The sequence below is a fragment of the Eufriesea mexicana genome, unplaced genomic scaffold (genome assembly GCF_001483705.2).
Source record: "Eufriesea mexicana isolate 0111107269 unplaced genomic scaffold, ASM148370v2 scaffold100, whole genome shotgun sequence".
Taxonomy (NCBI): Eukaryota; Metazoa; Arthropoda; class Insecta; order Hymenoptera; family Apidae; genus Eufriesea; species Eufriesea mexicana.
In genome coordinates this window covers 1,203,566-1,272,106 of record NW_016908280.1, presented here as the reverse complement: position 1 = coordinate 1,272,106, position 68,541 = coordinate 1,203,566, and the positions used below count along the sequence as shown (strand labels likewise).

At 32.4% G+C, this 68,541-nt stretch overlaps 12 protein-coding genes across 15 annotated transcripts; 7 read left to right on the top strand and 5 right to left on the bottom strand.

Moving 5' to 3' along the window:
* The first annotated feature begins 8,553 nt into the window (after positions 1-8,553).
* LOC108554923 (mitochondrial pyruvate carrier 1-like) lies at positions 8,554-9,770 on the top strand. Its single transcript, XM_017910341.1, has 3 exons — positions 8,554-8,612; positions 9,053-9,153; positions 9,574-9,770. The coding sequence occupies exons 1-3, from the start codon at positions 8,554-8,556 to the stop codon at positions 9,768-9,770; spliced, it is 357 nt and encodes a 118-aa protein (XP_017765830.1).
* A 13,701-nt stretch (positions 9,771-23,471) lies between these two features.
* On the top strand, positions 23,472-24,518 carry LOC108554967 (transmembrane protein 147). Its single transcript, XM_017910392.1, has 4 exons — positions 23,472-23,561; positions 23,740-23,878; positions 23,966-24,187; positions 24,267-24,518. Exons 1-4 carry the CDS (start codon positions 23,485-23,487, stop codon positions 24,516-24,518), a joined length of 690 nt encoding a protein of 229 aa, XP_017765881.1. The 5' UTR covers positions 23,472-23,484.
* Positions 24,519-26,407: 1,889 nt separating this feature from the next.
* Positions 26,408-28,449, top strand: Mulk (acylglycerol kinase-like protein Mulk). The gene is made up of 8 exons (XM_017910359.1): positions 26,408-26,612; positions 26,803-26,922; positions 27,000-27,390; positions 27,469-27,584; positions 27,663-27,874; positions 27,940-28,083; positions 28,160-28,278; positions 28,348-28,449. Exons 1-8 carry the CDS (start codon positions 26,503-26,505, stop codon positions 28,447-28,449), a joined length of 1,314 nt encoding a protein of 437 aa, XP_017765848.1. The 5' UTR covers positions 26,408-26,502.
* A 483-nt stretch (positions 28,450-28,932) lies between these two features.
* On the bottom strand, positions 28,933-31,711 carry l(2)dtl (WD40 domain-containing protein denticleless). The gene is made up of 8 exons (XM_017910358.1): positions 31,597-31,711; positions 31,159-31,403; positions 30,834-31,014; positions 30,535-30,763; positions 30,252-30,457; positions 29,973-30,175; positions 29,683-29,893; positions 28,933-29,611 (listed from the first exon to the last, which is right to left on the bottom strand). The coding sequence occupies exons 1-8, from the start codon at positions 31,637-31,639 to the stop codon at positions 28,935-28,937; spliced, it is 1,995 nt and encodes a 664-aa protein (XP_017765847.1). The 5' UTR covers positions 31,640-31,711; the 3' UTR covers positions 28,933-28,934.
* Positions 31,712-31,947: 236 nt separating this feature from the next.
* Positions 31,948-34,127, top strand: Mtpbeta (mitochondrial trifunctional protein beta subunit). Its single transcript, XM_017910339.1, has 7 exons — positions 31,948-32,002; positions 32,342-32,504; positions 32,602-32,977; positions 33,066-33,240; positions 33,301-33,581; positions 33,651-33,956; positions 34,041-34,127. Exons 1-7 carry the CDS (start codon positions 31,948-31,950, stop codon positions 34,083-34,085), a joined length of 1,401 nt encoding a protein of 466 aa, XP_017765828.1. The 3' UTR covers positions 34,086-34,127.
* A 178-nt stretch (positions 34,128-34,305) lies between these two features.
* Ski6 (exosome complex component Ski6) lies at positions 34,306-35,351 on the bottom strand. The gene is made up of 3 exons (XM_017910387.1): positions 35,112-35,351; positions 34,739-35,041; positions 34,306-34,650 (listed from the first exon to the last, which is right to left on the bottom strand). Exons 1-3 carry the CDS (start codon positions 35,283-35,285, stop codon positions 34,306-34,308), a joined length of 822 nt encoding a protein of 273 aa, XP_017765876.1. The 5' UTR covers positions 35,286-35,351.
* Positions 35,352-35,667: 316 nt separating this feature from the next.
* mRpS31 (mitochondrial ribosomal protein S31) lies at positions 35,668-37,250 on the bottom strand. Its single transcript, XM_017910338.1, has 6 exons — positions 37,191-37,250; positions 36,962-37,103; positions 36,812-36,884; positions 36,252-36,753; positions 35,973-36,181; positions 35,668-35,900 (listed from the first exon to the last, which is right to left on the bottom strand). Exons 1-6 carry the CDS (start codon positions 37,214-37,216, stop codon positions 35,668-35,670), a joined length of 1,185 nt encoding a protein of 394 aa, XP_017765827.1. The 5' UTR covers positions 37,217-37,250.
* Positions 37,251-38,266: 1,016 nt separating this feature from the next.
* On the bottom strand, positions 38,267-43,589 carry wapl (cohesin release factor wings apart-like). 2 transcript variants are annotated; one of them, XM_017910446.1, is made up of 12 exons: positions 43,207-43,589; positions 42,813-42,886; positions 41,067-42,716; positions 40,734-40,982; positions 40,382-40,630; positions 40,079-40,303; positions 39,706-39,928; positions 39,369-39,584; positions 39,120-39,299; positions 38,962-39,050; positions 38,793-38,894; positions 38,267-38,702 (listed from the first exon to the last, which is right to left on the bottom strand). In XM_017910446.1, the coding sequence occupies exons 1-12, from the start codon at positions 43,388-43,390 to the stop codon at positions 38,553-38,555; spliced, it is 3,591 nt and encodes a 1,196-aa protein (XP_017765935.1). In that variant the 5' UTR covers positions 43,391-43,589; the 3' UTR covers positions 38,267-38,552. The 2 variants fall into 2 exon arrangements, with proteins under 2 accessions (XP_017765935.1, XP_017765934.1); XM_017910445.1 differs by having other exon boundaries at positions 41,067-42,886.
* Positions 43,590-44,678: 1,089 nt separating this feature from the next.
* Positions 44,679-45,222, top strand: LOC108554920 (ral GTPase-activating protein subunit beta-like). Its single transcript, XM_017910337.1, has 3 exons — positions 44,679-44,734; positions 44,793-45,158; positions 45,208-45,222. Exons 1-3 carry the CDS (start codon positions 44,699-44,701, stop codon positions 45,220-45,222), a joined length of 417 nt encoding a protein of 138 aa, XP_017765826.1. The 5' UTR covers positions 44,679-44,698.
* Position 45,223: 1 nt separating this feature from the next.
* LOC108554918 (uncharacterized) lies at positions 45,224-46,393 on the bottom strand. Its single transcript, XM_017910336.1, has 3 exons — positions 46,011-46,393; positions 45,268-45,690; positions 45,224-45,234 (listed from the first exon to the last, which is right to left on the bottom strand). Exons 1-3 carry the CDS (start codon positions 46,192-46,194, stop codon positions 45,224-45,226), a joined length of 618 nt encoding a protein of 205 aa, XP_017765825.1. The 5' UTR covers positions 46,195-46,393.
* A 1,089-nt stretch (positions 46,394-47,482) lies between these two features.
* Positions 47,483-54,893, top strand: LOC108554984 (ral GTPase-activating protein subunit beta). 2 transcript variants are annotated; one of them, XM_017910444.1, is made up of 24 exons: positions 47,483-47,538; positions 47,597-48,017; positions 48,198-48,224; positions 48,330-48,544; positions 48,615-48,798; positions 48,887-49,147; positions 49,383-49,574; positions 49,755-49,859; positions 49,934-50,074; positions 50,153-50,391; positions 50,472-50,702; positions 50,802-50,955; positions 51,029-51,136; positions 51,511-51,612; positions 51,847-51,987; positions 52,058-52,072; positions 52,149-52,309; positions 52,386-52,559; positions 52,634-53,043; positions 53,132-53,543; positions 53,619-53,931; positions 54,022-54,276; positions 54,357-54,606; positions 54,671-54,893. In XM_017910444.1, the coding sequence occupies exons 1-24, from the start codon at positions 47,503-47,505 to the stop codon at positions 54,795-54,797; spliced, it is 4,674 nt and encodes a 1,557-aa protein (XP_017765933.1). In that variant the 5' UTR covers positions 47,483-47,502; the 3' UTR covers positions 54,798-54,893. The 2 variants fall into 2 exon arrangements, with proteins under 2 accessions (XP_017765933.1, XP_017765932.1); XM_017910443.1 differs by lacking the exons at positions 47,483-47,538; positions 47,597-48,017; positions 48,198-48,224; positions 48,330-48,544; positions 51,511-51,612 and having other exon boundaries at positions 48,690-48,798.
* Positions 54,894-56,838: 1,945 nt separating this feature from the next.
* Positions 56,839-67,799, top strand: MRP (Multidrug-Resistance like Protein 1). Of its 2 annotated transcripts, XM_017910448.1 has the most exons (22): positions 56,839-56,934; positions 57,195-57,494; positions 57,631-57,768; positions 57,939-58,052; positions 58,140-58,339; positions 58,554-58,739; positions 58,815-59,448; positions 59,560-59,706; positions 59,786-59,870; positions 59,945-60,144; positions 60,228-60,729; positions 60,814-60,822; positions 61,316-61,493; positions 61,569-61,695; positions 61,773-61,992; positions 64,771-64,991; positions 65,684-65,864; positions 65,973-66,081; positions 66,169-66,295; positions 66,411-66,933; positions 67,010-67,256; positions 67,326-67,799. In XM_017910448.1, exons 1-22 carry the CDS (start codon positions 56,890-56,892, stop codon positions 67,438-67,440), a joined length of 4,608 nt encoding a protein of 1,535 aa, XP_017765937.1. In that variant the 5' UTR covers positions 56,839-56,889; the 3' UTR covers positions 67,441-67,799. The 2 variants fall into 2 exon arrangements, with proteins under 2 accessions (XP_017765937.1, XP_017765936.1); XM_017910447.1 differs by lacking the exons at positions 56,839-56,934; positions 57,195-57,494; positions 60,814-60,822 and having other exon boundaries at positions 57,711-57,768.
* Positions 67,800-68,541: the final 742 nt, after the last annotated feature.

Below are 68,541 nucleotides of genomic sequence, written 5' to 3'. Positions count from 1 at the left end.
GCTAAAGCAAAAATGAACCAGAATCCCTATTTTCATTTGAAGGAATTTTATTCTATACTGTTCTTTTTATTTTTGAAATTATTATCGAAACCCCAGTTTTGATTCCTTCTGCTATTTTATTATATTGAAATCCTATTTCGGTCCCTTGGAATATTCTTCCCAGGCAGACGATTTTCACGACTAATTGAAGTAGTTGGAACCACAACTGTAGTTGAAGATTCATACAGTAGCCAAATAAGGCTCAAGAATGATTCTGAACAAACTAACCACTAACAAGGATAGTGCAAGTTCTTCGTGTCATAGATTTAGTTGAAACTTTCTAAATTTGTAAATTTAGTCATCCAGTTGAAGAAAATGTATCATTGTAAGGGCAACTACTCCATAGTTCTTGAGATATCTATGATTAGAATTTTATTATTGCCTTAATTACAGATTTATTTCGAATATTTGTCAATTGCTCTTGTGGCCTAATGGCGATATCCAAAAATTACCATACTGGTGGCAATTCTCAGAAGTTGCCTTTAGACCACAATGCCACTTGCTAACTATCGATAACTATTTAGAAGAAATCTGTAGTTAAAAATATTAAAGTTTTAATCATAAATATCTGAAAGACTATGGAGTAGTTGCCCTTATAATGGTGCATTTTCTTGAACTGAATGACTAAATCTACAAATCTGCAAAGTTTCAACTAAATCAATGACGCGAAGGACTTGCACTCTCCTTGTAAGTGAGATCACTAAATTAATCACCACGTAGACACCATTTGTACAGCTAGTTAACAGGCACGAATTCGAGTAAGTAATCACCGGTGCCCATTACTGGCCAGTAGAATCAACACTAACGAATTCCATTGCTCGATACGATTTCCATTAACGTTCCACGCAAGAGAGTGCAATTACTTGTGAATTCTAAGAAAATGGTAACACAAATACCCCCATCCTGAGGATCAGCAACGTCGACGAAACCATAGATCCTGCGCAGCAAGAACAACCTGTATCCCGGCTACGAATTTTCGCCTTAAACGTCCAACGGCAATCGGGACGGTGAATCCAGGTTTAATTAAAAAAATGCCGAAACATCGAGGAATTCGATGGGAGAGATCCAGAGCGAATGCTCGCGTCTACTCGCGGAACCTGGATTAAAGTCGATTGTCAAAAGTGATCGGTGATCGATCGATGACGGTAACGAATGGTCCCGCGCGAACCTAAGATCTTATCGGCGTTTCCATTTCCGTTTCGCTCCCGATTGCCTGCACGATCCTCGCGTGCCATTCCTCGGCGTCCCACCGCGCGAATTGAACCGGGCACCCTCGCCGCGGCGACGTCTGGCCGATGCTAAATAGCAGAAACATAATTTCGTGAGTGCAAGGGGAATTGCTTTATCGCGTGGAATAATGGCCCCGTATTCACGGCCGGCCCTCTCATAATTCTCCTCCTTTCCATTGCACTTTTCGCAGATTACACGTGGCGTCGATTCGCCGAGAATCGAATTGAGCCCATGCATCCTTGAATATTCCTTTTCCGCGCAGAAATTCTGCTTACAGGCAAGAGTCGAATGGGGAGAGCCTGACGAAACAGGTGAAACACAACGAGTGATATTATAACGAATGATACTATAATCGAAGAAGATGAAGATCGAAGAGACACTGGAAGAATGTCCTGAAAGCAACGAATGGAATAAATATTCGAGAAGATGTACGTATTTCCAAAAATTTCACTGTTCATTGCCTATTTGACATAGTCGAGTCCTTATATGTATACGTCTTTGTGTTACAGATTAACTACGATCATGCAACGATGATCACAGGCCAATACTGATCTATGGACTTCAAAATCCTTCGATTCCATGCAGGCATCAAGGCGTCCGTTTTTGGGTTTAAAAGGACCTGCTGTCAGTCTCAAATCCGGAACAGCGTAGAATGCCTTTAAAGTATCGTAACTCATAAGGACGTGTTTAAACCTCTTATATTTTATATTCGCATAAGTGTATATATTTCACCTACGTTAAACTTCATATATCTATTATTGTACAACTGAATACTTCCCTGCACGCTGAACGCTTTGATTTCATCCTAGAAACTCCGGCACTTTGCGCAAACTGTGATTTAATTGGAGCAGAAAATCTTTCCAACGTTCGCGTGCAATATTTACCTAGAGCAACATCCGACTACTACAAAGTATCGCGCGTAAAGCGATCTTCGAGCGAGGTATAACAGACAGTCTGCACGCGGAGAAAAATTGTAAAAGGAAATTTTCCTGACTGTAAGCGATATCGACGTATCGAAGCAGAACCTGTAAACTCTCGCAAGGACGTCAAGTCGCTTTACACCCGGCGAGAGGTATCGGGATGAACGTCTCCCTGTCCCACCCCCATTGTAATTTTCTCCCTGCGAAAACACCCGTGTTCGTGGAAACACGGTGGATTAATCGGGACGAAACATCGGAGGTCCGATCGATCGGTGATTCATTAATTAACGTGCCACGACTAATCATCGTGGGTCGGGCCAATTAGGAACAATTACGTACCGCGCAACGGGGAATATTTTATCAGGGTAATTACGTTTCGTAATAAAGTCTCATCGACCGGACACCAATCAGCGAAACGATCTGGACCACGGCTGGATCGGCTTGGTCGGACTGCAGAACGGGTAATTAAAAGCATTGTCAGAGTACAAAGGCAGGGGAAAGGGGAGAGGGTTACAATCGGCAGCGCGAGCAGACGAAAAAGACAAGAAGCGGCGTGCACCCGCGCGCAAGAGGAGACGCGATGGACGCCCCGGTTTCCGTGCCGACCAGGCCGATTCGTAATTACAAAGTGCGATCTAAATCAATCTTGATTACACACGGGAAACGCTGCGTCGCCAATTTACGTAATACAAAAAGGCCGCAGATTGCATGTTATTTAGGGACGATTAAATATAATCGTTCAATAATTATAAACGGGGCAAAAGCGCACGAATTAATGGTATTCCGCTTGTGAGAATCGCGTCCCGTGCCTGGTTCCTTGGTAACCTGCGTCGGAAGAGAACGGTTTGTTAACCGATCATCGTCCTGTCGTTACATTTCGATATTATCGGAGCACAGCGCGGATTTTTCGTTTCATTTCGATGAAAGAAAATAGTACGATTATTTCCATAACGTTGACTCGTCTTTATTCCAAGTTGCAACGAAGAACATACATCTATGTCTGTTCTCAAGCGTGTGTACCAAACGCGCTTTCTTTCCCGAAGGTACCGCAACGAAAGGCTGAAACCTCGTCAGACCAAGTACTTCAATCCCTCTTCCGAAAGTAGACCAGCAATAATTTCCAAAATATAAATATCGAGCAATCGAAAAGCAATCTAAAACAACCACAAATCAAAGGTAAGAGTCGAAATAAAGGATCGAAAGCCACCCTTCCATCTGCGAGATGCCTCTACGTAAACCTCGACGTATCCATATATCGATTACACGCTCGATTATCTCCGTCGATTAAAGCAGCGAAAAAAGAAAGCTGCGCGAGTCGTCATATCGTAGCAATTACGCAAGCACGTTCCCCTCTCGAATTCCATGGTCGCGATTGATGCCGCCCGCGAGGGTTAGCGTCGATTCAATCCGACCGAAACGGGCAATTAAAACCGCGCCGGTGGAATCCGCTCTGGATTCCGTGCGGGAAACGGCAGAGAGAGGCCGCGAAGTTGACGGGAGCCGAAACGAAGAGGAAGAAGGAGAGACCAGCGAGCTTCCGCGGTTGACACGCGCGGATCCGTGGCCTCAGCGCGGAGACCTGTTCCCGTCCGGCGGCGCATCAAGGCGAGACTATCGTCTCCGAGGGAAACAATTACTCCGAGAGCGAGTGCATAAATAAGGAGGAAGAGAAACCGGCCTGACCACGCTGGCGGTCACAATGCACCTCCGGGTGCTGACTGATTTGCATCGACTGCACGATGAGGTGCTCAGGATGGCGGTCACTGGTCTTTTGCGGAGGGAGCGATCTGGCCGGAAACTATGCACCGACATCCACACGATTTTTATCAAAAAACATCAAAATTTCACGGTGTCTCTTCTACTTCGACTATGGGTACTCTTGGAGACTTGGGATACTCTTGGATGATTGTTTGCAGTATCTCCATTTAGGCATTGTGCCAGTCAGTCGGTTTATGAAGACTGCGGATTACGGATGTCACTGACAATGAGTTTCAGAAGACTTCCTTTCTACGATGTTAACTCTTTGCACTCGAGAGGTGACCTTCAGTCACCGTTTCATAAAATTTGAAAGATCGTTATTAATTAACATATCAAATTTAATGCAATGTAACAGTGTGCAAGGTATCGAAATCAAATAATTCTACAATTCTATTATTATACAATTCTTTATTTACTGCTCTCAAAAAAGTGTCGTCAGTTTTTAATAGAGAATCTTTGATTTTCTACTCTTCTCTAGCCAAAAAATTGTCGAGTGCAAAGGGTTAAATATAAGAGTGACCTAAGACGTACATATTTCAATGCGAAATATTAAAAGTTTAGAACTACAAATTACTACTATACATTGAAAAATTAATTAGGTAAAAGTACGAATCCGATCTAACGATCCAACTTCCCGCTAATTTACCAAGAATGGTTTTATACTACTGTGATACGAATAAATACAGTACAAAGTAAGCGATAAAATGGTGAATTTATTATTAAGATCCTATTTGTATTACTTTCGCTTTATTTATCATTCTCATGCCTATTGTACCGAATACACGAGGTGCTAATACTACAGGTACTAATACCTGATGTAATTTAGATAATGAACTATGACTTAAATCGATTTCCAGATTTACTAGTAGCGAAAGTGGACTAGAAAGTGATACAACGAACAAAGAGTTTAATGGAGGACCATTTTTAAAATTATAATTCCAAAATTGATTCGCGATGGCGTATTTGACCGGTGCCTGAGAAAGCAAAAGGAAAAGTCGGAAGCCACGATGCGGATGGAATTTAGAAGATGCTCTGTACCGAGGTAAATATTATATCGAATTTATTCTTTTATATTCCTTCGGTTACAATAAGCATTGTCGTAGGGATTGCTGGAGTTTATTCGAAGTCGCACACCGCGACTTTTTACCCGCGGTAGGGAGAGGAAACGTGTGTCAAGGGGTGACTGTGGCTGTCGGCGGGTATTCTGAAGAAAGGAGGACCGGGGGTCGGCAAATACGTAGGACGCATTCAGATCAGTCTCCGGAGGAGGACGAGGGGTGGTATAGAAAAGCTTTTCGGGACGCGTCAGCAAGAAACATCAAAGTCCGTGCCATTTCCTCCGGCCGAATACAAATGAAATACTGTACGTACCGGCGATTGTATCGTTTTCTCGTCGATACGTAGCAATTTGCGCGAAATACGTCCGTCTAATAAAAAGGGAAAGAAACAGAAGAAACTACTACCCTCCTCGACAGACTCAAGGATGAAGTACAACGAATTATATAACCCAACAGTTATAACGATCAAGAAACAGAGCAACAAGATAGCCTCGATAAGATACAAAATGGGGTATCTTCCTTATCTCGACTTATCCTCGCAATATATTAATCCCGAATTTCCCTACGTGTAAGATACGCATGAGACCACGAATAGCGAGGAAATTTGCGAATGTTCGATTGAAATCGAACGATCGATCGAGACACGGAACGGCTGATAAAACGAATCTCGTGGATTCGCGAGAAGGGAGAGACGCATGTAAACGACGCGACCGTGGCATCGCGAAATACACCAGCCATAACACGCGAGACGGAAAATAGCGGCAATACTCTTGAGTGGCTGGAATGGTGGCCTGGGGGACCTTACTTCCTTTCTACGATGTTAACTCTTTGCACTCGAGAGGTGACCTTCAGTCACCGTTTCATAAAATTTGAAAGATCGTTATTAATTAACATATCAAATTTAATGCAATGTAACAGTGTGCAAGGTATCGAAATCAAATAATTCTACAATTCTATTATTATACAATTCTTTATTTACTGCTCTCAAAAAAGTGTCGTCAGTTTTTAATAGAGAATCTTTGATTTTCTACTCTTCTCTAGCCAAAAAATTGTCGAGTGCAAAGGGTTAAATATAAGAGTGACCTAAGACGTACATATTTCAATGCGAAATATTAAAAGTTTAGAACTACAAATTACTACTATACATTGAAAAATTAATTAGGTAAAAGTACGAATCCGATCTAACGATCCAACTTCCCGCTAATTTACCAAGAATGGTTTTATACTACTGTGATACGAATAAATACAGTACAAAGTAAGCGATAAAATGGTGAATTTATTATTAAGATCCTATTTGTATTACTTTCGCTTTATTTATCATTCTCATGCCTATTGTACCGAATACACGAGGTGCTAATACTACAGGTACTAATACCTGATGTAATTTAGATAATGAACTATGACTTAAATCGATTTCCAGATTTACTAGTAGCGAAAGTGGACTAGAAAGTGATACAACGAACAAAGAGTTTAATGGAGGACCATTTTTAAAATTATAATTCCAAAATTGATTCGCGATGGCGTATTTGACCGGTGCCTGAGAAAGCAAAAGGAAAAGTCGGAAGCCACGATGCGGATGGAATTTAGAAGATGCTCTGTACCGAGGTAAATATTATATCGAATTTATTCTTTTATATTCCTTCGGTTACAATAAGCATTGTCGTAGGGATTGCTGGAGTTTATTCGAAGTCGCACACCGCGACTTTTTACCCGCGGTAGGGAGAGGAAACGTGTGTCAAGGGGTGACTGTGGCTGTCGGCGGGTATTCTGAAGAAAGGAGGACCGGGGGTCGGCAAATACGTAGGACGCATTCAGATCAGTCTCCGGAGGAGGACGAGGGGTGGTATAGAAAAGCTTTTCGGGACGCGTCAGCAAGAAACATCAAAGTCCGTGCCATTTCCTCCGGCCGAATACAAATGAAATACTGTACGTACCGGCGATTGTATCGTTTTCTCGTCGATACGTAGCAATTTGCGCGAAATACGTCCGTCTAATAAAAAGGGAAAGAAACAGAAGAAACTACTACCCTCCTCGACAGACTCAAGGATGAAGTACAACGAATTATATAACCCAACAGTTATAACGATCAAGAAACAGAGCAACAAGATAGCCTCGATAAGATACAAAATGGGGTATCTTCCTTATCTCGACTTATCCTCGCAATATATTAATCCCGAATTTCCCTACGTGTAAGATACGCATGAGACCACGAATAGCGAGGAAATTTGCGAATGTTCGATTGAAATCGAACGATCGATCGAGACACGGAACGGCTGATAAAACGAATCTCGTGGATTCGCGAGAAGGGAGAGACGCATGTAAACGACGCGACCGTGGCATCGCGAAATACACCAGCCATAACACGCGAGACGGAAAATAGCGGCAATACTCTTGAGTGGCTGGAATGGTGGCCTGGGGGACCTACGGGGATAAGGATTTGCTCCAAGGGGAAATACTCGTGCGAGTGGCACATGCGGGAATGCATATGCAGGGAACAGCGAAGCCAGGTGCGTCGATTTCTGGCGCTAACGGGCTCCTTCCTTAAAAATCTCAAGCTTCTATCATCCTTACGAAACCCTCGTGCAGTTTAAAACGACTCTTTATCCTCTCCAAACTTCCCCCCCAAATATATCACCGAAGCTATGAATTTCAGTCCAGGCTGAATCCCTGATGAACAATCGGAGGACGGAGCAGAGTATAAACGATCTGAAAATTGTGCCCTTAAGTTAAACAATTGAATCGTGACGAACTAAAAATTTTTAGTCGTTTTTAAATTTTGTATATTCGTGACGTTTCGCATGCAGATTCGCGCAGATTCTTTTTCCCTCGGACGTTTCCCTTGGACGAGGGTACCAGAATGGCTGCGACACGCCACTGGAACTCGAGGACCGTATAGTCCGCCCCCTTCCCAGATCAATAATACCATTCCCGTCCTCGGCGCATGTGCGACGGAATATCCCCCCATAAGCGAACTGGTTTCCACCCCCAGATGAACTACGCTCCGAACGCCTTGCACCCCTCCATGCAACATTCATAGCGCCATCAATATTATACGCGCGAAATAATAACCTGTGCATTTATTATGAGGGGGGTGGCTACCGTGGCTCGAGAGATTCGTAAAAAAGACGCAGGAGAGAGAGAGGGACGAAGAATGGCCGACGAGGGACGATAAATTATGCGTGTAAACTGTTATGCAAATCAATTGGTCGAGGGCGAGAGATCGGCCAGAGTGATGGATCGCTTTTCAACGAGGATCTCGCACGGAAAAGCGACATCGACGCGGAATTAATCGGTCGATGGCTACCGTCCAGCGATACTACGGTTCGATCGATTCGATTTCTTCGTTTCGCCGCGGTTTATGCACCGCGAAGTTTGCGTCGCGAATTTCGAGCGAGACGCGAAATCGTTCGGATGAGATGACAACGATCGATTGCATTCGGAATAAAGCGTCAAGATCGTAGGTTACATAGGTGTAGCATTTAACGGATCTGCCAGTGCTCGAGATATCTACCGGAAGTGGTACCGATACAGGAGGACACGTCGCGAGAATGGGAAATCGATCGAGGAGAAGTCTGTGCGGCCAGAAGGCCAGGAATTATTTCATGAGGTAATCGTCGCGATCGAGCCTTCGACGATCGAGGAGGAGCTTAATCCCGCGATATCGTCGTCCGAATACGATGTTTGCATTGGCCGCGAAGGAGATAACGGAGGAGACAAAAATGTGGAACAAAGAGGACGATGGAGGGACTAGTTGCGTCGTAAAATCTTTATTACCGTCGGGCATCTCCGGAAAAAAGCCTTCCTGTCGCGCTTATGTAATCTCGGATACTCGAATTTCCTCGTATATATCCCATTTTCTCCTTCTTCCTTCTTTTTATTCATTCTTTTTCTTACGATCAGCGAGGAAAAGAAACGAGCGTACATCGTTCTCACCATTCTTGCAATACGATCGTGCACGCACACCTCCTCTTGGCCGTTCCTATCACGGAATGGAATAATTTATGGAAAACGAACTACTTGCTGTTTTGTTTTCCTCTTTTTTTCAAGCACGCACTTCTGGGGACCGGTGTTCAACTGGATGATACCCATAGCGGCCATATACGACACGCAAAAGCATCCGAGAATCATTAGCGGCAAAATGACTTTGGGTGAGTTCGCCGCGGCCGCGCTTCGTCGTTGGACCTTTCGGGGAATTCGAGTTCCGCCGCTCATAATAATCACGTATCGCGACGACCACGACCATGGATGGCGGACAGGGAACGGGGACAAAGCGGGGGCGAGGGGCGGGCGAGGGCCAGAGAAACGGGCCCATAAAATAATTGCCGCTCGAACGCAGCGAATCAGCGTTTATTTCTTAATGAGCCACCATGGAACACGTGGTCCAACGGAGACCTGTCATTCCGGATGGACTATCGTGCTAGAAAACGTGAAAATTTTCTCGCTTTCACACTGTGATGGTTTCAAACTTCCACGACACGCTCTCCTTCGTCACCGCGTTTTTCCTTTCTCCCTTTTAGCCTCTCGCTCGCGCTTCTGACCTTTGCAAATTTCTCTGATCGATTTTTCAGCACTGACTATCTACTCTATGGCGTTCATGAGGTTCGCCATGAAAGTACAGCCGCGGAATTTAATGCTGTTCGCGTGCCACTTTGTCAATACCTGCGCACAGCTTGTACAGGGTTACAGGTACATCGAATACCATTATATCTCGCAACAAGAGCCCACTGCCCAACAGGCACCTGCCTCTACGGATAAGACGGAGTGACTTTGTATATCCTGATCAATCAGCGATAATCATCTTGAGAATTTTTAATAAACCTTGATAGACACCTGATACTCTCGAAATCGTGTTTCGTCATCGAAATATTTAAATAATCGCACGTTACATGAGCAATATTTAACACCTTGCGCTGTAATGGCGATCGCTCTCTCAATCCTGACATCTTTCGCAATTTTATCTCGAACTACATAATAAAATGCGGAATATAGAGGTTAATTAAAATCAAATTCTTCTTCGATCCACGCGATCTGTCGTAATTAAATCTGAGTGCGAATAATCGTGGAAAGTACATGAATCGAAGTTTCGTGAGGATTTTCCGCGAAATCGGCAAGTATTCGAGATTTTCTTCGATACATCCTTATGTTTTCCTCTTTTTCCTTTCTCTGTTCCCCATATCGAGTCGAGAAGGTACTAGTTTATTCGCAGTAGCCCCAATTCGATGGACGAATGTATAAGGAGAGCAATAATTTCCTAGGGGTCGGCTGTCTTTCTCGTTTCTTTTCCCGCGCCTCGAACAAGGCCATTCGATCGAGCTTGGGGTCATTTTATGGGATCTGGCACGGATCAGAGGCACGAATCTATTCCGGTTTTTCCGAATGCTAAGCCACGCTGCGCCTCCGTTCCGTTTCTGCTCTTTGCATTCGTTTGGTCTGGACGAAGGGACACGAGATCCGCCCTCGCGTCCCTGAATAAATATATATGGGCTGATTAGCCCTGCTTGGCTTCGATCATGCGTTCCTTCCCTTTATTCGCTTCCTTTGCATTCACCAGAGAACGGTGACGTCACCGATTCTTCCTACTTCAATTACCATTTCGCGTACCGTCCTCGGGTCTCTCGAGAGGTTCTAAAAAATCCCACGAGTAAGTACAAGTATTCGTGGATACTATCGAATTCTACTTTGAGCGATAATTAACATTTCGATAGCCCAATCTCCAATAATTTCCTCCCACTATTCCACAAGTGCAATGATTGAGACTACTAATAGGAAAATTTGCTTCTATTTGTAATACACTTAAAAAGCATGCTACTATCAACTATCGCATTCATTATCCTGTTAAATATCAGATACTCGAATGAAGACTTTGAAACGACATTTTTACACGCGTGATCCTTTATCGTCAAACGCCTCAGTTGCACCCCACGAAACCCCCCTAGCTCTCGAATCCTACGCCAACGCAGCGTTTCCACTTTTCGCGAAGGATTTCGTCTATCTTCGGGAACCGTTGATGGCCCAGCGAAACAGGGAGGAAGAAGATCGCAGAGGCGAGACAAGGTCCACGGGATGAGTCCTTCGGGACTGATTTCACAAACAAATGCCGACGATTGAATGCTGGCATGTCGCAAGATGGATCGCTCTCTTTGAATCACAGATTACCCGCCGCCTTCCACCTCGTCCTGCGGTCCTCCTTCCTCCGTGGCCGCCGTTTCCAACTGCCCTCTTCCTCCGGCCGGCTCGTCCTTCCTTTTCTTGCTCCTCCTCTCCTTCCAGGCGCCTCTCCACCTCCGCGGCTGGACGGCAGAAAGGAAGAGAGAAAGAGAAAGGCCCATTCGAACTGGCAGCACCGGCAATTTGCCACATGCCTACGTAGCTGCCTCTCCTTTCTCCTCGGCAGAGGAGTCTGCGTCAACGACAGCCGAATCCGCCGCGAAACCCACCGACCTATCGCCGATCAGACGCGATCTCGATGACCGGTGACGGTCAGGCATTAATCAGGCTACCGATTCTTACTCTCCACTACCGCGAGCTGCGATCACTGTCCGCGCGAGAAACGAATTTTGCCCGATTCCTAAAGTTTACAGAGCAATTCCGACAACCCTTAACACGAAGAGTACGAATTCTTTGCTATTTATCTAACTCTAAGGTAAGTATAGTATATAAGGTGACTCTAGTCTCGGAGTAGCTAGTTCTATATACGATAGTTCAATCGCTTGAGAGTTACACAGGGGTAAAATATGAAATTAAACGAGGAGAACTATGTAATAGTATACTCTAACAAAATTAATTATCTAACGAAAATTCTGAAGATTTACTCACCGCTTGCCTTACCGTTTAAGTTCCGGTACCACGTGCTGTAATTAACACAGTCGGTCACACGTTGAACCACTTCTTTCGAACACTGCAAAGAATAATACGTAACTGGTGGTTGAGACTCGTAAGACAGGAAAACATCGACGAAAATTAACCATGAACCTTAAATGTAACGTTCGACTTCCTTATCGTGAATCGACCTAACGAGGTATGGAATAGTTGGACGAAACAGTTCCGGTTTTGTGCGTTGATTCGTAAGGAAATTCTTTCTATATTGGTATCAAAGGTATCCACTTGTCACACGTATCCATCGAACGTCCAGAAAATTTAAATTCCTTGAACTAACGACCAAATGGAAGATCGTGAGATACGCGCGATCCCGATAGGGGAACCGAGGTGAACAATAAAAATTAAAGAAGTCTGCCGAGGAGACGAGGAGGAAACTGGGGTGGAAAAACGGGCTGGCCAGCGGCAGGAAGAGTGAAATGAACTGTAAAGCGGAATGCACAGACTGTAAAGCTCGTCGCCGCGGAAATCCATGAGGTCGTGTGGAAAGAGGGAAAGAAAGCTAAGAGAACGAAAGGAAGACGGGGGTAGGAGCGCACCCTCCGTGATCCCGGCGACTTTTCGTCGGTCGATGATCTTTAAATTAAGTGCACCGGCTTATGACGCCCGTGTAAAGTCTTTCGGGGTGGATTTTCGCGAGCGGCCTATGGGTGGGGCGGAAAAAGGCTCTTGAAACGCGTGGCGAATGCGGCCTGACGAGCAACCCCCTCGGCGAAATGAATCAAACGCACCCTCGCGATGCAGGACATACATTAGGCTGACACGCTTGGCACGGGCCATTCGGAATGCTGACTATTCCCGGAGAAAGAGAAAAATAAGGATACTTTTCGTGGAAGAGAAGAAAAAAAAAAGCAGGAAAAGAGGAATCGAAAGGAACGCCTCGTGGTGGTTAGAAACGAGATGAGCTACGATCCCTTGAGATCGCATATTGCGCGAGTTTGCAATATTATGGGTAAGAAGAAACAAAGGATGTTCTTTCTTTCTTGTCTTATTTGCCTTCTTTCCTTGGTTTCTTTTTACAATGAATCGCCTCGTTTGCAATCTTAGATCGCGAAAAAAGATACTGGAACGGAGTACCACTGTCCGAGAAGTAACGCTCGGGTGATGGCCACGCAGGGGGAGAGGAATATTCCTGGTGGATTCATAAAAAAGGGAAAAGTGCTCGAGTCACCCCTGAAAAATAACAGGAAACCGGGGCGCAAGCTCGCACCATACGGCCGTGAAAGCGTTTGGCGTTAAAAAATCATGAGGGTGTCGTTTTCCTCGTCGTGGTTTTCCCCGGCTTTGAGTCATCTCGGATACGACGTGTTTTCGAGTTCCTCATCGCGGACGTGTCTCGTGGAAGTTGGGTCTAAAAATTCCGTCTAGGTATCGCGAAACTAAATTATCCGTTACGACGACCACGGCCAACTTTAAGTTTCGAGATATTCGTTGACCAGAAGGGGGGGAAAAGGGGGAAATAAAAAGAAAAGAAAATAGAACGAGGAGGTCCACCAGCGACGAGCATGAAAGTGCAAAAGGTTAAGGGATTCGAGCTGGTGGAGGAAGTTCGTCGCGATGTTTTCGTACAGGGGGTGCGCCATCGTAGATGGCAACATAATCCTCGATAGAGGACCGTGACACATGGAAACATGGGGGACATCTTATCTTCATATTACACACGCGTGATGGTTCTCAACTTGGAGTACCCTCGTGTATCGAACGTTCATCCATACGAATCTTCGTATAAAAATCACGCGGTCGGATGCTGGAATTATTAAGAATTTCCTCGAGGATGGAAGTAAGGGAATAAATCGGGGTCTCGAAGAGAGAGATCCGAAAGTGCAAGACCTCGTTTTCATCTCGAGACGAAACCACTTCCAGGTTTCGCGATGAATCGAAGAAATCTTCCGCGGACTCGGTCATCCCCGATCGCGAAATCGAGATTCTATTACTCTAAGAGCGCACGCTGGTCGGTAAACAAGCTAGACGAAAGGGGTGGATCCGCGTGGTAAATCGCGCGGATCACGCGTGCACGACCGAAAGACGCGGCGAACACGCGCACTTACACGCAGACACGGGACGCTCACGTTCGAGATGATTTCAGTGACCGGAGGATGGTTTATGAGCCGTAACCTTCCTGTCCGAACGCCCACCGCCTTCCTCTCCCTCTTAGCTGAAGAAACACCCTTGCAGGGAGTAACGTGACTCCAATCCTCCTGTAAATTCGATCCAATATATTAGGGTTAGCTTTCGCGGGAAGAAGCTATCGACGCCTGTATCCTGCAGTTCTAGTCTTCCACCAACTTCCGAATTTCGCTCTCGCCGATCACGCCATGAAGATAACTCTAATCTGAGTTTAACGATTCCGCGATAACCCGAGATTCTGGGACTCTCCTAGGTGTTTCGTAACTTGTGCCTTTAACCCATTGTTCTACGATTTAAGTTCCTGTGGTACGTACCATAATCAACAGCAGAGTTGGTCACACGTCGAACCATTTGGTCCGAACACAGCGAAGAATAACACGTAACGTGTTGTTCACGTTGAGTCCTTTCTACGTACAAATCACGTCTCTCGCCCGTGATACTCATGTTCGACCCGAATCCTTTAGCACGTCTCTCGCCCGTGATACTCATGTTCGACTCGAATCCTTTAGCACGTCTCTCGCCCGTGATACTCATGTTCGACCCGAATCCCGTAACACGTGTCTCGCACGATATTATAGGTGAAAGCGTTAACGCTGAAGATATAACATTATCTTGCTATCTATCTGTGTCTTTTATTTTTGGATTTGGACGTAAATCGAAGAAAATGTCGCGGAACAACGAGAAGAGATTTCTACGCGAAATTACGTGAAATTTGACGATGAAACGACACGTAGTACAGAAATTAGGATACCAGGAGAAGACGATAACGCGATAAGGGTTCCTTTTCTCTTCTTCGCTTCTTTCCTTTGACTCCCAGCATCCCTGGTATTCGGGGCTTCGCGTATTCCAGTCCAAGGGGTTTCTGCACGTCTGTCCAGACGCTGGGGTTGGCAACTTTGAAGGATATTTTTTATTCATGTGACGTGTTTGAGGGTGCGGAAAAAACACATTCTCCCGATCCGAGGCCGAAGATGGAGTCGGGGAATGGTACGTATGTCCTTCCATCCTGCGAGAACTTCAATTTTAAAATCCCCTCCGGTTCAGCCTATATATCCGGTCCGCCTTTCCATCTCGATTCCTCGATCTCCGTTGAGAATTTTGATGAATTAATAATCGAGTTCGCTTGTGCAAGCAAGAAGTTTGAACTTTGCGACGATCTGTCTTCTTCCTCTTCTTCTGTAGTCAAAAGATCGATTTAAGCTCGTGATACCGAGAAATAGTTCTATTTCCAAAATGAGCATCGTCGGAAGCTCGTTGGACCGTCCAGATTCGCAAGGATGAGAAATAGCGATTCTTATTTACAAGGAAATGGGATGGCATCGATTCGAAAAAGGGCTCTTCTGCTAATTGGTCGGCTCAAAATCGAAGGGAAAGAAAGTCTGGGAAAGTTGCGAGACGCGGCGGTATTCCCGCGGGATATCAACGAAATTCTACGGATCAGGCTTCTTTCAAATATTTAGCAGCAATATCCAATTTCGCCGTGCACACCCCCGCGCTCTCTACAGGGCCAATTCGTCGAGCCCGTTGTTGGACTGAACGCTGCTCGTTCGCCAGGTAATTACGGGTTCACCGAAAATACACAATTTTCCTAATCGTGAGACATAGAAGAAATCTTAAAGAGTGATCGTGTTAAAACAACGAAGAGTTTCTACAATTTTTCGTTGCCGAATAAGAACTTCAAAGACACAAAGAGAATATTAAAATATCAATTAACACTAGATTTACGGAACCCAATTTCGTCAATTTGACGAAAGGGTTGCTCCAATTATACGATGGTAACAGATTTAGTTAACTTATGTTAAGACTGTTAATATAATATATAATTGTTTTTAAATTAAACTAATCTTTAAAAAAAATAGAGGCACGTGGTTTCCTTTGCCTGTCAATTTGACAGGTGTCCTTAGAAATAGGTATTCAGATAGTGTCCATAAACCTAGTGTTAACTAGTTGGACTTTTTATTTTATTGGTAAATTATTATGCTTCGTCGCGACACCTTCAAATTTTCACGACTGATTTAATCGAAACTCGAAGCTTCCCAACTTGCTCGCTCCACGACATTATCTCTCCTCTCTGCTATAGTTAGATTGATGTAAGTTCACGAAAAGGCAAGGATATCAATGACGAGACGTATTATGGCTCGTCAGTTTACGAGTGACAAGCCTACCGGCGCGTCCAGAGCTGGAACAAGCCAAATGGAACTTCTAAATGGATAAGATGTAAGAGTTAACACAGCAGCGAAAGGAAGAATTAGGTGTCTGATGTATGAGACGCCGTCATCCGGTCTGGTTCTTCCGGCGAGCCATGGCCGTCCGTAAATGAAAGAGACATTTTCCTCGCGGAAAATCGGTTTCGAAAACACGATTAATCTTGCCACAGCCAGCCAGTAGGTAAAGCTGAATTTTTCCGTAATTACCGCACCGGTCAGTTGGAAATTCTCCGTTTCTTTCGCCGACTTCTGCTCCATCGGAACGGCAATCTAATTCCTCGCGAAGGAAACGTTCCGGAAACAAGGGTAGATAAAACCGAGGGACAAGAGATTAAGTTCCCGATCATAAATTCCTTCAACTTAAATCGGCGAAATTTTAACCCGACATACATACGTGCATTCGTTAACCCCTAGAATTACGTTTATTATCATCAACGATCTCCTTTCCTCGCTTAATACTACAATTGCGAACTCGTAATGTGTACCCAAATTTATCTAATAATTACGCCTTCATCCTATTAGTATCAATTTGATGAAAAGTGGCTTCCAATACGTTTACAATAAATATACAACCAGAAATTCGAATCGAACATTTTGATTAGCCCGATAGTAATTTGAAGGATTATTTTAACTAATTCTAGCGCTGATATGCGATATCAGTTTACAATTCTACCACGAATCTTAGCTCGACACAAATTTCCAAACGCCTTTCCATTCATCCCTTCAGACATTCCCCCATTATCCTTCGTCTCAAAGAGCCGTCATATCTCTTTTTCAGCCGCGCTAACTTTGCAGATTCGATCTCGCGATGCCGACGAGCAAACGTGCCAGGGCGACGAGGTGAAGGGGGTAGGATGGCAGGGTGATGCATGTCCCGTGTACCAGGGGTGGCGGACGGAGGCTGCGGGGCCGAGAACGTGATCCCGTGACTGATCCGTGAAAGCGTGAAAGGGTTTCCACTCCTTTTCCCACCCCTTTATCCACTCTGCGAGAACACGGGGTTGTCGCGAGGCAACGATCAATCACTCCGTACCACCGCTCGCCGATGCACCCCTTTCCTAACGCCGACTAACGTTGCTTCCCCCTTGCCCCTCCGCCGCCCCTCGCCGTACTGCTATTCACATAAAGGGTTCCCGGACGATATGGCCAAACGAACATCCCACCTCGTGCACAAATACACCCCATCCCCCGCTCTCCGGCATCCTGATCTGTCCACATCATTGGAGGTGGTTGTTTAACGCTGCCTCGATGAGCTTTCGCGTTCTTTTTGTTCCTCCAACATCGAATCGTCCATCGCAATACGCTGCATTTCACCGGATGATCGATCGCCGAGAAAGCTTCCGTTTTGTTTCTCCACGCGTTCCAACGTGCACCAACGGGAACGGGAATAAACGCGCGTGATAAATGCAACGGCGAACGGAAACGGAAGTGATACGGGGTTAATCGTTAATCTGTTCCCGATCCTCGGGTTAAAACGAGGCGATCTAGAGCGGAGATTTCGGGGTTGGAGCAGGAAGACAAGAGGAAAGGGTTGCGTTAGGATGGAAATACGCATGGGGGGTAATGACGTTTCTAGAAATTGTACGTAAGAAGAATGGAAGAAGATTTCAACCGACGCGGATCATTCGGCGTGACGAACGATCCTGCGGGTGAACGTCACGCACGTTCATCCGTGTTTCACAAGGAAGACACCCAGTGGCTCGCGTTTCCATCGAGGTGGTGCTAATGGCCAAGACGGTGAAAGAGGAAGAGGAGTCGGTACAAGGGGAGAAAAAGGGGAAAGAAAGGCGAACGATTAAGGATCGTAAGCAAGCGGGCACGCACTGGAAATCGGCGTTGGGTCAAGATACATCCAATGCCGGTTTTACGGTCCGTGTCCGTGTCGGGGGATACTAAAACTAATGTATTCATGAGATAATTATTTCTTGCATTCATTACGGGGCTGTAAAGTTTTTATTGGCCCGGGGCTGGCCTCGCGAAGCACGAGGCACCCTTACAAAGTAGAAGTAGCACGGTCCGAGCGGACCACCGCCTCTCTTTCACTCGTTCTTCCTCGCTCGATTCGCCTTTTCTTTCTTCCTTTCTTTCTTTCTTCGTTTACGACACACATTTAAGGACAGTCCTTAGAACGCGGATCACACGGTCGTATCGATAACCGAAACTCCTACCGGCGAACGCGATATCTCCGCTGCTAAAAGCATTCTTTAATAATATTTAACGACGGACCATGGAAATTTAATGCTCGACCCCGGTACAGCTCGAACGGAGCAGAGAAGAGAAAACAGGCCTGTTATGTCCGAATTTATTCCCGATCCTCTGAATTTTTATACTTTTTCTCTCGTCGATATCATTACAAAGATCGATTTCCACGATCGGCCTGACGAAACATCGAACCGGACCGAGTTTCCCGATTAATTTCCACGAATTAGCTAAATCGCGCGTAATCGGGCGTCGTCGTTGTTTGTTTCTTCGAACTCTGGTTCCCTAAATGATTCGAAGTTCGTCACGTAGGATTTTCTAGTATATAAAGCGAACGATTCGTGACGTGCTTAAAGTATTCGCGAATCAGTATCTCCTCGCACCTTTCGCCGACGTATGTAACGCTACGGGGAGGGCAGAAAGAAAAGCGGGAGAAAAGGGGGTGGCTAGGGTGTCCCAGAAGAACTGAGGCGCCGGCGGAATATCAACGAGAACACCATCGTACATGACAAAGAGCGTTATTCCTTCCGGTACTACCGCTCCCGGAAAGGGGAAGATACATCAACTCCTGTGTCATATAAAAATGTGTTTATGCGCCGCGCACTGGGAATAAAAAGACGGTGGATGATGGCTAAAAGTATTCCGGATAACGATAAAGTTTGGTTCCGCAAATTTCTGGAAATAACGGGTCAACCGAGATATTCCAGAATAATGAATAAAAATTCAAGAGACGGAGGACGAACGATGCGAGAAAATAGGAGATTTGGATATTTGACGATTTTGGGTTCCGAAATGAGACGCAAATGGGAATCTAGGAAGCAGAGGAGTGGGAAAAGGGTGCACGATGGCGCGTGGAAAAATGGAGTTTGCGAGACGAAAATCGCCAAGACTGGACGCGGAAATGATCCTCATCTTCGTACATCGTCGAGGCGAAATTCCCAAAAATACGAATTTTCCCCGAAAGTTCGTGATCGTTCGTAGAGGAACAAGAAAATACGAAACGAAACACGAGCACGACGATTAAAAACATAAATTTGTGCCTCCGTTATGAATAATAAACAGTTCCATCAGACACGATGGAATATCTACGAATCAGCTACTAAGGATGAAGTTATTCGTAGGATCGGCGTAAAGGGTAAGAAGAGCCTTTTTATCGTGGATGAATGACGAAATCGATGACGAGAGAAGGGAAAGAAGAAGAAAGAGAAGAAGATGACTACGGAAGGGAAGGAGAAGAACGATCGATGCAAAGGACAGAGACGTCAGGATTTGGGATTTTCGCACGTGTTTTCAGCCTCGTCCGTGCGATTCCCATAATCCCAGGTGGCCGTTCTCCCCCTCGAGGAGAGCCGCACTCGAGATTTCTTTTTCCGTGTAAAAGGAAACGGAATTGAAATCGGCTTTTCGAAATTGCGCGCCACCCTCGTGGCTCAGCTTCTTCTCCCCGGAGAGAGAAATGCAAACACGACTTTGCTGATGGCGCAGCTCGATCGAGAAACGGGGGAAAAACGAAGACGATCGCGTGGATTTACAAGGATACACGAGAAGGGATGAATGTGTCAGCCTTGGTATGGTTCCCCGACCCTCGGATCTCGAACCGAAAACGCAAACTGTCTAGCTTTTCCCCTTTGAATTTCGACGATCTTTCTAATAATCGACGATCCGTTAAGAACGCCAAGGGCGTAAGGGGTAATTTAAACCGTCAATTTTGAGAGAAAAATATATGAACCCTTTGCACTACGATGACGAGTGTCGTAAAAAGTTCATGTGAAATATCACAATTTGTCATGCACTACATTTGTCATGCGAGCAAAATCATATTTACCGTATTTCAACGCGTTTAATCCTTTAATATTTGAAGAAATTCTGAAATTTTTGTACAATTTTATCGTGAATGAGATAAAGGTATAGTGATTAATTAAAATTAAATTCTTCTTCCATACGCAATATTTCGTAATTAAATCATAGCGCGAGGGGCTAATGGATATAATCGCCTTGTGTAGTTTGTGTTAATTAAAAGACGAGGAGCGAATCATTTAAACGTTCGACTATCTTACGCTTTAATTAATAGCTCAAAATTCTTGCTAATAATAAACAAATATAATTGGAGAAATGAAGAATAAATAAAAATTCTTGATTTTATAAATTGCGGTCGAGACATTACCGATAATAATTGATCCTGAATCAACTACGGGTAAAAATTTCCACTCCAATGTTTTCTATTACGTTAGTAATAAATATACGTAATAAGTGTTTCGATAAAAGTATCGAAGATAGTAGATATATACACACATGCATCTAATAAATAGTTACTGAACGATAATATATGCTTAGGGTAAATTTAATCAAATTCATTAACAACTATATTATACATGACCATAGATAAGCAAAAATAAAAGTTTACGATGATATTTCTTAATAAATTGGATACTTAATAAACTTGGTACTTTTATACTTCTAATTTTACACTAACCATAATTTTCATATATATTTATCATAATTACTCTTAATCAACAGCCATTGGCCAAACTACTATTTGGCTTTTATGTATTCATTCGTACCCTAAAAATATTTTTATATACTTTGCAGGTAAAAAGCTAATATCGTAATAGTATTAATGTTACTTTCATTTGCAAAAAGTGTAAGAATGATTACATTTCTTATAATTATTGTAATACTTTCTTTTTATTTATCCTTGAATTTTAAATGTCATATCACAAATAATTATATACGCATGCATTTTTGTTTCTTTCTTCTTATATCATCTATTGAAAATTTTTATTTTTGCTATTGATGTCCAAAGATGCAAATTAACATTTAAAAAAAGAAAAATATATAATGGACTGATGGTGGCGCCTTCCTACGGATACTCGTATAAATTAAATATAATATAGTCTATATTATTATTATTCTAAGTATTTATTACAATTTTACAAATACTGTCAAAATAGTTGTTTTTAAATGAACAATTCTGAAAGTTAGATGAAACTAAAATATACTATTGCGTAAAATAAATATACTCTTTATTTAAAAATACATGTATGTACTTACCTATTCTTAATTATATACATTCTTAATTGAAAATCTTGAATATCACTCGCACTAATTCCTATATGTATAATAATTCATATATATTGGCACTAAAGGAACATGTCTGTATAAAAGAAATGACAAAAATTCAAATACAATAAGAAACAAATTAAAGAAAAGTATGACAAAGATAAAATCTTTGTTTCTCTTACTTGCTTCTATTTAAAGAAATGTATTTTGGAAAAAAACATTTATTCTTTGTAATATGGTAAAAAAGCAGGATAAATATAACATATATTTTTAACATTTTTGTAAATAACTGCCAAGATTGAAATAAAAACACTAGAAAAGAATTTTATATTAAAACTTTTGAACTTTCCTTTCTGAAACTGAATTACTTCTATATAAACTAAGTATAAACATGTAAATGATTATTAAATTTAAATAATGCTCACTTTAATGCATTACTTTACTGTAAATGCACACATTATTGTATTTAAAAATGCAACACATCACTACAGATAATTTTCTTAACACTTGTATCACTATTTAAACAACACATTATGAAGTAGTCTCAACGGTAGTCTCAGTTAAACTGATCTTTCCTTCTACACTTGCTACGGCGAACAGCCACATCAGGGTGTACTCAATACATCCCCGAGCATCCCTGACCAATCATAGAGAATTCCCAACCAATCCCTCGACGTAGGTTCTCCATCACAAATGTTAGCAAGGGAGAACTGCTTCTACAACACAGCCTGTGACGGTTTGCACACGGAGCATGCTCCATTGGAATATTCTAAATCCCATGCTGAAAGGGGTGTGCCCTTCCGATCCTAAATGGAAAAAAGGGAAGGGAGTGTATCTGTCACCAATAATGCTGGAGAGGGTAGGTAGGTTTTAAAAAAAAATATAAGGGTTAAAAACGTGGAACATGCTCCGTCACAATGCTTTCACCCCACAATTTAAGGGGTGTCTCCTTCCCAGTCTAACTATATATAAGAAAAATAATTGTCCAATTCATAGCTTATTTTAAATTGAATTTTATTTTTATTTTCATGATATCTCTATTCTTTTAATAAAAATATGTTCATGTATTTTATATTTATGCCTGTAATATTATAATGAAACTAATCAACTAAAAACGTGTATTAAAGTAAGACAAATACATTAAAAACTTATAGTCAATATCTTTCCAGCTGGCACACCCTTTTTTAGCAGCTACCCCTTTTTTTAGAGATAAAAGGGGTGACTAGTACCCCTTTCAAAGGGTTTAAGGTATAAGGGGTGATCTAATGTTGCAAAAAAAAAATACTTGTGCCATGTCAGACTACCCTTCTGTCATACATATACATTGAAGAAAACTTAATAAATATTTACATACAACTAAATAATTTACTTTAAAAGCCATTAAAATATTATATAAATAATTGAATTTTTGTATAGTATTTATAAAATATATAAACATATTAATTCATAATTCACACGTAAAGTTATTAACATACAAAATATTTGTTTCTATCTTTATACATATTTAAAAATGATATCTAATTAATAAAATCTGAAAAAATAACCTCACGTAAAACAAAATTACGACATAACCTAAAAAATTAGATATTTTATAAGATAAATACGAAGGACCTGATAATATTTTTGAATGAATATTATATTATGAATAAAACAAATTAAAAAATATAGAATACAAGGTACCTGAAAAAAACTATTGCTTTCTTTTTTTTTAATTTCTACACTATACGTTTCGTATTTTTATTATATATCGCAAACGATGAATCTTTAAAACTATAGACATATGAGTATATAATTACAATATACTTTGAATTTGATAAGAAATTAATAATAAAGCAAAAAGAATTTATTTTGCATTCGATAAATAACGTAGAAGTTTTCTTTATCGACAACACACGTTTAAAACTAGTTCTACATATTCCCTTTAAATACTTGCCATCCTTCACGTATTAGTTGTCTGCTATTTAACGATGAATGAAATCTAAATTAAATTGACATAATATTACCGGAAAGATGACATTGTATCATTTTGGGAATTGTTTAGCTTTAGTTTATGTTCCATATTACCTTACTTATAAATATTCAGGCTTGTAAGTATATAAAGACTGTTTCTAACCTATTTGTCGTTATGATCATTGTTTCCAAATTTATTTCTATTTCAGTAACTGTACTCATACATGCTAATAGTACATAAGAAATATTAGCTATAATTTAAATTTTAGATATTATATGAATAAAATATTTCAAAACATGTATAAAAATTTTTAGATCAGAGTATGGTGCATTTTGGAAATGTATTCAAGCTGGAGGTATTTATGTATTTACACAATTAGTAAAAATGTTGGCACTTGCAACTTTCTTCCCTACAACAGACAATGTAAGAGGTGAAGGTTTTGATTTAATTGGTGTATGTATTTATATTTTTAATTGGTTTATATATATCACTATAAATATGTTATTAATTAATATTTTTAGCATAAAATTAACTTTATAGGAATTTTTAAAATCTTCAATAGATTTAGCTGATTTAGTAGGAATACTATTGGTATTAAACAGTATACCTGGTAAAGGGCATGCAAAAGTTTTAACTGCTGGAGTGGGATGGGCTGGAGCTGAAGTATTACTCACTAGGTTCCTACTATTATGGGTAGGAGCCCGGGGTGCAGAATTTGATTGGAAATACATTCAGAAGAGTCTTGAATCTAATATTAATTTAGTAAGTAATATTATATAATACTACATACTTTACAAAAAACGTTTTTTTTCATTAAAAATTTGTCTTTTAATTTGTATAGGTACAACATATAACTACAGCAACACTCGTGTGGTTATGGTCAAGACATGATTTAAAACGAGGTTTAGTTCCTATAGTAATTGGTATGCTTATACTTACAATCTATAGACCACTTATTTTAGATTTTCTCGTTGTAATTTCCTTAACTGGCCCGTGGTCAACTCTCGTTGTTAAAGCTATTACTACTTTTATCATGGGTATTACAACACTATATATGTATGCAGGTCTTGCTCATTCTATAGGTATATTTTGAAGAATATTATATTATGTATTTCAAAATATTAATATTTTAATCATGCTTCTTTATGCATTATTAAATACATTACAAAATAAATCTTACTTCAATAATAAATTATATATATCATTACCTTATTAATTTCTTCTTTTATATAAAAAAAAAGTTCTTTTACTAACAAACAAATTCAATTGCATTAATATAGTATAATAGTATAAAACTAATCCTTTATTAATCATATGTTTATGTTTCCTTATATGTATTGTTCAGGCAATAAGTCAACAGACTTCTTTACCCTTTAGGTACAACATGTTACAAATACAGAAATTAACAAATGTTTTAATTTAATAGATACCAAAATAAAAAATCTGATTTATTTTCTGATCATTCCAAGACAAAGTGGAGAAAAATACATTTTTAATTTGCAAAAATATTCAGATACATTACAAATTTAGATTATTAAACTAAAATAATGACTTTGGCAGAGGTTTATAATCATTTTTATGCAAAAGAATTTAACTACTCAACAGTCAGAAAAAAAATACGTACTAGAAACAAATGATAAAATAAGAATAAAACTTAAGAGTGTATTATTAGTAAAAAATATCTTTTAATTTATTTATAAGCTTAAAATGTATAATGGAACCAAGGATCTATTAAATCCAATACTACTTAACTTTTACAAAAAATTACTATTTTAGTTATTTTAACTTAAATTTATTATGTGTTTAGATATTCTTGTGATATGGAAATTTACACCCTTCAGATATTTTTTTAAATATTTAAATAATCTGATCTACTAAATAAAAAATGTTATATGTTCTAATTTATGTACTATATTTTAATATACTATTAAATATTTTTATTAGTTTAGATATTCTAGTGTCTAAATATTTTTATAATCTACTGTATGTAGAGAGTACATCTTATTCAGTAGTAATTTCTTGTGAAGAGAACAGATCATGGAAGTGAGTAGACATCCATATTTTTATATCCCAATAAGTTCACTTCCAGCAAGAATAGAAATATGTGGATGAAGTTATAAATAATTTACCTATCAGTCAAAGTGTAGTTAAATATTATTATTATATTTTTAATTAAATTTACAATTGTTTCAGTATTCTTCTGGCAAATAAAAATGTTTCCACAATCTAATTTAAATATTACAAATTCATTCTTTGATTCGAAGAGATTAACATCTTTTATTATAAACTACCCACTTTTATTATAAAATACATAGCTGAATGTAATTAGAAATCCCAACTTTTATTCAATCCTCATACATTCTATTGCTTAATAGATTGCATTAATATTATTGTTTCTATGATCGTTATGTTTATCAATAAAATCTTCAAATTGTGGCAACAGTATATCAAATAAATATAGGACATAAATATAGAAAAAATAAATAAATAGTTAATGTAACCTGCAAAAGTAAGCCATTTTTAAACACATAATACTAAAATCTGTGTATTACTAACATTAAGGTCATGATTTTTAGATCCCACATGTAAAAATTTGTTGAATTAAGGAAAAATATTTTAATAAGTTTTGGTCCAGAAAAATAAAGTTTTATCTCAATTATATTATAGCTGTAGCCTGTATAATGGCATTTACTTAAGGTTCAAAAAACCAATTTTTAAGGTAAAACATTTCGTCAAGGATATCTAGTGTAATAAATAAGTTTCTAATTAATTTATATGTACATTCAAATTTCTAAAAGTTATTAGTCAGTTTTTAGTACTACGAATAATATCACGAACAGCTAAAAATACATGAGTATTCAGTAATATTCTAATCAATTTGTACAACACGTTTTATTTATATTATTTATTACAATTATACTCGTAAGGAAAAAATGTAAAGAATATAAATTTTATCTATATTATATTTGTGTAGTAATAATATGCTTTACAAAAAATAATTTCAACTGAAATGTTAATTCATCTATCGTCTACAAGTTTTTGAAGGTTATGTTACCAAAAATAGAACTGTTTAAGAAATGGCCAAAATATTAAACATTTTTCGAACTATACGAAATAATTGGAAAAAGTCCCTTGTAGGAGGTGCAGCTTTATCATATGGAGTTACATACAGTAAGGAAGTGTATGAGTAAGATACGACTTCAAATTATATAAAAAGTTTCATTATTCTTTAATATAAACACAATTAAAATCATTTTAATTACAATAATCTTATTTTTCATTAAAATTAAAAAATGAAAAATGAAATATATATCATTTTCGTAATTGGTAAATTCATTTTATTATAAATATAATATTACAAATTTTAATATTTTTAGCACTGATCAATTAATGAGGCAATATTGTGAAAATGTATCACAATATGGAGACCTTCCTCTTCCAACAAATATAAAACCACGCCATGTAACCATTATCTTAAATCCAGTTGCTAAAAAGGGGTTTGATTATATTTGATTTATAAATTAAGATTCTGTTTATAATCTAATCAGTAATTAAATATTGTTATTATTTATAGGAAAGCAAAAAAATTATTTCAAAATTATTGTGAACCGCTTTTGCATTTAGCTGGAATTGCTGTAACTGTAATACAAACAGGATCACAAAATGATGCTCGAAAAATTATAATGGACTTAGATACATCTACTGATGCCATTGTAGTAGCAGGGGGAGATGGTACTTTATCCGATGTTTTAACTGGATTAGTAAGGAAATACAATCTTAATCCTAATTCAATTAAACAATGCCCAGTTGGTATTTTACCATTGGGAGAAACAAATAAAGTTGCAAAATCTTTATATCATGAATATGATGATTTATCTGATGCAAAACAATTAATAGAGGCAACAATGGCAATCATAAATGAGGAATTTAAAATGATGGATATGATTGAAATTAAACCTATTGAAGTGGGTTTCTGTCATATACGTAATAAATATTATATTCTTTTATTTATTTAAAATTCTATAGTTATTTTATAATTAAAGGATAATACTGAGGAACCAGTAAAACCTATTTATGCTATGGGAGCAGTTGAATGGGGTGCATGGAAAGATGCAAATGCTTTTGCTAATAAATATTGGTACTGGGGCCCTTTAAGAAAGTATATATAACTATTCTTTAATATTTTGAAACTTCTATGTAAATTTGTATCATCTAATACCATACACATACTACACAGATATGCAACTTACATATTTAATGGTTATAAAGAAAATTTAAACCAGTATTGTGATGCAAAGTTAGAATATACACTTCCTTGTGAAGGTTGTTCACGTTGTACTCAAAATAATTCATCAATGGGTGGATTTACCAATTTAAATACAAGGTGGTGGTATGTATTATTCCAGTACATATGGCATCTATTTGTTCCAAGAGGTACTGTTACTAAAGGTATGTTTTGATGTATTTAGTATACATAATACCTAAAAGTAACTATTGAATGTTATATTTTTTAGATGGTATTGATTTCAGTAAAATAATAAATGAAAAATGTGACATTCTTTATGAACTACCTATATCAACAAGTGAATTGCATATAGATACTTCGAATATATATAAATCACAAATTGAATCATTATCATCGTTAAAAATAAAAATGGGTAATCAAATGAATATTTTGTGTAACATAAAATTTTTGAAAAATTTTCACACAAAATATTATTTCTATTGTATTAGGTCCAAAGGATATTAATTACTATTCTTTTGTGTCTGAAGGATGGAAAAAAGAAAAAGATAACAAATCATTTTGTAACCAAGTAATAGAAGCAAAGAACATTAAATTAACTCCACAAAAGGTAAAATTATCAGTATTTTCAAAATTTTAAATATTAATGTTATTTTACTATATACTGGTTCGTTTATAGGTTGATAAATATTCCACATTATATATTGACAATGAAGAGTACGAACTAAAAGCAGTTGAAATTAAGTTGCTTTCACGAGCAGTAAAAGTATTTTGTTCATAATTGAACTGAAAAAAAAATAATATATGACTTATTATAATAATCAAAAGCTATTTATTTGTTTTAAACCTTCATCTTTTATGATATTAAAAAAAAATTAAGTATTAATAAAAAAAATTAACAAAAATTTTTATTTTAATTATATATTATAAAAATAATTTATTTTTGCATATAAAAGATATATTGTTATCATTCGAACATGACGAGTATATAATCTATTTTTACATACTTTGTAATACTTGTATGTCGTGTCATATCTGCCTTAGATTATGACATTTAATAATTTTACGTCCTATTAACTTTTTATAAGGTACCACATCGTAAATAATAGAAAGCGCGCTGAAGTTTGTATCACATTGATCGATTAATTGTTGAATATAATTTTGCGTTTTTTATAAAACATATATATATATATATAATCAAAGTTTTATACGAAATTTAACACAGATAAAATGCAATATAACAACCAAGAAAATTCGTGGCTATTTCTAAGATTTTGTGGAAGGTATTACATTAGCATCATCACAACATATATTTGTTTCACAGTCCTTTCCAGTAATTTTAAAAAAATTTAATAAAGAGAGAGCTGGACTTCTTGGTACTTTAGATATTTTCTGCGGTTCTGTCGATCGTGATCTAGTATTTCTCCTAGCAAACGTTATGTAAGAAACTGGGCTAGTCAATTTTTCTGACACTGTTTTCCTCACTTTTTGTTCATACTTTTCTTTTCGTATTCTTGTTAACCAATCAACATTTTCTTTGTATTTCTCTGGAGATAATTGAAGTAAATGTGGCGCTGTACCGTCAATTACAAAATTTGGAAGATTTAATGTAGGTGAAAAACGAATTTCACTACTTTTATTTTCTATATTGGATGAACTTGTACTTGGTTCATCAGATTCGTAACCTCTGTTCAATAATAAACTATTATCATTACATGAACTAAATAATCTCCGTGCACCACGATTTTCTAAATGGACACGTTTTGTAACGAATGTAAGATTTTCTTGTATAGGAGATAAAACTGATTTAACTTTTCCATCAGACCATGATCCACACATCATTCGGGAATAACTTCTTTTCATTGACGCAATATTATTGCATTGATTTTGATTATCTTCTATTTGATTGTAAGCATCTGATGAGCTTGGTCCAGGTGTAGCATCTAATGAAAGAAAAATAACATTGTTAACAATATAATAATCATAATATTTTTATCATTTTATAATTACATACTAGGTGTTGTATCAGACCCCGGAGTGTGTTCTTGAGATGAAACCCAACGCCGCGTAACTGTAGGTGTAGTTTCGAGTTTTAGATTTTCTAACGGATTCTTATTAAAAATCGCTTCTGCGCGACCACGTATTTGTATTTCTTCATTATCTAGTTTATGTTCATAACCAACTCTCCAAATTCGGTGACATGAATCGTCAGAACATGTTACTATCTACATGATTTTCAATGATATTAATATTAGGTTTAACAAACATTAACTTCAGAAAACGTAATAACATTTTTACTAATACTTTTGTTTCTCCAACGTTACACCAGGCAATGCAAGTAACTTCTTCTGTATGTCCGGAGAGTTGTACAACTGGGGCTCCTGGTTTATTTGTACGCCAAATATATGCAAGTTCATCACTGGAACCACTGGCAATATAACGTCCATCAGGACTTAAACATGTCTTAACATAATATGTACGATTTTGATGCCCATAGAATTCCGCAACTAATATGCAAGAAGATAAGTAATATAAATATTATATTAAAATTTAATATTAATAATTTTTTATTATTATTCTTACTTGGTTTTGAATTATAAGATGATATATTATATGCATATATAATATTATCCATGCAACTTGCATATAATGTAATTCTTGCAGGACATATTAATAATGATGAAAATCCATTCCTTGTACTATGTCCAGTGTAATTCATTGTATGTTTGGCCAAGGGATCTTTTTTATGAACAGTATAGTTTTTACGTAAATCCCAAACTTTTATCAAACTATATCAATAATGTTAATATTACTTTATTTTTTCATGTATATTTATCTAAATATACATATATTTAATTGAATTTACCCATCTCCAGCAGCACATGAAAGTAAAGTAAAATCATCTTGAAATGCCAAACCAGTAATGCTTTGTGCTCGGGATGCATGACAGATTGCTCTACGTTGCCGCATATTGTTTATAGTTCCAACATTATGTGCATTGGCAATACAATTATCTGGTTTAGGTCTTTCATAATGATTAGCTCTAATATCCCAAACCATTATAGATCCATCTCTAGCTCCGGTTGCAAATACAGCTAAAATATATATCTTTTTTAATTAATATTTTATTTTGTAAAATGTAAAAACATGCTGAAACCAAAAAACCTTGGTCTTGGTAACGAAACACTGCAGTCTTAACACTTCTTGTATGAGCATGAAAATAATCAATTTGTCTTATTTCAGAACCAGATACATCCCATAGTCTAGCAGTATGATCCCCAGATGCTGTAACTAATTTTAATTCTCCTGGCATCCAAGCAATATCAAATATTGCATTACAATGTGCCTGAAAAATATTGATCTATTATTTTTATAGTTTGTTAATAATATATTCTATAAATAAAAAAATCTATTTGAATAATCTATAATTTGTATTTATCTGATTACAATTTTCAATATATATTATTTTGATACAACTTATTGATAATACCTGTGTTCCTTCCAATGGTTGATTTGACATACTTTTGATATTTGTATCTTGTAATGCAATTTTTCCATCTTCATTTGCTAAAGCAATTATTTGTTCGTATCCCTCTGTAGTGCAAAATCGACAAGCAAAAACTGGTGGTTCGGGATTAAAATCTAATGCATTTATGTTTGGTGTTATACCACGATATACATCATCTTCGTAACATTTCAAACGATATAAAGCAACATCATAATCACGTATTAATACTGAAAAAATTTTTCATATTTTTTCAAAATTCATATTTTATTTTTACAAATAAATATCATATACGAAGCCCATAAATAATACACTTAACATTATGTTAACTATAATACTAAATTGAATTACGTATAACCTATCATATTGTATTTCCAAAATACTTAAATTGTTCATTATGTATGGTCATAAAAAGCAAATTACCAGATCCTTTCTCACGTTCCACAATAGAATGCACTAAATTCATTCTGAAACTACATGAAATTAATATTTGTTACACAAGAGTGTAAATTATTTATACATGAAAGTGTTAGCGGGAAAATCTGTCAGTTTTCCCGCACTTCTGGTATAAGGCAATTTCTATGTAACGATATTTGATCACGTTAGGCAAGTATATAAGTAATAGCAAAAATACTTTACAAACAAGACTAAAGTACAGATCAAAGTACATGTTACATTAAATACTTGCTAGTATATGTTAACAAGAAAAAGTAGTGACACATAGAAGAATAAAAGAGAATTTTAAATATTAATAAAACGAAATTAATTACAAACATGCTTTCTCTTACAAAAAGTAATTTCTTTATGGAGAAAGGATTTGTTAAATGTGGTATGTTGAATTAATTATATTTTTTATAGTCTAAATATTGCATAAAAATAAAAATAATACTAATAGACGGTTTTGAATTATTTAAGTACAAAGTACAAAAACGAATATTTTAAAATCAAAATTATTGAATAATTAGTTATAAATATTGATATTACTTCTGCAATATGATAATTTTTTACGTTATTTTTTGTAACTAATATTAATTAATATATTAATTAATAAACATAAGAAATATTTATTACTTAATATTTAAAATATAATAAAATAGGTATAATTATTTTTAAGTCTAAATCACATTTCTGAAATATATTGTGATTGTGTGATTTATTTTTAATTCAGGTTCTGTAATTAATTATTTCAAAACAAGTAAATTATATGCAAGTAAAAGTAGTAATACTGCTAAAAATATTGTATACATTGATGGTGTGAGAACACCATTTTTACAAGCTGGAACAAGTTATAAAAATTTGATTTCATATGATCTTGCTAAACAGTCATTGGTGTAAGTTGATTAAGACTTTTGAATTTGTGTTGGTGTAAGTTAATCTTTTTTTATACTAATTTAATTATTATAAATATTTATCATGTTTCATGATAAGGGCCTTGCAGAGAAAAATTAAATTTCCTAAAGAAATTGTAGAATATATTGTTTATGGAACAGTATTGCAAGAAGTAAGAACTTCAAATATTGCTAGAGAAGCAGCTGTGGGAGCAGGATATAGTAATCGTATTCCTGCACATACTGTAACTATGGCATGCATCAGTAGTAACCAAGCTCTTACAACTGGGATAGGTTTGATTGCATGTGGTGTATATGATGTAATCATTGCGGGTGGAGTAGAATTCATGTCAGATATACCAATTAGACATAGCAGACAAATGAGATCACTGATGTTACAAAGTAATAGAGCAAAAACAATTAGGAACAAGTTAGCACTTCTCGCTAACGTTAGACCGGCACATTTTATACCAGATGTATATTACTTTCTATCATTTATTTTTTTGTATCATTTTAATTGTACCTATTTATATAGTATATCTAATTATATTTATATAATTATAGTTACCTGCAGTAGCAGAATTTACTAGTAATGAAACAATGGGACATAGCAGTGATAGATTAGCAGCTGCATTTGGAGTATCAAGAAAAGAACAGGATGAGTATGCTTTACGATCACATACTTTAGCTGCTAAAGCACAACAACAAGGTTATCTTACCGATGTAGTTCCCTATAAAGGTAATATCAAATGAAATTGAATAAATGAAATAAATTAATTAATTTAAGTATCTATCCTAGTTCCAAATGTAAGTGAGGTAGTAAACAAAGACAATGGAATTCGTGTTGGAACACTAGAGCAATTAGGAAAACTAAAACCAGCATTTGTTAAGCCGTATGGAACAGTTACTGCTGCAAATTCTTCTTTCTTGACTGATGGAGCATCAGCTGCTTTAATAATGACAGAAGAAAAAGCCCTTCAACTTGGTCTTACTCCAAAAGCATATCTAAGAAATTTCATTTATGTCTCTCAGGATCCTATCGATCAATTGCTCTTAGGACCAACTTATGCTATACCACAGGTTGTAACACTTTATTATTTTATATATCTTTAAAATTTGATCACATAATGTTTTAAAAACAAATTGTAGATATTACAAAGAGCAAAATTAAATGTTAAAGACATTGGAGTATGGGAAATACATGAAGCTTTTGCTAGCCAAATTATAGCCAATTTAAAAGCATTAGATTCTGATTGGTTTGCACAAAATTATTTAGGAAGATCATCAAAAGTAGGAATACCAAATCTCGATAAGTGGAATGCATGGGGTGGATCTTTGTCAATTGGTCATCCATTTGCTGCAACTGGAATTCGATTAGCTACACATACTGCTAATCGACTTATTAAAGAAGATCAACAATTTGGCTTAATTGCAGCTTGTGCAGCTGGAGGACAGGTATAAAATGTTATAAAAAAAAGTATTATTAATGTTGTATATTTATATTGAACAAATTGATATTAATAAATATGTAACTTACAGGGTGTAGGTATGATTATGGAAAGATACCCTTCTGCTAAGGTTTAAGAGAACCTAATATTAGAAATAAGTAAATACTTCAAAAGAAATTTGCATATTGGTTTAAAGAAGTAAGCAATTTATATACAATATAATTATACTGAATAATTATAAAATATGTTATATATTTAAGGAAAATATAAAAAATATGTTATTTGATTTTTATAAAAAAAATTGTTGATGTATTACTTTATATATTTATATAATATACAATTTTTTAACAATACATCTAATTTAATGCGAGATGAAAAAGAGAAGGGAGTGATTGCTCTGTTAAATATTCTCTAACTGCATGATCTAAAATAGTTTTTATATCTTGGCATCCATATAATACACGAGTTTTTAAAGACTCAAATTGAGACAAATGCAATCTTTGTCCTGCTCCTTCTGCTACTACTATTAAACCATCTTTTGAAATACCATCACTATTTGGTAATGCAACAACAGATAAAGTAATACCAGGGACACATTCTTCAACATAATTTGCATCTAACACTCCTTTTCCTAATGCATTATTTTCTTCTTCTAAAGATGGGATGTTAATTAAAGTTATAGTGCAGCCTATAGCATAATTCTACAAAAAAATAATGATAAATAGTAATAAATTTAATTTCAGAGATCTAGTGAAAATTATACATTTGTTTTGTTTTACAGTACATTACCTTAATAGGTATTCCAGCATCGATTAGAGCAAGCGTAGCTGCATTTACAGATGCACAATATTCACTGCCATCAACTTGTAATGCTTCTACATAAATATCTATCTGCGAACGTGGATATAATTCTAAATGTATTATTGCCTCCATTGCATGTTTTAGTTGAAGAGATCTTTCTTGCGATTTCTTATCACCTCTTGGTTTTCGTTTACGTTCTCCAGAAGACAAACTAAATACTGCCATGCTATATTGACAATTTACTATACCTTTCGTTACTTTACTTGTATTCCTTCCTGTAGAGCCTCTTGGCTAAATAAATGTAATATTAATCATATATGACTTAATATACGATATTAAAGTTATAAAATATGACGTTAACCTGATGTGGTCCGTAAACCGTAACCAAAATTTTAGTGTTACCATGTTCAATATAAGCACTTCCGTCAGCTTGACCAAAAATCCCCATTTTTATACGAATTTGTCGTAATTCTAACGCTCGTCTACCATCTGGACGTAATCCATTTTGATCTTCAATAGTTTCAGCTTCGATCATATTTTTTCCAAAATTTTGAAACCAAGAACTAACCTGTACCTAACCTACAATTAGACCAATCTTACTTGATCGATTGATCTCAACTAAGGGGTCAAGTAAATGTTATATCCTTTTACATGAGTTAATTTAAAATTATAGTATTTATGAAATATAAATATTTTTATTTTATTTTTCAATAATGTTTATATTTCCATAATTGTTTAATAACATTTTTTCAATTTTTTTTAGAATATTAAATAGAAAATAGAGGCTGTAAAATATACGTAAAACAGCGAACCATCAAATAACAAATACACAATTATATATATATCACTTTATTACATTTTTATCTTTTATGAACATTAATATATTTTAATTTATTTTTCTTTAACATACATTATATTTATACTATAGCTCCCAAATTTTGTAATAAGTCTTGCTTATCTTGAAAATAATTTTTATACCATGTTATGTGATCATATTTTTCTTGAAATGTCATATACGGATTTTTTGAAAGTCCAATACATACTAATTCCATAAAATGTCGTATTGGACCTTTATTAGGACACCACGGAGTCAAATAATGTTCCAAAAACACATGCTTCGAAAAATGTACATTTTGCTCTTTCTCCATTCCTGTTCCATGAAACATATTTATGGATTCTATATATATAAATAATAACAGTATATTTAACTTTATATTAATACCTTGTTCATTATCTATAGGAAATTTCCATAATTTTCCCTCTTCTGTCCATTGAATCATTTCTTCAAATGCATTTGTAATAAAGGAATTTTTTATGAAGTACAATCTACTCTTTTCCATTTCATCCCAGATTTTAAGCTTAACACCATCCTTCACTTCTCCATGTTTATGAAAAAGATTGACTTTTAAGTCCATATACGGGTTCCCATATCTGAAGTCCACAAATTTTGTTTGTTATTTAAACTATAATTATTTTAATTATTTTTAATGAAATATACAACCTATCGTTATCTGTCTTTTGCTCTAATGTTTTATTTATTACACTGTTTGCCCTGTTAAATTTATAATTGCTTTTATCTCTTTTTAAATTATTGTTTGTTTCATATTGTTTCTGTATTAATTTTGCTTGGATTTTCTGATTATCTATCAATGTCTGTAGTACAGATGGTTTTTTTAAGTCAAAATATTTCCATTGTTTTTCCGTGTTTCTGATATTTTGGGTTTCAAATGATTTTCTTTTCAGTTTTTGATTGTATTCATTTTTTAACATCCCTATTATAGAAGGTTCTTTTTTAAAGTTATTTTCAATATGCTGCTTCTTACTTTGATATGATTTGATATTTTCTACTGTTGTCTTTGTAAATTCATTTTGTCTTTTTGGAATATTATTATTTGAATTTTGAATATTACTTATATTATTTAACAAATTTGACATAACTTTTTGTCTGTCTACTTCTGATGGTGTCATAGTTAACATTTTTGCTGTTGTACTCAATATTTGGTCTGTAATATAAAATTCATTGTATTATTATAGTTATTTTAAAATAAATTATAAGCTTACCCATTTTTCTTCTTTCTTTATTTCTGTTGGCATTTTGTAAATAATTAGTACTTTTAAAACTTTTAGAACTCTCCTAAAAACAGAGAGAATATAGAATATATATACATATATATTAAACAAAAAGTTTATTAAAAGTAACAAAATGTTTACATTACTAATTCTCTTTGAGAAAGGAGTATCACTATCAGAATCTGAATCAGAAGAAGAATCAGATGATGATGAATTACATCTTATTATATCGAATGTAACGTTTAACCTTTGAAATGACAATGTAATTTGAGTTTTAATATTCCTACAATCAATGATTACAAATATTATTAATTTTATTTAAAATTAGGAAATTATTACAATCATTAAAATGGCAGAAATAAATATTTACTTCGAGAGAAGATGTGTAGCTAGCATTGTGTTATATTATTATTGGCTTTTTATATATTCTTTTATTCTGTTATTCATAAGTCTATAACATAAATTGAATTAAATACTTCATTCTTATGTTATGAACTTGTATTGAATACATTAAACATTAAACGAATAAAACTTTAAATTTTTTTTATTCTTAGAATATATTAAATTTGATACGTGTTATCTAATAAAACAATATTTGACAAAATTTTTCTTTCATAAAAAGCAAGTATTGCTCACTTAACCTATAGATACACGGTTATATTCATGGAAACGTGTTTGAATCTCTTGAAGCAAGTCGAATTTACAATCCAGAAGCTCTGAAGTTAATTTAGATGAAAAATACATTTTATGCACTTTCAAACTATTTTATTTTAAATCAAAAATAGCAATTTTTTTTAGATAAATATTTTGGTTTTTCTTTGGTAAAAGAAAAAAATAAAATTAACATTTTCTGGTAAACTACAATTATTTTTTACCCCCTTTATACACTATATTTCAATATTACTTTTAGAAAACAGAATGATTTATTTTACAGGTTTATAATTTATGAAGCTATTTATTGTATATACATAACAATATAATATAGTTCTTATTTCTGCTCTAAAATCGTGGAAGAAAGTATTTTATTAAGTATTAGAAAGTATTAAAGGTTCATGGAGTTCTATATCTCTTGACAGGATCCAATAACTCGAAACTATGAATTTAAGATACAATTATAATTTATAAATTTACATTTACAAGGCTTATAGTATAATTTGGATATTAAAATAAACTTACAAAATAATGCTATCTCAAATTTTAGGTGGGCTATAATAAACCCCAACACCGCCAATCATGTAACAAAACTTAAAATATAACATAAATTGAAATTTCAAAACAATGGTAAAATTTAAAATTTATGCATTATTATACAGCAAACGAATCATAAGTTTCTGGCAAGAAGTTTACAAAATATCATTCTTCTTGACAGTTAAAAAATTTAAGAAATGATTGACAAAGAAAATTAATATTATTAAATACGTGCTATTAAGAAATTTAAGTGAGCCATATGCATAATTACAAGGCGTTTTTTATCATATTAGTTTCTAGATAATTAATTAACTTATGCTTAATATCTAACTTGTTACTGTGATTGGGAAAATAAGTCAATTTAATGAAAGGTACAGCAATAAATTACGTAAGTGAATAAATATATATCAAAATATATGGTCAATATGAAACAGGTCCTTTTATACTGCAATAGATAGAATTTCCTTCGTTGGACACATATAACTTTGGCTCTCTTTACATGCCAGGGTAATAAAAAATATCAAATGTGTAAATGTGATATCAATCAAGACGAAGTTAAATGGAGTATTATGTTTGGATCTTCCAACGTTGATAATGGTATTTCATTTTTTTCTCCTTCAATACGGGCATCTGAGACTTTTAGGAACTTAATCACCTTTTCAGTAGCAGCAATCCCACAGCTGCTTACTTCATTCTAAAATAAATTATTAAAATTTATGTAATGTTCAAAGTTTATCATAATTTTTTGCGAATATATATAAAAATTAAAATTAAAGATAATTACCGACGCTGTTAAATTCATGAAATTGAAAAATTTCTGAAGCACAGATACCATAGTAGTAAAATTATTATCTGGAAGTCTACTGCGTACCAATAATTCATAATCCTAGAAGTATATATATATATTATGTTATTTTCTTTTTTTTGTAATATTACACTATATAATTCATTACCTTATTATCCATTATTAAGTAACCAAGTAAAAGCACTACATATGCTCCTATTAAAGTATGCTCCATATGACGCCCTGCTTTTTGTAATACTACAGAAAAAATTTGTTAAATTATAGTTTGCAAAGTTTATAGTATCTTAAATTATAAATTATACATACATTTTGTGACAGTTTCTTCAATAAATTCTTCTTGAGATTTAGTTGTTGTTGATACGGTCTCTGTTTGCTCAGAATCTTTTTTACCATCTAAAATAGCATCTGTTTTTTGTTCTTCAGCACGAGCCAATTCTTCTTGTTTATAAAATAAATCGATTAAACATTCAACTCCACTTTCCTCAGCTGTTAGAAATAAATATAACATATTAAATTACATACATATGAAAATAAAGTAATATGTGAAATACTTACCATCAAAAATATTTTCTGTTGATGGAGGAGCTTTAGATTCGATAAGAAGCTGTTTATTATCGTCACATTGTTCTACTAAATTTATCAATAAAATCAAAGCCAACATCATCATATCAAAACGTTTTTCTTCGGGAAGTGACTCGGGAACGCGCAATAAAAGATACAGACTGCAATCTAAAACGCCTGGTTGCGAGCCCAGTGATTTACTTCCAAAAGCTGAAATAATTATAGAATATTACATGTTATGCACTGTAAAGATAACTCGTAAACTTCTATTTTTTTTCCTTTTTTTTTCCTTTCTTCCTTTTTTAAAACATTAGATATAACAAAATCTTACATTGTCTATTAAATCGATGTGTAAGATTAATAAGAACTTTAATGATAGCAAACAAACATTCTCTAATAACAGCACCAGTGGAAGTTTTATCACTTGGATCTATAGTAGGGTAAATAGGAATTTCTTGTCCACAAAGATGATATAAATTTGCTAAAGTGCTGACTAAAACTCCATTTTCATATTTTAATAAATATACTTGATTTTCTTCATTCATATGAGTAACCTAGAACAGTTTCAATGAAAAAAAAGAAAAAAAAAAAAAAAAAAAAAAAAAAAAAAAAAAAAAAAAAAAAAAAAAAAAAAAAAAAAAAAAAAATGTATTTCTGTGAATTTTATGTACATATATCATTATATAAGAATATATATTACTCACATTTTCTAATACACGTAAACATCTATCAACTTTACGTAATTTATCTAATAATGGATCTGTCCAGCCAGATTTTGTAATATTTTGTGTATTAATATGGCGATGACAATCTCTGATTGTTTTTACAATATGTTCTAAGCCTCCCAATTCTCTAAGTTCTTCTTTAAACCATTCACCAGCGCGTTTTGATGTGAGACTAAGAAGAGTTTCCATAGCAAGTTGACCAACCTAAGTAAAAATAATTTTCTACATATTTATTCACTTGCTTTTTATATTTTGATAATCATGTACAAAAACAATACTTGCAGTTATATTATCAAGATTTAAATGTTTTGCATGTCCTTGAGCTTGAATATCAGCGCATAACTGGCGTACTTTTTCTTTATTTTTTAGAAGTTCTGCCCGACTAAGGCCACAATCATCAAGTGCATCTTTATGACTGGCATCAGATTCTAACAAACTTAACATTAATTCTAAACAATCACGATCTAAATCCATAGCTAAACGATCTTGACTTAATACAAACATTACTGTTGCTGTACATAAAGCAAGACTCTATAAAAGCATAGAATTTCATTTAAAGTAATTTATTATTATATATATTACTAAAATTGATAAAATTTGTGTACATTATACTTTGTAACAATAAAATTTATACCTGATCCTTCGTTGCATCATGAAGAGCTTTGAAAAATTTAGCAACAGTACCATGAGCGCGTACATGCATGCGAAATGCAGGTGCCATACATTTACTTGCTAATCGTATAGCTGAAAGGCAACGAGTAGCATTTGGATTGTTTTCTCTTAAAGTATCTAATATATATTCAACATCATCATTAAACTCTTGAAATTCTCCACTTTCTTGAATTTGATGAGCTTTTTTCACATTTTTTACTACAGTATAGAACTAAAAAGGTAAGTATTATGTAATTTATCAAATTTTTTGATAAATTTAATTGATTATAATATACAAATTATATAATGTACATACACCCTTTATTTTTTTGCCACAACGAACACTAGTTATAGCATCAGATTCATCTTCAAAACCTGTATTATCTTCAGGATATGTTACAACTCTTGTTAGTTGTGAAGAAACAAATTCTTCTTCATATGTTACAGGACCTGTTCCAGTATGAGATCCTGAAGCTATAGTAGGTGTACTATTTCCAACATTAGAATTATCTGTGGTATTAGATTCTTTATCACTATCACACCACTTGTGTATGTACAATGCTCTTCTTTTATTTCCATTTGTTGTACCTGTTGAACGACTTTTAAAAATACTACCTTTCTTAGTAGCAGGTTTCTGAATAGTTGTACATGGAATATTTAATGGTTGTGATTCTGTGATTGTACTTGTTACATGTAATGCTATATCACTTTCTGCATTACCACTTACACCTTCACTATCGTCACTCCCAGAGAACCAATCTTGATCAACTAAAGATTTAGCTGTAGCTGCATCATTATCAACAATGGAAGTAGTTTGTTCCGTTTCTATCTCAGGGTCAGGTTCTGGTTCTAGTTCTGGATCTGGTTCTGGATCTGGTTCAATTTCTGGTTCTGTCTCTACTCCTGATCCCAGTGTTGACCCTGGTTCTGGTCCTGGTCCTGATCCTGGTCCTGGTCCTGGTCCTAGTCCTGGTCCTGGTTCTGGACCTAGACCTGGACCTGGAACTGGACCTGGACTTAAACCTGGCCCTGGTCCTGGACTCGATTCTGGTACTGGTTCTGATTTTGATTCATTTTGTAAAGTAGGTCCAGAAACTACTTCATTTGTTGGAATATCTATAGAACAATGTTGAACTTCATCTGGAAGTACTTCTGTATTTTCTTCAGTCTCTGAAGTATTTATTATCATCGGTCTTGTTTGCATAGGGTCAGAATCACTTGATAATATATCAATTAGTTCTTGAGTTGTAGTTGGCAGTGGTTGATCACGCCCAATTAATGGTTCAATTGCTGGTTTACAAGAGTATGTAGAACCACAATCAGTCTTAACAATATCATAATGAGAGATTAATGTATTGTTGGAATCAGTAACAGATTTCCTAAGGGTTAAAGAAAGTCCAGAACTATGTGAATTAGGTTGTACTGGTGCTGTAGACACAATAGAAGATGTTAAATCTAACTGTAGATTTTTTGCTCGACTACGGGTAGTTCTGCGCATCTCTGAATTTTCTAAAGGTATTGACACTGTTGAGATAATAGGTTCTTGAGTACGAACTGTTTTGTGATCAGACTTTAATGTATCCACATTTAAATTTTTTCGTTCCATATCTATTTTTGTGGGGTTGATAAGGGGTGTAGAAATTCTATATGTTTCATGTTCTGGTTGCTGAGTGCTTTGCACATTTCCACAGACTAGACGTGCTGTACCTTTACATATTCTCAATACAATAGGAGGTTTGCCTTCTTCTCTAATAGGAGGATCATTATTGGTTCCTTCTAAAGTATCTGTTACTTTCCTAGATGGAGTATTTGATACTTTTGTTAAAGATTGTTTTGGTTGTGATGGTGGTGGTGGTTGTGGAGAGGTTTTTTGAGCACGTGCTCTACCATAATGTGAGTCAGGTACTTGTCTGTATATTGCCACATCCTGGCGAGATTCTTCTATTGAAGGTGGAACATTTCTACTCTTAAAAAATTTCTTAGGTTTAACAACTGGTGGTGTAACATCTGGTTTATTGTCAGGATCAGTTTCAAAGGAAAATGGATCTTTCCCAGAACTTACACGAGCATTCTGATTTCCATAATCAAGCTTCACTCGTTTTGCACCAAATGTATTGTGAATATCATCTCTCCTTCCTGTAAATAAAATGATATTATTATTATTATTATTATTATTCCTTAAAACATTTGTTAACTATCATTAAGTTTATTATTCATGTAAATGTTAGAATTGATAAATAAATAATATGTAAATAGCTCTACGTTGTACAAAAAAAGAACACAAAGACAGCATATTTCAACTACATAAAATAAAGAAAAATTTTACATTAAACAATCTTTTGATTATTTTTGTTGATAGATATTAAATGCATGTTTAATATTTATTAATATAAAATAAATAAATATGCATGATACATAAAGAATATATAACTTACATTTACAAAGGAAATACATACCATTGATATTTGTACTTCTTATGGATGTAAAAGATGTTATACCCCATTTTCCAACAGTACCTGCTGATTTAGCAGCGGAAGGTCGGTTGCTATTTTCTCTAAAAAGCTTATCAAATTGAATACTCCCTGGTGTCACACTACTGACCTTACGGCTGTAAGATTTTGTGTAACTACGGGACGTCATACTGTATTCTTTAATAATTCAAAAGTGTTCCACATCTCAAAAGACACAAATAATATTTCTCTTCATTTTTTAAACTTAAGCTTGGAGAAAATAAGCATTGATTGTTTGCACATTTGCAGAGAAGTGTTATGAGGAAGAAACCTCAGTTCATCGAAACGTTATTCGCGTCAATAATTAAAAATTTGAAAGAAAAAATCAAGAAGCAATATCATCCGAACATATGAAAGAAATAAACGCCATGTTTCATTTGCTATTTACCCCGATGCACAAATATACGAAACTGTAACTTCAAATTCGATTTATATTCAGAAACATTGTCTTTGAGATAATTATTCTGAATTCTATATTTGCACTTAGCTTTAATTATTATAATTTTTATATGTCTACATATAAGTTTAACTGGAAATATTAGTCATAACATGATCTTGAGCCATCTGTCGATGTTTTTCGTTTCAAGATTTAGATACATACCATACACAAAAAAACGAGTAATACAATACACAAGATTGTAATACTTGTCGTTCTACCCAGTAGGTAGAGCTAAAGAGCTGTCTTCTACTTTTTATCTACCTTACCGGTAGAAATTCATCCAATCAAAATTTATTTTCTCAATGAATGAAATTATTTTCTATTTAGATTTTAAATTTAAGAATTTCCAATTTTTGTATAGGTTTAAGAAAATTTGTTCATATATATTATTTATTGTATACATGTGTGTTTATATGTATATCCTTGATATTTTACAAATATGTATAATTTTTTAAAATTATTTTATTTAACATTTAATTTATTTCCAGAAATATTCTTTAAAAAATATTTATATGTAATATATAATTATTATTTTAGTAAAAACCTTATTTTTTTTAAATAAACTTGAAATTTGATTATAATTTATAATTATAAAATATTATATTTGTTTGTTTATTTTTTAATATTGAAATGTTATTTTTCTAATTTTCTATATTTTTCGATGGTTCAAATATCGCATGGGGATATTTCTTGAGGAAAGAAAGCCCTATTACAATACAATTATACGACAGCCAATAAAAACGGTATTAAGGTAACTTACTCTATAGTAATGACAGCTTGTCAAATAATATCCGTAACTGTCAAGTTTTACACATATGTATCCATATTTTACAATGTTTATTTCTTTAAAAATTACATATAATTGTGCACTTAGTTGTGCTGTTTTTATACATACTACATGAAATTAAATACTTTTTCTAAGTAAAACTGAAAAAATATATACAACATTTTACTTTCTCTTTCCTAATTTTTAGAAGACATCAAACCATAAAGTAATCTATGAATTTAGGCGTGTTTAACAGAGTTAATCTTAAGGTAATTATAATACTTTTTTATATTCTTATATAATATTTTAATTATTATATTTAATTAGGATACCCAAGGAGGAATGTATTCCGAATGGGCTTCTCTAAGTGTTTTAATTCAACAAGGATCAGAAGAAAGTCAGAGTGTTCTAGAAAAATTTTCTCCTGGAGCAGGAAAAGAAGTTGCCTTATCTATTGTACGTCAACTGGCAGCAAATCTTGGTATTACACAAGCAGCTGAGCCTAGTCCACTATGTACAGATAAGGAAGTACAGTGGTGCATGGAAGTAATATGTTTTGGATTATCATTACCTCTGGCTGAACATGATACTGTTAGAGATTGTGTTAATGTATATTGTGAATGGTTATCTGCATTATATTCTACACCAAAGATTTGTGTACCTAAACCAATTATAGACGATCCTAATTTCTATGCCAGAAAAATAATTAGTCATTTTCATAATTTATTTGTTCCACGAAAAGGAGAAGGTAAAATAAATTACTTTTTATCTTTCATCTCATTTTCTTTTCTTTTTTTTTTACATATTCTCAATACAATAGGAGGTTTGCCTTCTTCTCTAATAGGAGGATCATTATTGGTTCCTTCTAAAGTATCTGTTACTTTCCTAGATGGAGTATTTGATACTTTTGTTAAAGATTGTTTTGGTTGTGATGGTGGTGGTGGTTGTGGAGAGGTTTTTTGAGCACGTGCTCTACCATAATGTGAGTCAGGTACTTGTCTGTATATTGCCACATCCTGGCGAGATTCTTCTATTGAAGGTGGAACATTTCTACTCTTAAAAAATTTCTTAGGTTTAACAACTGGTGGTGTAACATCTGGTTTATTGTCAGGATCAGTTTCAAAGGAAAATGGATCTTTCCCAGAACTTACACGAGCATTCTGATTTCCATAATCAAGCTTCACTCGTTTTGCACCAAATGTATTGTGAATATCATCTCTCCTTCCTGTAAATAAAATGATATTATTATTATTATTATTATTATTCCTTAAAACATTTGTTAACTATCATTAAGTTTATTATTCATGTAAATGTTAGAATTGATAAATAAATAATATGTAAATAGCTCTACGTTGTACAAAAAAAGAACACAAAGACAGCATATTTCAACTACATAAAATAAAGAAAAATTTTACATTAAACAATCTTTTGATTATTTTTGTTGATAGATATTAAATGCATGTTTAATATTTATTAATATAAAATAAATAAATATGCATGATACATAAAGAATATATAACTTACATTTACAAAGGAAATACATACCATTGATATTTGTACTTCTTATGGATGTAAAAGATGTTATACCCCATTTTCCAACAGTACCTGCTGATTTAGCAGCGGAAGGTCGGTTGCTATTTTCTCTAAAAAGCTTATCAAATTGAATACTCCCTGGTGTCACACTACTGACCTTACGGCTGTAAGATTTTGTGTAACTACGGGACGTCATACTGTATTCTTTAATAATTCAAAAGTGTTCCACATCTCAAAAGACACAAATAATATTTCTCTTCATTTTTTAAACTTAAGCTTGGAGAAAATAAGCATTGATTGTTTGCACATTTGCAGAGAAGTGTTATGAGGAAGAAACCTCAGTTCATCGAAACGTTATTCGCGTCAATAATTAAAAATTTGAAAGAAAAAATCAAGAAGCAATATCATCCGAACATATGAAAGAAATAAACGCCATGTTTCATTTGCTATTTACCCCGATGCACAAATATACGAAACTGTAACTTCAAATTCGATTTATATTCAGAAACATTGTCTTTGAGATAATTATTCTGAATTCTATATTTGCACTTAGCTTTAATTATTATAATTTTTATATGTCTACATATAAGTTTAACTGGAAATATTAGTCATAACATGATCTTGAGCCATCTGTCGATGTTTTTCGTTTCAAGATTTAGATACATACCATACACAAAAAAACGAGTAATACAATACACAAGATTGTAATACTTGTCGTTCTACCCAGTAGGTAGAGCTAAAGAGCTGTCTTCTACTTTTTATCTACCTTACCGGTAGAAATTCATCCAATCAAAATTTATTTTCTCAATGAATGAAATTATTTTCTATTTAGATTTTAAATTTAAGAATTTCCAATTTTTGTATAGGTTTAAGAAAATTTGTTCATATATATTATTTATTGTATACATGTGTGTTTATATGTATATCCTTGATATTTTACAAATATGTATAATTTTTTAAAATTATTTTATTTAACATTTAATTTATTTCCAGAAATATTCTTTAAAAAATATTTATATGTAATATATAATTATTATTTTAGTAAAAACCTTATTTTCTTTAAATAAACGTGAAATTTGATTATAATTTATAATTATAAAATATTATATTTGTTTGTTTATTTTTTAATATTGAAATGTTATTTTTCTAATTTTCTATATTTTTCGATGGTTCAAATATCGCATGGGGATATTTCTTGAGGAAAGAAAGCCCTATTACAATACAATTATACGACAGCCAATAAAAACGGTATTAAGGTAACTTACTCTATAGTAATGACAGCTTGTCAAATAATATCCGTAACTGTCAAGTTTTACACATATGTATCCATATTTTACAATGTTTATTTCTTTAAAAATTACATATAATTGTGCACTTAGTTGTGCTGTTTTTATACATACTACATGAAATTAAATACTTTTTCTAAGTAAAACTGAAAAAATATATACAACATTTTACTTTCTCTTTCCTAATTTTTAGAAGACATCAAACCATAAAGTAATCTATGAATTTAGGCGTGTTTAACAGAGTTAATCTTAAGGTAATTATAATACTTTTTTATATTCTTATATAATATTTTAATTATTATATTTAATTAGGATACCCAAGGAGGAATGTATTCCGAATGGGCTTCTCTAAGTGTTTTAATTCAACAAGGATCAGAAGAAAGTCAGAGTGTTCTAGAAAAATTTTCTCCTGGAGCAGGAAAAGAAGTTGCCTTATCTATTGTACGTCAACTGGCAGCAAATCTTGGTATTACACAAGCAGCTGAGCCTAGTCCACTATGTACAGATAAGGAAGTACAGTGGTGCATGGAAGTAATATGTTTTGGATTATCATTACCTCTGGCTGAACATGATACTGTTAGAGATTGTGTTAATGTATATTGTGAATGGTTATCTGCATTATATTCTACACCAAAGATTTGTGTACCTAAACCAATTATAGACGATCCTAATTTCTATGCCAGAAAAATAATTAGTCATTTTCATAATTTATTTGTTCCACGAAAAGGAGAAGGTAAAATAAATTACTTTTTATCTTTCATCTCATTTTCTTTTCTTTTTTTATAATATATGATATATTTATATAACATAATATAAAAATAATATAAATGTAAGAAAGTTTAGTAATGATTAAATTTACATTGTATTAAATATATTTTCATTTAACAATTTGTTATTATCTTTTCCTTTATAGTCTGGCCATTTTTGTATCAGGATCTAGGTAATTTTGTAACTAAAATAACTACATTATTGAACATAGAGAATTTACATTTTAATAATAATTATAATTACTTAATATTTGTAAAATATTAAATATTATTTACAGGAACAGATACAATTAATCGTCAAGCTGTTTTATGCCATAGAGTACTTAGAACATTACAACAAATTGCAAGAGGTCCTGCTACATTAGAAAGAGAAACTTGGGAAAGTTTATTGTTATTTCTTATTGGCATTAATGATGCACTTTTAGCTCCTCCAGCAACAAGAGAAGATGCTGGAGAACAACTGTGTGAAAGAGTCCTAGGTGTACTATTAGAGGTATGTTTTTGTAAAAAAAAATATTGTTCATTAATGTAATAAATTGATATTTATATAAAAATACATTTAGGTTTGGTTAGTAGCATGTGAACGTAATTTTCCTTCACCACCATTATGGCGCACATTGAGAGAATCATGTCTTCGATGGAGGCACAGATTAGCATTGGTAGAACAATGGAACCGTGTTTGTCTTGCTCTTACAGCAAGACTCTTACAAATTATGTATGGTCCAATGTTTCCAGAATTAAAAATAAGTTAGTTATTTCGATTTATAATTTATCAGCAAGAGTATGATTATATTATTTAAATTGTATTGTTATATTATACATGTGATACATTTAGGTGAAGAAGATTCTCAACTTGTACCACCTACAATGTCAGATGAAGCAGTAGCACAAGCATGGTATAGACTTTTGCGGACTATAGGTGATCCTGTTGATTTATGCAGACCTGCTGTTATTTCACAGACCCAAGCATTTTTACAATATGCTATTGCTAGCCCAAATGTAATAGATCCATGTCAGCACCCATGTTTACAGAGTTTACCACAAATATTTTTGAAAGCCATTAAAGGTATAGCTGGACAAGTTGATGCTTTTCTTGGTAAGTGTAGACATATATAATTGAATTGTATAAAATTTTATAATATCCAAATATAACTGTCAATTTTTCTGGGTATTATATATATGCAACTTATAAATATAAATTGTATATTCCACAAAAAATGAAAATGATCTTCTTCAACACTTTTCCTATTTACTTTGGAATACCTATGATAGGATATGGAGTTTTCAACTTGCTTTGTGGTGATGGTTGCACGCAGTCACAAATGTTTTAGGAGTTTCACAGGCATGTTGCTGGGAAGAATGTTGTGTATCTACCATCACATGTGGATCTACTAGCACTGGAAGTGGAGGTGTAGGATGGGATAAATCAAGTAGTAAGGATATAACACAACCTTCTCCTACACCTCCAACACAACGCCGACTTGCCAAAAGTTTCAGTGTAACACCTTCTGCAGTGACTAAGGGTACTGAGCCCTTATCTTTTGGAGTTTTACTATTATATTTTGTAAAATTGTATATATATTAATTAAATATTTCTTCAAGCTTCTTTCTTTCTTATTATGTATAAATTAAATTCTAATTACAAAATGTTTGAAAGATATATTAAGTTATCAATTATAACTTATAATTTTTTTATATTATAGGTATTCCAAAAGCTTCTTTGATTGGTTTAACAACAAGTCGTGTTTCAAGTACACCACCTATGTTAATATCTAACTCAGGACCATCCTCAGCTTCAAGTACAACATGTAAGATTTTACAAATCATTTTTATTTAACAGTATAATTTTACTTAATGCATTATATAATTATCATATTTATAGCTATGGCTTCATTAGTTCAAGATATTAGACCTCCCTTAGCTCCAGGCCGTCCAAAATGTAACAGTATATTACATCTCTTTGGTGAATGGTTATTTGAAGCTGCATTTATAGGTACTGATGGTTGGTCACAAAATTTACCACGTAAGCATTAATTAATACAATATTAAGTTTATTTTTATTTTTTGAAGCAATATAAGCATTAATATTTTTAATAAATAGAACCATCAGGTGCATCAAAACGACCATCTTCGGTACTTGTTGAGGGTCCCAGTTCTTTGCAAGAAGCTGTTAATGATGTTCCACCAGCACTTTGTATTGATCGTTACGAATCTGGAAGAGCAGAAGCTTTAGGAGCACTGTGTCGAATATTTTGTGCTAAAAAAACTGGAGAAGAAATTTTACCAGTTTACTTAGCTAGGTTTTATCAAGCAATGAATCATGGTCTTAAAGTTGATGAAGTAATAAATTATTCACTATTATGTTGCAAGTAGAACATTTATAAAAATACATATAATATATTTATTAATTTTGTTTACAGTCTCGAGAATGTGGTGAAACATTAGCGAGTATTGTTTTGAATTCTGCGGATTTATTTCGTCTAGATCTAAATGGTGTACAAGTATTAGTACCTGCAGTAATATCGGCATTAGAAACAGTACTTCCAGAAAAAGATTTAAAACTTAAATCTAATGTTGTATCAAAACCAGACTTGCGAAGAGCCTCGATACATTTATTAATATCAATGCTAGCATTACCTCTGCACTTCCAAGTAATTAACATGTATAAATATTTGTTTCATTACGTTAATATTTTAATATAGTAGCATAACAAATAATTTTGTACATATTATACAATTTCTATTTTATAGAATCTTAATATCAAGGAACTTCCAACGTTTATAAGCCCAATGATTACTGAGAAAAACCATATAACGTTTGCACAGCTAAAATCAAGACTTATGAACTTGCTTATAAATGCACTACAAGTTGAAACTGATTCTCAGAATACTCATATGTTGCTAGGTAAGTTGAATATTTACTGTACTGTGATTTGTGTAATTTTTTTTTTTTTTTTTTTTTTTTTTTTTTTTTTTAGGTGCTCTTCTGTTAAGTGTACAAGACTCTGCAGCGGTAGAAGAAGTTGAGCAAGTTACGCAACCTGATACTATAGCACATGATTCTACTCTAAATTTATTATCATCAGGTTTGTTCTTTCGTGAGTTACTTAAATGATATTAAGTTGTATCTATAAATACTGAATGCATTGCCTTAAATATTTTTTTAAATTATTCTTGTAATAAAATTTGAAAATTAATCGCAAATTGCATCATTCCAGTAATAATAGCTGGAATTAATATTTCATTATTCAAGATAGCAACTTATTAACATTTATCAGTTGCTTATAAATTAAAATTTAATAATTTAGCCTCATATGCAATGTAAGATCATAATGCTTAACATTATTTTCCATTGTACTTGCTTTTATGCATGCTTCTGTAAGATACCATTCATTTTTATTATTATAAGTTATGTTTTGTTATGCATTCATCATTGTACTGTTTCATCATTGCTTAATAGTCATCAGCGATTCTGCCAGTCAAATAAGTATATCCAGTGATCAACGCTCGCTCGGTGACACCTCTGATATTACAACTCTTCAAGAGGAATGTATTGCATTTGGTAAATACAAGTGTTTTTTATATAGTTTTGCTTTTAATTATTGTGCATATAAGAAATGTTGTGAAATATCATCTATTTTTATTTAGATATTTTTGTTACACATTCAAGCTTTCTTTGGATAACATATGCAAAGCTTGCATTTCAAAAGATTTGTAATATACACATATATTAAATTTTTTAAATCAGTTAAATTTGTATGATTTTAATAATAAAAAATATGGGTTATTGTTACAGATTCAGCTCATGCTCTTTTTGTGAGAGCAACATATTTAGTTTGTCACAGATTAATATCATCCTGGAAAACAGATTTAAATATTTCTCTAGCAGCTCTTGAAATATTATCAGGACTAGCAAGAACACGTATTCGTGAAACAGGTAAATTATAATATTCATCAAAATATAATATTACTTTTAATCCATATAATGTTAAACATTTCCTGTGCAGCAAGGAAATTAACAGGTTGATTTATATTTTATGATATAATTTGTATTTTAAAATTTAATCACAAAATATTAATTTTTAATGAATATTATAGATGCTTTAGAATGTAAACGTGCTGTGAAATGGCTTTGTGACTATATTGCGTATCAGTGTTGGCGTCCACCACCAGCTCATTCAAAAGATCTTCATTCCTCTATTGTTGCTGCATTTAGTTGCTTAAAAACTTGGTTAACTGCCCATTCACAATTGCTACAAGTTACTATTTTATTTATATTTAATTATAATATGTGTTAACATTAGTATAAATTTATACTTAAAATTATATTTTTAGGATAAAGACTGTTTAACAACAGTTCTTGAAGTAGTTGAACTTGGTGTATCAGGAACAAAAAGTGTAGGAAAACCTGGTGAACCTATTAAAATGAAAGACGAGAAGGAATTAAAACCAGCATCTATGCGTGTTAGAGACGCTGCTGACGCACTTCTCACAGTTATTTTGGAACAAGTATATTATAGTCATTATGATTAAAAAATATAAACTTTATAAAAATTGTTTCATATAAATTTATCTACTTATAGGTTGGCTATTTCCCTAGTGCATGTGGAGCACAATCATTGTCATCTTTACTGGATGAGGTATCACTTCTCCGACATTGCAACAGTTGGACTGGTGGTCGAGTTCCACATCAAGCAGCAGTTGAAAGATTTCGGTATTTTGTTGCTGAAAATGCTACAATATTAGCTTTATTAGAAGAACCTCTTGGAAATGATCAAGATCCACAACCAACTGTAACTGTGTTAATACGTGGCCCATTTGGAAGGCATGCGTGGACGATGCAACTTCGACATTTACCAAGGCATAGATCTAGTATAAGAAGTGTAAATACAAATCCAGGTCGACCACTGCCATTAGCAGAAGCTGCTCCACGAACAGATTACAAACCTAGATTTTTTCCTGATAATGTGGATCGAATACCACATTGTAAAGTGTATGTCAAATTTTATTAACATATTTTCATAAAATTCGAAATATTTACAAGTAAAAATTTTATTGCATAACATTCAATTTTTATTTAGGGATGAATCTATTCCAAGTCTGGAAGCAGTTATGAATGATAACGATATGGTGAGAAACGAACATCAAATTTTGTCACAATTGTTAGAACGTCAAATGAATATTGAAGCAAAATATTGTGATGGAAACGATAAAGTTTCAGAGGAAAAAACAGAAGAATGTGTACCGCCTCAAATTTGTCATGAATTTCAAACTGCTCGTCTGTTTTTAAGTCATTTTGGATTTTTAAATATGGAACCTAAAGAAAAAAATGAATCTAGAAACGGCGGACTTACTGCTCTAGATCCGACTATCCCAGGATTTTGTTTAGACTTAGAAACTTTAGATAACATCAGTCCAAGGACGTGTGATACTGTATACATTTTTTATGTGAAAGCTGGTCAAAAAACCTCTACAGAAATATTGTCTAATGTGGTAATTATGTTTTCGATTTTACAATATTTTATCATTATATATTTACATTCATACAAAGTATTTTTATATTTATAGTTACATGAATCGAATATATCATCAAATTTCTTAGAATTTTTAAATTCTCTTGGCTGGCCAGTTTCTGTATCAGCACATGCTGGTTGGACTGGTCATATTTCTACTTCATGGAGAGTAACACCACAATTGAATGTGCCTCAACCAGCTCATAGTGACCATGGTGGAGCTCTTTATAATGGTGATACGCACGTACTTTATTGGGCAGATGTTAGTTCAGAAATTGCTTTCATTGTACCCACTCAATCTAGTAATATAGTAAATTCAGATTCATTAGAAGAAACAAGTTATGGTAATGATATCAGTGCTAACCAAGGTACAAACTAAAAACATCTTGTATGATGATATATTAAAGAATATGATTTCATATTAAATGTATAAGTTATATAATAATTAATAATTACAGTTTGGTTTGAAAGAAGTATTAGTGAAAGTACTTCATCTCGAAATAATAATACAGGACAAAATACAATGCAAAACTCACGAACTCTATCACTTGATTTAGAAAAACAGCCATCTAGTTTGACAGGATCTAATTCCTGTACTGTAGACTTAGTTAAACCAAGGAAAACAACTAAACAAGTTTTACCAGTACAAACTGACATTAAAATTATGGTTGTTTGGCTAGAAAGTTTAGAAGATTTTGCTCAATTTCCAATTGGTATTTTTATTGAGATAAAAATATTTATTTATTTACTTGAATTAAGTGACAAAAATTTCATAATTATATTTCACATACAGGTGATCTTCTTCCTTGTACTTACAGTGGTCTTGAACAATCAAGACTGATTCAAGCATCAGATGTACAAGTAATTTTTCTCCAAGCTCTCAGTAGTGGATTAATGAGAGTCAGATTACAAGGTCCAGTTTCTAGAATCAATCTAGCCACTCCTCTAATTGATGGGATGGTTGTATCTAGAAGAGTATTGGGAACACTTGTTAGGCAAACAGCATTAAATATGGGACGTAGAAAAAGACTTGACAATGATAGGTGTGTAAAGATATAGTAATATTGTAATAATATTAAAGTGCTTAATATTTATAATATTTTACAGTTATCACCCACCACATGTACGTAGACGTTTGAAAATTCAAGAAATGGTACAAAAATATAAAAAAAATTTAACTGAACCAGAATTACTAACACTTTTATTTAGCAGCACTCAAACTTATCAAATTTAGTAAAATTAATGTAAATCAAATAAAATTTACATTAAATCATGCATATAATAAAGCTATATTTCTGAACAATAAATATGCATCAATATAGTGATAATATTTAATTTTCCTGCACTTTATAATTTAAAAGATATTTAATATTGTTTTTTATATATATATATATATATGATATTATATCACATATAGTTTATTATTCTTACAATATATAACAATTATAATAAGTATAAATACATAATATCATAATATAATATAAATATTATAGTATAAAAATAATATTTATTTATAATATAATAAATATTAGTAATAAAATACCATAATCATTGAAAATAAATAATCTGGTTTCTTTAAATATACTTTAATGTAATAATTGTACAATAAAATATATTTATTAATAATGTTATTCATAATTGTAAAAAACAATAATATTAAAATAAATAAGTAATACAACACAACTAATTACATAATACATCATTTTTTCTTTTCCTCTTCCTTCTATTTATATTGTAACAATTACATAATATGCCCTTCAAAACCTCAAATGATGATCAAAATAACTCATTAAAGTCAATTATAAAAAATTATACATTTCAACAGTCATTGTCTTTATAAAATAATTACTGTGCTAATTTAAAACATTAATTGTATATCTCTATAAATTAATCATATGTTTCTATAAAAAAATTGTATCAATATATGAAAAATATAATATTGTATTGTCAATAACAAATGAAATAACTAGTAAAAAAGTATATGTTTTCATATATATTGTGTTATCTTCTATACCAATGCGAAAATATAGCTGCGTCATTCTATGAGTCTGCACTTTACGGTAGAATATGTGATCTTACGAAATATCGTATTGATATAAGTATTATTATCATCTAAAACGTAGATTGAAAGATTCAATGTTACATAACATTAGTTATTATCTTAAAACACACTTTTAAATATCATTATTGTTAGGTATTAATGTAACATTTAATAATTTTCTGTTATTTAAAGGATATTGTATAATTTAGATACACATTACATTTTTGCAAAAACTACAAGTCATTCAAATTGAATATGAGTTTCATATATAAAATATATGTATTTTATTCTTTTACGATAACAAAATACGCAGTATAATTTTTCAGTATTCCGATAAATAAAGTACAAGAATACAGAGAATAAAAATTAAAACAGATTACACTTGATATAAAATACTTCAATAAAAAAAGTACATCTCTTTCATATTTATAATATACTTCTTTTGCGCAATATGTATAACATATTTATTGTTTTTTATTATTTATTATTTATTTATTTTTATGGTATTTTTATACATGAAAGATATTTTAAATATATTTTTTAAATATTTTTAGTTTCAGAAATAAACAATAAAATGTAACTAATTCATTATATCATGACAAATCAAAAAATATATAAATAGAGATATATGGATATAAAATATAACAAATGTGTAAGGTATATATGCTTTTAAATAAAACATATATACAAATTTGTGCATAATAATATAAAAATAAAAGTAAAATCTATTAGATATATCATTTTAGAAGAAATAACTTAAAATCTACTATATTTTAATAAGAACAAATACTCCAAATTTATTTCGTTAATAACATATGTATATTAATATATTTTTATTTTGATCACAAAAATACTATTTTTATTTTATTATGTTTTTTTGTTTTGATTCTACACATGTCCTTCAATTTAAAAGTTAAACCGTTATTTCAGAATTATGCGCATGAATGTAACAGAACATGACGTAATGCTTTTTGATTGGGTAAATAAGCCAACGTTATAATGTGAATCGGTCTCTATTTAGGCACAGTTTACGTTTGTCTGAGAGAGTGATCAGAAAGTTGTGTATCAATTAATTTTAGATAGATATATAAGGTAACATATAATGTACTTATGTTCTGTACAATTGAACATCTTTTAATTGAGTACAATCATTTATTAAAATTAATGATACATGTTTTGTAGTGTGAAGATACTTTATCTTGCTCAACATATTTATAAAAGAACAGGATAAGTGTAATCTGAATATAACTGAAGATAAAATCTATGAAGCAGTAAATGTATTTTTATGGAAGACCAAATTATGGATCAATTTTGTGGAACCAAATTTTGGGTAAGAATGCATGTCCTATTTGTACCTCTGATACTTCTTTATTTGTGCTGATATTTTTATTTGTATCATAAAATATCTTTCTTTTTAAATATATCTTTTTTATTAACACTATTATTTATTTAATGTAAAAGAAAATTTTAAAAATATATTTTTGTACTAATTTAGAAATTTTTAATCAATTTTTCACCAAAAATAATATTATCCAGTATTGTTTAAATTGTAACAGAAAATGCTATAGCATTTACATTTTTATATTTTAGGATAATGATTCAATATGGAACACAGATGATCCAGATATTACAGAATGTTTTCAGAAAACTGTTTTAGTGTGGGTGCCATGTGCATTTCTATGGCTGTTCTCTGGAATAGAAATTTATTACTTTTTAAATAGTAAAAGCAAAAATATTCCATATACATGGTTATTTATCTCTAAACAAATACTCATAGTAGCCCTGATTTTACTTAGTATTGTTGACTTAGGAAAGGCTATATATAAAAGTACTTATAAAGAAGTTTATAATGTTGATTATTGTACACCATTTATAAAAATTGTTACCTTTGTAAGTAAAAATTTTATTTAAATATTGTAATTAAAAATTAATTAATTAATTAATAAATTACGTAATTCAAAATTTTTAATTTAAATATTATAAACAATTATATGGTAGTAGTGTCATTTTGTTAATTTTTTTATAGATTAAAGCAGTTACTTTAGTAACATATAATAGGAAATATGGAATGCGAACCTCTGGACTATTATTTTTATTTTGGTTTCTGCTTGCCTTATGTGGAGTCATTCAATACAGTAGTTTATTAAGGTTATATATAAATAAGGTATGTTATTAACCAACTCAGTAACTAACTAATAAATTAAAATTAATTTATATATTTAATGAAACTGTTAAAAAGTGACAGATCTTTTATTTATTTTTTATTTTAAAGTCACATTTGTCTTGTTCTTAATAGTAATATTGATATAATCATTCTTATATATTATTTTTTAGAATGAAGTCACCTATTCATTTGTGTCATACATGATATATTATCCAATAGTGATACTTTTATTCTTATTGAACTTCTTGGTTGATGCTGAACCTAAATATTCTGAATATCCCAGGGTAAATAAGTATATATTATATTGTTGATGACTTATGTTCTGTTTGAAATGAAGCATTAAAGTTTAATGTTGTACATTATATTTATAGGTTGAGAAACCATGTCCAGAACAAAGATCTTCCTTTCCAGCAAAACTCTTTTTTACATGGTTTGATTCAATGGCATGGAAAGGTTTTAAAAAACCTTTGGAAGCTATAGATTTATGGTCTATGAATCCAGAAGATACTGCAAGAGAAATTGTACCCAAATTTGACAAATATTGGAATAAGAATTTGCAAAAGAGTAACAAGTGAGTGTGATATTTATGGATATTTGATACTAGGAAAGAAGTATAAAATAGTAAAAATGAGTTAATAAAATGAAATAAATTATATTGTATTTGACATTAGTAATATGATACCAATTTACTTTTGCTAACAAGAGTATTTTGGACCTATTTTAGGTAAGTTAATTAATTAGTTTATGCAATCGACCATAAATATAAGCGTAATTTTTGTTTTCAGTTTACAAAATACCAAAGCTTCATTTAGAAAGGCATCTGATCAAGTAGATTTTAATAATGGATATAAAAGGAAAGAGACATCAGTATTACCTCCACTTTGCAAAGCTTTTGGTACCACGTTTTTATTTGGAGCTGTACTTAAATTTGTACAAGATATTATAACTTTTGCTAGTCCTCAAATATTGAAGTAAGTGAATAAGTTTTAATATTTATTTTAAAAGTTAATTCATTGTTAGAATCAGAATTATTTTCTTTAATATAGGTTACTTATCAAATTTATTGAAGGACATGAACCACTATGGAAAGGCTATTTTTATGCAATTTTACTCTTTGTTACCGCCATATTTCAAACATTAATTTTGTCTCAATACTTTCATCGTATGTTCTTAGTTGGATTACGAATACGTACTGCTTTAATTGCAGCAATTTATCGGAAAGCATTGAGAATGTCTAATTCTGCTAGAAAAGAATCAACGGTTGGTGAAATAGTAAATTTAATGTCCGTGGATGCGCAACGCTTTATGGATTTAACAGCATATATAAATATGATTTGGTCTGCACCATTACAAATAGTTTTAGCATTATATTTTTTATGGGACATTTTGGGACCAGCTGTACTCGCTGGATTGGCTGTTTTACTTATTCTCATCCCAATAAATATCTTGATTACTAATAGAGTTAAGACGTTACAAATTAGACAAATGAAGCATAAAGATGAAAGAGTTAAATTAATGAATGAAATACTTAATGGTATAAAAGTATTAAAGTTATATGCATGGGAACCTTCATTTGAAGATCAGATACTGAAGATACGTACAAAAGAAATTAAAGTACTTAAGGAAGCAGCATATCTCAATTCTGCAATAAGTTTTATCTGGTCTTTTGCTCCCTTTTTAGTAAGTTTTTAAAAAAATTATGTTGTTAAAAATGAAAATAATTTTTATTTTCATTTATTCTTTTATTTTCTTTATTCTTTTTCTTTTTTTTTTTTTTCATATATTTTGTAGGTATCGCTGGTATCCTTTGCAACATATATACTTATAGATGAAAACAATCGTTTAGACAGCACAGTTGCTTTTGTTTCACTCAGTCTTTTTAATATCTTAAGGTTTCCTCTTTCTATATTACCTATGATGATTGGTAATATGGTCCAGGTAAATAAAAATAATTTATATTTCATTAGAATGCACACAATTAATTTTTTTTTTTTTTAATATGATATATGATATTTAGGCTTATGTCTCTGTAAAACGTATTAATAAATTCATGAATACAGAAGAACTGGATCCAAATAATGTTCAACATGATCCATCAGAATGTGAGTTACTAATCATTGTAATGTATCTGCAAATATTATATACTGTATATGTCATATGTATTAATACAACATAGCATATGCACTATTAATTGAGAACGGCACCTTCGCATGGGATATGGAGAACATAGATAGACCAATATTAAGAAATATCAGTCTTAAAGTAGAACAGGGTCAATTGGTAGCTATTGTTGGTACTGTAGGATCAGGTAAAAGTTCTCTTATATCAGCCCTTCTTGGAGAAATGGAGAAAATAAGTGGTAGAGTTAATACAAAAGTAAATATTTTATTACCTAAATGATGAAATTTTCTAGCATGAAACAATTTTTCATAATTATTTGTTTGTCTTATTTATGATAGGGTTCTATTGCATATGTATCTCAACAAGCATGGATACAAAATGCATCATTACAAGATAATGTATTATTTGGGAAGCCATTGCACAAAAATTTATACAATCGTGTAATTGAATCATGTGCATTAAATCCAGATTTAAAAGTACTGCCTGCTGGTGACAAAACTGAAATTGGAGAAAAAGGAATTAATTTATCTGGAGGACAAAAACAGAGAGTAGCATTAGCAAGAGCTGTATACAATGATTCCGATATCTATTTTTTGGATGATCCATTGAGTGCAGTAGATGTACATGTTGGAAAGCATATATTTGAAAATGTAATTGGTTCTACTGGTCTGCTTAAGAAGAAAACAAGAATACTCGTTACACATGGTATGATTTATTTACCAGAAGTTGATAACATCATTGTTCTTAAAGATGGTGAAATAACAGAAGTTGGAAGTTACAAACAACTTCTAGAGAAAAGGGGAGCCTTTTCTGAGTTTCTAGTGCAACATCTTCAAGAAGGTATATATCACTTTTTCCATTTCTTTTATTTTACTTCACTCAGGTTCTGTATTAATTTTTAATTATATTTTTCATGAATCTAAGTTGGAAATCGTAAGTCAGTGAAAAAAGTAATTACGATTCCTTTTCCTACTTCAATTTGTGTGATTGTCCAGAAAATGGTTTATATTATATTTGGCTTGTGATATTAGAGTATCAAGGATGTTAGTATTTTTCGCAATTTGCTATTATAAAAACTTATCAGCCAGTTTGTAGCATAAAGTAATCCTCACTACAACTTTGTTTTTCAGTACTCTTGTAGTATAATTCCGTTTTTGTTCAAAACAAAAATATATGCATGTAAGGTTTTACTTTATAATGCATGTTAAATTTGAACCAGAAATTTACTAAAATTAGATAACTAGTATTATAATTCTTTTTGTAATTTATTTTTAAACTAGTGAAGTTAACAATCATAATTTGCCGAATGCATTTGAAATTTTATTTTAATGTAAAAATGTGTCCTATTATTATTTTCTAGTCTTATAATAATTTAATTTTTGATATGTTATATTATTTTATATTTTTTGTGACAAATTTGAAATAGTACACGCTGATGATGAATCAGAAGCAGATCTACATGAAATTAAACAACAATTGGAATCTACAATAGGATCAAATGAACTGCAACAGAAATTAACAAGAGGTACATCAAGAATGTCAGAAAGTCAAAGTGAATCTGGTTCTATAGTTGATAGAAAATCTTTAAATGGTTCATTAAAAAGGTAAAACTACTGCAATATTATTTATTTTATTGCATAATAATGTTTCTATACTATATATCTTTCTAAATTTTTTAGGCAGTATTCGACAAGTAGTCAACAATCTGGAACTTATGAAAATATTAATAACATAAAAGAAACAAAGTTATTATCTCTGAAATTGGGAGAGCAATTAATAGAAGTAGAAAAAACTGAAACAGGAAGTGTAAGTTGTCATTTCCTTATTTAATAAAATAATTATTAAATCAATTTTTAATTTTATATATTATTTTTGCTATTAAGGTTAAATGGCGAGTCTATTCTCATTACTTTAAATCTATTGGTTGGTTTTTATCAATATCGACTATTATCATGAACGCTATTTTTCAAGGATTTAGTATTGGTTCAAATAGTTGGTTAAGTCTATGGTCAACTAGTAATTTAACAGATTATAACAACACAGTTAATCATACTAAACAAGATATGTATCTTGGAATCTATGGTGGACTTGGAATAGGGCAAGGTATGACTTTAAAATTTATAATTATTTATTTTTTATTTATTAGTGTCTCTTAGAAATAGAATTTAATAAAGAATATTATATAAGGTAAGCATATTTTTCTGAAACGTGTTATAATTTATCTTATGTTATATTTATCACAACTTAAACGTTGTTTGAAAAGCATGTTCCTTCACAGATTACATAGTTTTGGGGCAATTAAACTTTTTTAATTAATTTTAAACTATGAATAAAAAATGTTTGTACAAGTTTGTAACTAACTGTTTGTGTATTAACACAATAAAAATTATTGTTTTCATAAAAATTTCATTTGAAATTTCAATGATGCATTAATTAAAACTAAAATACTAATAAAATTTTACTATGTTTTAAAATATTAGTGCGAGTGCGGTTTGCTGTGTTAGTAGAATATTTCTAAATAAAATAAAGCTTTGTAGAGATACATGTTTAAATACAATTATTTCAATTACTTTTACTGTTCAAAATTCATTTTTATTTCGCATGTACTTATTTATTTTGTTCACTTATTAATTCAAATATATGTATTAACTCATGCAATATTTGTGTATAATATTTAAGCATGAAGTAAAAAAAATAAGAAAGCTTTACATCATCTGTCCATTGTCAAAACAAGTTTTATATCTTTTATACTTTTAAATGTTCATACTTATGTAATCAAATTATTAGTGAAAACTTGTTATTAACTATTTATTAATTATTTAGTAGCAAAGCTGAATCACTAACAATATTAATATACTATCATTCTTCTATAATAATAAAAAAATAGTCTAAAAATATAAAAATATAATTTCTATATTACTTTCCGTAATATTTATTATTTATATTTAAAAAAAATAAGGACTATCTATATTATTTTTCTTTATAAATAATTAGCAAATTTTATTTAACACAGTTTTTTTGGAAGGGCTGTAATTTAATAGGTGCTACAACATCATTAAATATTATGTGTATTACATTAATATAATTAGTAAAAATGCAATCAGTTGGTAAAAGAAGAAAGTTTGTGCAAAAATTCAAAAGTATTTAAATATAATACAAATTTTTTTGAAAAGATAATAATATTAAGAACATACAAGTTCATTAATTAATTTCTTTTGCCTAAATAATTGTGTTGAGATAATTAAATTCAAATAAATTTAATTGAGGATTTATTTATATTTTATTAATAACATGTACTATAATAATCACTATTCTCTGATTATAAATGCACCTCAATACATGTGACTGCAGAAAGGAACATACAAGTTTTGTTAAGGCAGCTGGTGAGCAATAATGAAAGTCAATTTTATTGCTAAGGAAATTTGTTTTATATTTTAATTTATAATATATATAAAATACAAATGTAAAAACTGATGAAGTCCCTGATATATGATTGTCAGGTTTAATGATATACCAAAGTTATCACCAATCGTTGTAGGCGTGACAGTGCTTGGAGGGGCGTTATTCATGACAAAAGGAACAATACGCGCTTCCGTGCATCTCTTCGAGAGTACATTGAAACGTATTCTCCGGAACCCAATGTCATTCTTTGACAAAACTCCAACCGGTCGAATTCTTAGTCGACTTGCTAAAGACACTGATGTCATTGATAATACGCTGCCATCCATACTGCGTTCTTGGATTTCTTGCCTCTTTGGGGTATGATATTTTCACGTTGTAAATACTGTGCTTAACAAATTCTAATTTTCATCAAAAATTGTAAATCAAAATTTATATCCACTTACGCAGTGGCTATATTAACAGCTCTAATTACTTACATATAATTCTGCTCATATTATTTTTTGTAATTTTGTTGTCAAAATACATACATTTTTAAAATTTTTAGAAAAAAAATGTTAAAGAGAGATTATAAATATTTGCATGCTTAAATAAATTAAAAGGTTTCATGCACCATTTAATTAGAAAATAAAATATTTCTATTTATTAATCTTATTATACTTATTATTACCATATTATTTTACTTTTATAATATATATATTTTTCTTTTAATGTAAAACTTAGTAATTTATGTTTTCTTTAAAATAATAAAATAGGTTGTATTGTGACTGTATTTTATTAATAATTTATGTGTTTTGTTGGAGTATTAATATATATGTATTTTATTTAATCGATGTCAAATATATAAATTCATTAATGTATAGTTTTTATTGTAATTAGTGGTATAAATTTTAATTTTAACAATTTTTTGATACAGTCACCAACAATCTATAATATAAAAAGCTACAACTCAAAAGTAACATCATAATCAGTAAGGTAATGGACACAATTATACAATCAGCATTTTGTGTAAAAAAGTAATATTGCTTATGCTTGAAAATTGTATGTATATGTTTTACCGAATGTGTAAACCTTTGGATACTTGATGTGCTTACGTATTGTTCCATTATTCATACCTAGCATGCCCCTCCACAGCAAACTTCACCCCCTCGCATAACATGAGACAGAACAATATTTTTAATTTTTTTGTATTATAAACTTATAGTTGTTAAAAAGTATAGATGAAACGAACTTCTATTTGTTTATGCATACTAAAAGTGAATAATGCTTCCAGACCTTCACATTATATGATAATAAATTTTATTATGAACTATTTGTCTTTGAATAAAGTTTCACAGTAGTAATGAAAAATTCACATAAAAATGTTAAGTGAAAAAAGATTTTACAGAATGCCTTAGATTCTTTAAATTTTGGCCATGTTTGTACCATTTAGAATTTTGTTAAAGTGGTTACAATGAAAGCAAATCATGTCTGATGTTGTAGCGATGGCGAGTTTTTTCTGCGATTTGGCACCGCAGCTGGGCTGTTGGCTGGCTGCTCGCCAGATGCACATAATGATGCTGCGTGCTGTGATGCGTGCTCCATTGACCTTCTTTGATACGACTCCTACTGGTCGTATTATCTCCAGGTTTGCTAAAGATGTCGACGTACTGGACACATCTCTCCCTCAACAAATTTCTGATAGCATCTATTGTTTGTTTGAGGTAATTTTTGGAAATGCCTGAACCAAATTATGATGATTGACTGTTATTATTTCCTTTCTATAATTCCTTAAATCATAATTCATTCAATAATTATATATACCTCTATCTTACTGAAGGGTTGGTATTTCCTATATAAGTACATCATGGGTATCTATTCATTCTGTAACATCTTATATCAAACAATGCATTACTGTTATGTTCGTTCAATCGTAATTCTTCATTAAACTCTAAATAGTTGTAAAAGGTGTATAACTTTAAATGTTATGATGTAAAAATATTGTGCAAACTGAGATTAAGTATAATTGTGTCCGTTTCAATAAATTACAATTATAATTTATTTTATAAAATGAGTAAATATAAAAAAGTATGCCTGCAATGAGTGGTAGGAAATGCTGGTGCAAGTGTCCATTAATTAAAACGAATTCTGTGTTCAATTGTATATCGATGTCTGGAAATATAGATATGGGTGCTTCATCTGGAAACTTGCATGGTCACTAACTCATAAATACTTTGTTTCAAAACTAGTTTTTGACCATTTTATAATTGTATACATATATTTATATGTATTATTATGTACATATGATTGTTTATTTCCTATCCCTTATTTTTTTGTTTTTAATTTTTTAAGCAGAAACTGACAAATTTGTTGAAAAATATTATACTTTTTACTAAATATTATGTTCATATTACAGGTCATAGCCACTGTAGTGGTTATAAGTTATAGTACACCAATATTTATATCGGTCATACTACCAATAAGTGCAGTTTATTACTTTGTTCAACGTTTGTATGTTGCATCTTCAAGACAACTAAAACGATTAGAATCTATTTCAAGATCTCCTATATACTCACATTTCAGTGAAACAGTTTCTGGTATGTAAAGTAACTATTTTATTATTGATATACAACTTGCATATTGATTAAGTAACAAAAATAGTTGGCATAATTATACGTAGTTAATATCAATATTTTATTTATTAGGAGCACAAATGATTAGAGCATTTGGAGTGCAAGATCGATTTATTCATGAATCTGAAAGTAAAGTAGATTTCAATCAAGTATGTTATTATCCTAGTATAATTGCAAACAGGTATGAATTTTTTCTAAAAATTCCACTATCAAATTAATATTATAGTTTAAATAACAATATTAAACATAATTGATTATTTTATTACAGATGGTTGGCTATACGTTTAGAAATGGTTGGAAATTTAATTATTTTCTTTGCAGCATTGTTTGCTGTATTAAATAAAAACAGTATAGGTTCTGGTGTAGTTGGTTTATCTATCAGTTATGCTTTACAAGTAAGATACAAATATAAATATGATATAAAAATATAGATACATATACATTGTAATAAATAAACATTAATTATTATAATTTCATAATGATTTTTTACATTATTTTGTATCATTTTAGGTTACTCAAACATTAAATTGGTTAGTACGAATGAATTCTGATGTTGAAACTAATATTGTAGCTGTAGAAAGAATAAAGGAATATGGAGAAACCCCTCAAGAAGCATCATGGAAAAACCCAGATTATACACCACCTAAAGAATGGCCTGTGCAAGGACGAGTAGAATTTAAAGATTACAAAGTTCGTTATAGAGAAGGTTTAGAACTTGTACTTCGTGGGTTATCATTTTCTGTTAAGGGAGGAGAAAAAGTTGGTATCGTTGGTAGAACTGGTGCCGGAAAATCATCTTTAACATTAGCTCTGTTCAGAATAATAGAAGCAGCTGATGGACAGATTTTTATTGATGACATTGATATTGCCAAATTAGGACTCCATGATTTAAGATCTAGACTGACTATCATTCCTCAGGATCCTGTATTATTTTCAGGAAGTTTGAGAATAAACTTAGATCCTTTCAATTGTTATACTGATGATGAAGTTTGGAGAGCTTTGGAACATGCACATCTTAAGTCTTTTATAAGAAGTAAATACTATTTTATCGAATTTCAGTAGAAATACGGAGAAAATATACTTTTTTTTTTTTTTTTATTACGTTTTAGGCTTACCAAACGGTCTTTTATATGAAGTATCGGAAGGTGGAGAAAATCTAAGTATAGGTCAACGGCAATTAATATGTTTAGCAAGAGCATTGCTCCGAAAAACGAAAGTGCTAGTTCTTGATGAAGCAACAGCTTCAGTTGATTTAGACACGGACGATTTAATTCAAACAACAATTAGACAAGAATTTAAAGATTGCACAATTCTTACAATAGCTCATAGACTGAACACAATTCTTGATTCAGACAGGTAATTTTTATAAAATTGTTATATATTTTTTAAAGTATTAATTAATATTGAATAAAACATATTTGGCAGGGTCATTGTTTTGGATAACGGACGCATTGTGGAATATGATTCTCCAGAGTCATTACTACGTAATTCGTCTAGTTTGTTTAATAGTATAGCTAAAGATGCAGGCCTTGCTACTTAGGTAAAGTGCATATCGCAAATACTGTACAAGCAATGAAATAATGATAATTTTTAATCTATAATAGAATATATAATAACAACACAAAAGATATAGCAATTTATTATAGAAAAACACAAAATATAGACTTAAAAGAATCTAAAATTTTGTAGAGTAACATTTTTCAATCAAATCTTATATCATTTTTAAATAATATCAAGCACAGCTCATTTGTAAAGTAGTACGGATATCCGTTACTTAAAGTACTGCCATTTTAGCAACATATCTTGTGCCGAGTAGCATAAATTTTTAAATGTATATATATTATTTTAGTAATTTTAAAAACATACCGCATCTCAGGCTTACACAACATACAACATTTATGTGACGTACAAAATAAAACAGTATTGTTTAATTATTTTTATTTTTCTTATACACTATTATATTACTTCTCTATTTTCGTTTTACATTACTAGAATGACCATAAACAGTCATGTAATATCATATACTTTTGCTGTTAATTCATCTTTGTTAAAATTGTTATTTCACTCTGTACTGTTTGACAAATATGATATATCTTCAAGCTGTGTAAATAGTATCCTCTAATATTTATGAACTTAAAAGAAAATAAAAAAAATTACAATTTTATATAATACGAATGTCTTGTTTTTTTATCATTTACTATTTTAATTCTCTAAATATAAATTAATTACGATATTATATATTACATAAACAAGATAATAGATTTCACCAGTGTCATACAATCTGTAAAATAATATAGTAAAATATAAATAAATTTTGTTTCACTTATAATTGTTTTCGTTTCCATGAACACCATTTAGAACATTGTATACAATCAAATTTATACTTTTCATCTTATAATAATTTATATTTCATTATTTTTAATTAATTTTAATAATTATTTTGAATAAATACTTACATAAACACAATTGTTGTTATAATATTAAATAGAAAATTTATGTTAAGATAGTTTTTTTTTACCTCAAAATAATTGTATTTTATGAATACATTATAAAGCTACTGTACATAACAATTTGTACCTTAAATTATTTATCAAACTGTGTTATTACTTTTTTATAACATATGTGCAAAAAATAGTTATTA

What these genes read in the sequence shown, in the direction of transcription:
- LOC108554923 (XM_017910341.1), top strand. Translation starts at nt 8,554, where the DNA reads ATGGGAAATCGATCGAGGAGAAGTCTGTGCGGCCAGAAGGCCAGGAAT. An exon ending in GCCAGGAATTATTTCATGAG is followed by an intron (nt 8,613 to 9,052) that starts GTAATCGTCGCG and finishes CTTTTTTTCAAG; the next exon opens with CACGCACTTCTGGGGACCGG. An exon ending in TAGCGGCAAAATGACTTTGG is followed by an intron (nt 9,154 to 9,573) that starts GTGAGTTCGCCG and finishes TCGATTTTTCAG; the next exon opens with CACTGACTATCTACTCTATG.
- LOC108554967 (XM_017910392.1), top strand. Translation starts at nt 23,485, where the DNA reads ATGACATTGTATCATTTTGGGAATTGTTTAGCTTTAGTTTATGTTCCA. An exon ending in ACTTATAAATATTCAGGCTT is followed by an intron (nt 23,562 to 23,739) that starts GTAAGTATATAA and finishes AAAAATTTTTAG; the next exon opens with ATCAGAGTATGGTGCATTTT. An exon ending in TTGAATCTAATATTAATTTA is followed by an intron (nt 24,188 to 24,266) that starts GTAAGTAATATT and finishes TAATTTGTATAG; the next exon opens with GTACAACATATAACTACAGC.
- Mulk (XM_017910359.1), top strand. Translation starts at nt 26,503, where the DNA reads ATGGCCAAAATATTAAACATTTTTCGAACTATACGAAATAATTGGAAA. An exon ending in TACTGGGGCCCTTTAAGAAA is followed by an intron (nt 27,585 to 27,662) that starts GTATATATAACT and finishes CATACTACACAG; the next exon opens with ATATGCAACTTACATATTTA. An exon ending in ATCGTTAAAAATAAAAATGG is followed by an intron (nt 28,084 to 28,159) that starts GTAATCAAATGA and finishes CTATTGTATTAG; the next exon opens with GTCCAAAGGATATTAATTAC.
- Mtpbeta (XM_017910339.1), top strand. Translation starts at nt 31,948, where the DNA reads ATGCTTTCTCTTACAAAAAGTAATTTCTTTATGGAGAAAGGATTTGTT. An exon ending in CTTGCTAAACAGTCATTGGT is followed by an intron (nt 32,505 to 32,601) that starts GTAAGTTGATTA and finishes TTTCATGATAAG; the next exon opens with GGCCTTGCAGAGAAAAATTA. An exon ending in CAACTTATGCTATACCACAG is followed by an intron (nt 33,582 to 33,650) that starts GTTGTAACACTT and finishes AACAAATTGTAG; the next exon opens with ATATTACAAAGAGCAAAATT.
- Ski6 (XM_017910387.1), bottom strand. Translation starts at nt 35,285, where the DNA reads ATGATCGAAGCTGAAACTATTGAAGATCAAAATGGATTACGTCCAGAT. An exon ending in CGGTTTACGGACCACATCAG is followed by an intron (nt 35,042 to 35,111) that starts GTTAACGTCATA and finishes ACATTTATTTAG; the next exon opens with CCAAGAGGCTCTACAGGAAG. An exon ending in ATGCTGGAATACCTATTAAG is followed by an intron (nt 34,651 to 34,738) that starts GTAATGTACTGT and finishes ATTTTTTTGTAG; the next exon opens with AATTATGCTATAGGCTGCAC.
- mRpS31 (XM_017910338.1), bottom strand. Translation starts at nt 37,216, where the DNA reads ATGCTAGCTACACATCTTCTCTCGAA. An exon ending in GCTACACATCTTCTCTCGAA is followed by an intron (nt 37,104 to 37,190) that starts GTAAATATTTAT and finishes CATTGATTGTAG; the next exon opens with GAATATTAAAACTCAAATTA. An exon ending in TCCTATAGATAATGAACAAG is followed by an intron (nt 35,901 to 35,972) that starts GTATTAATATAA and finishes TTCATGGAACAG; the next exon opens with GAATGGAGAAAGAGCAAAAT.
- wapl (XM_017910445.1), bottom strand. Translation starts at nt 43,390, where the DNA reads ATGACGTCCCGTAGTTACACAAAATCTTACAGCCGTAAGGTCAGTAGT. An exon ending in ACTTAATAATGGATAATAAG is followed by an intron (nt 38,895 to 38,961) that starts GTAATGAATTAT and finishes ATATACTTCTAG; the next exon opens with GATTATGAATTATTGGTACG. An exon ending in TCATGAATTTAACAGCGTCG is followed by an intron (nt 38,703 to 38,792) that starts GTAATTATCTTT and finishes AATTTATTTTAG; the next exon opens with AATGAAGTAAGCAGCTGTGG.
- LOC108554920 (XM_017910337.1), top strand. Translation starts at nt 44,699, where the DNA reads ATGAATTTAGGCGTGTTTAACAGAGTTAATCTTAAG. An exon ending in TTAACAGAGTTAATCTTAAG is followed by an intron (nt 44,735 to 44,792) that starts GTAATTATAATA and finishes ATATTTAATTAG; the next exon opens with GATACCCAAGGAGGAATGTA.
- LOC108554918 (XM_017910336.1), bottom strand. Translation starts at nt 46,194, where the DNA reads ATGACGTCCCGTAGTTACACAAAATCTTACAGCCGTAAGGTCAGTAGT. An exon ending in AAGAAGTACAAATATCAATG is followed by an intron (nt 45,691 to 46,010) that starts GTATGTATTTCC and finishes TTTTATTTACAG; the next exon opens with GAAGGAGAGATGATATTCAC.
- LOC108554984 (XM_017910444.1), top strand. Translation starts at nt 47,503, where the DNA reads ATGAATTTAGGCGTGTTTAACAGAGTTAATCTTAAG. An exon ending in CAGAAATATTGTCTAATGTG is followed by an intron (nt 53,544 to 53,618) that starts GTAATTATGTTT and finishes TTATATTTATAG; the next exon opens with TTACATGAATCGAATATATC. An exon ending in TTTTGCTCAATTTCCAATTG is followed by an intron (nt 54,277 to 54,356) that starts GTATTTTTATTG and finishes TTTCACATACAG; the next exon opens with GTGATCTTCTTCCTTGTACT.
- MRP (XM_017910448.1), top strand. Translation starts at nt 56,890, where the DNA reads ATGGAAGACCAAATTATGGATCAATTTTGTGGAACCAAATTTTGG. An exon ending in GCATCTATTGTTTGTTTGAG is followed by an intron (nt 64,992 to 65,683) that starts GTAATTTTTGGA and finishes TTCATATTACAG; the next exon opens with GTCATAGCCACTGTAGTGGT. An exon ending in TCTTAAGTCTTTTATAAGAA is followed by an intron (nt 66,934 to 67,009) that starts GTAAATACTATT and finishes ATTACGTTTTAG; the next exon opens with GCTTACCAAACGGTCTTTTA.